Below are 72,089 nucleotides of genomic sequence, written 5' to 3'. Positions count from 1 at the left end.
GGTAAATACTTCATATCTATGTGTAAAATGAAAGTGACTATACACTCACTTGATTTGATGATAATCGGGCAGCAATTCGTTTCCTAAAACGATCGTTTCTAATAAAACCGGGAGTTTTATTGAGAAACCGGGTTTTGTAAAAGTCGGGCTTCGAAACCGAAAAGATAAATTTTTCGGGCTTCTCGAGCACTTCGTGGTGTATTCCGGGCTTTACAATCGATACCGGGGCTTTGCGGGATGTGAAAATAGCCAAAATAGTGAAAAAGGGGCCAAAATTGCCAATTTCTAAATTCTAGCCGGGAGGGTTCGCACCTTTCTATTTATAGAGGGAAGCTTATGATCGGACGGTCAGGAGGAATCCACGTCTCGCAGATTCGAGGGCTCGCACGTGGCTGCGTATGGCTCGCACATGGTCTGCGCATGCGAGGGGCTCTCTGGCGGCTTGTGATTGGACCGAGGTCTAGGGTCCGAAGTAGGGGGCTTCGTGGCATGTTGCGAGGGTTCGGACATGTGCTAAGAGGGTACGTGTCGCACCGCTATTGGACCGCTTCGGATAAGGCGATGTGCTCGGATGACTCAGCAGCTTCGGTGACTCAGCAGCCCGATGACTCAGCAGCCTGGTGACTCAGCAGGACACGTGTCACATGCGAGGCGAGGGTGACGTGGCAAAGTGTGACTATGCGAAACTTCTCGGTTTTCGCGCCAAAACTTCTAAAATCCATAAATTTTGCATACGAGCTCCGTTTTTGACGTTCTTTATATGCACGCGTATCTAAAATTACGATCTACAACTTCCGTTTAGACTTCGTCGGCTAATTTTGACTTTAAATTTTATATTATTACTTTTAACAGACCGGGACATGAAATCCTCTAAAAATTCATAACTTCTTCATCCGACGTCCGTTTTCGTCAAACTTTTTACCGTTGTGCTCCTAATGACGAGACCTTCAATTCTTGTTTAGGTTGTGTCGGCTAAAAATCGCTCGATCTAAAATTCGAGTTTTTAGCTGTCTACTGCTACGCTGAAACTTCGAAAAATCATAACTTCCTCATACGAAGTCAGATTTGGGCGTTCTTTTTATCGAACTTCTCGGTTTAACGAATACTACGACTTTCATTTAGATTACTAAGGCTAAAAAGTAGTTTATCAAAAACTCACTTTTTACGACATTCAGCACCGTGCCGGTTTTGTCGCGAAACTTCGACAGGTCATAACTTCTTCGTTATAACTCGGATTTTGGTATTCTTTATATCCCCGAAATCCTTGTTTCGACCACTACAACTTTATGTAAAGATATCGGGGTATCTCACACTTTAATTTTGACGCTTATTTTTATTCTTAATTAATTAAGCCCTAATAATTAAACATAAAACACATAATTCACATAATATTCACATAATTCCTTTTCATTTCTTCAAAATGAGTTACAAAGGTTAACCTAGACTATCAACTCAATATAAATGCCTAGGCTAGAAACACGAGTGTTACATATATATATATATATATATATATATATATATATATATATATATATATATATATATATATATATATATATATATAAGAGTCCATATTTAATTAGTTTCTTTTTTATCACTAAATTAATTCCAAAATAATTCTTGATCAATACTAATTAAATAATATGATTTCATATTAATATATTATAGCTTATAATATATTAATAAATCATAAATATACTATTCTCAAAAGACTATCTATACAAATTGTTCCGGTGAAGTGCAACCCAAATGGACCATGCCAGGTCGGGTCAAATACATACCAAATATGGTTATGGACTTAGACACCTTATTCAACAGTCTCCCACTTGATTAAGTCTGATAACTATAGTTGCTAGTATGAATTCAGGAATCGACCTGTAATCGTAGCTCTTAAAACTTTGTTGAACTATGACGTGCCAATTTAGATAAGTGATCATATAATCCTCTGTTCTCAAGATATCAGCCGGAAAAATACATGGAACAACGTCGTACTTATTGTCCAGCAGTTTGTTTCCCGATTTCCGATTTGTTTGACATAGAACTAAACTGAACACATCAATTTGGTTCTAACCGGACCCGTCACATAGGTCAAAACAAAATCATCAAGGGCCGCAGATATCACTTCTAATCCTCCAAGGACTAAAAGGAACATATAAACTTCGACTCATATGCTTGTACTAACTAGTTATTGAATCATACACAAAGGCACGTTTTATAACATCAAGTTATTGATGCGTTTTCGTGCAATCAATGTACAACCGACTCATATCTCTAGGTTTTAAGACTTATATGATATTACAGTCTCACGATCACTCGAGATAAATTCCATGAAGTGATACAAGTGAGCGTGGGTTTAATCCAATACGCAGGACTTATGAGCACTCATGAATGTTGTAGCAACTTTTTCTATGTCTAAAACCTTACACATCTACAAGCCCAATTCATGTCAGTCTTGATTCATACCTACTTCCAAAGTATGATTGACTGTGGACAGTTTGAATAAAGTAATTATTCTGGAAAGTAAAACATGCAAAGTTGAAACAATACTAAACGATTAACACAAGATAGTATCACCTTACTCATAAACAAACAACAACTTTTATTTAATCATCAAATGTCAATTACATTTTTCTTCTGTACTGTCACTTGAATGAAGACACTCGATCGGCCCGACTTTCCCAAATGCCCACCACTGGCCCTTCCCCTTTCCGGGTATGGATTTTTCGCGTCGTTTTTGTCGTCGTGGTCGACGGGGAAGAAAGAAATGAATGAATGTTCTTTTGGGAAAATGTATAATAATACACCTACCGAGACGAAAGCCAAAGGTGAGTCTAGTAGGTGGACGTATCGAACCGAAATAAGATCTAAGATTGACATCTTGATACAGCCGCTGTTGGTCGCCCATAAGCAGCTACTTAACCTCCAGATCCACTGGCGGAGAGCTTCGGGTTGCTACAAGATGGTCCCACAGGCCCTCTTGGAGGGGAACCTCTTCTGCCATGTGAGGCTAGTGAGAAGGCTCAGGAAGCACCCAATGCCCGAGGGAGGCGTTTGCCTCCGGAGTGACGAGTGCTCGGCAAGAACAGCCAATCACGAAGGCCATAGCTGCGGGGCAGTCCATTTTTAAAAACAGTACTGAAACAACCTTCACTCCGAAGAAGCCAATAAATATATAAAGACATCAATAAAATCTTAATCTTCCCTAAGTATGATATGTCACGACTATCAAAACTTTTATAAATATTTAAATTTGATTAAAATTTTATTTTATATGTTTCAATTGAAAAATAAATTTATTTATTTATGTAAAAAATAGTTATAATAGTGGGGAGAGAGAGAGAGAGAGAGGAAGGGGGGGGGGGAATTATGATATTAAAAGAAATGGGTAAATGGTAAAAAAAAATGTAAGATACAAATTTTATAAAATAAAGCGTATAGCAAATTAAAAGTCACTCCCAATCAAATTTTGTCTATAGTTTAGATTTCATAAAAGGGAAAATGACTTATTAAGGTAATTAACTTTTCGATATGTTCACATCTAGGTAACTATCTTTTTTGTACACATCTAGGTAACAAACTTGTTGGAAGTGTTCGCATATGACCATTATGACCTGCTATAGCAAGTTAAATCCTACATGTGAACACATTCAACAAGTTCGTTACTTAGATGTGTACAAAAAAAATAGTTATCCAAATATGAACAAAACGAAAAGTAAAAATAAATTACACCAATGGTCCCTATGGTTTGGGAGAGCTTGTGTTTTTGGTCCCTAACTCATTTTTTTAACTCGGATTATCTTTACTGATTATTTTTGTTGCGCATTTCATCCCTATCTTACGTAAAAGGACTATTGTGCCTTAATTAATTTATTTTTATTTAATTTTCATATTTAAGTATTTAGTTATATATATATATATATATATATATATATATATATATATATATATATATATATATATATTTAAAAACAGTTAATAGACCCCACATATATGTATCTCTTCACTAAAAACCTCAAACCACATTTGAGAAATTTAATTCGGATGACCCCTACTGTTTATTTTAGTTATTTGGTCCAGTCTTACCTAAAAAGACTATTGTGCCCTTATTAATTTATTTTTTGATTAATTTTTTTATTAATGTATTTATTTTTTATATATTTAAAAAAAATTAAAAGAACCTACATATCTTTATCTCCTCACCGTAAACCTGAAACCACATTTGAGAAATTTAATTTGGGTCTTACCGGTCACCGTCTCATCTCTCATCCTCCTCAACTTCTATTTCTTTTCCATCTTTAGTGTACGGCGTCTTCACCATCATTTTTTGTGGTACTTCAACTCTGGCGAACCAAGGACCAAAAAAAGAAATGATGATGAAGACGTCGATATCACTAAAGATGGACAATAAATAGAAGTTGATGAGGATGAGAGATGGGATGATGATGAGATACAGATATGTGGGGTCTACTAATTTTTCTTGTATATATAAAGAATAAATATATAATAAGAAAATTAATTAAAAAAGTAAATTAATAAGGGCACAATAATCTTTTTAGGTAAGACAGGGACCAAGCTCATAACAAAATTAAACAATAGGGATCATCTGAGTAGATACAAATATATGGGGTCTATTAATTTAATACATAAATAATAAAAATAATTAAAAAAATAAATTAATAAGGGCACAATAGTCTTTTTAGGTAAGACAGGGACCAAACACGCAACAAAAATAAACAATAAGGACCATCCAAGTTACAAAAATAAGTTAGGGACCAAAAACACAAATTCCCCCAAACCACAAGGACCATTCGTGTAATTTACTTTTACTTTTTGTTTTGTTTATATTTTGGTAACTATTTTGTGTACACATCTAGGTAACGAACTTATTGAAAGTGTTCACATCTAAGATTTAACCTGCTATTAGGGATGAGCAAAAGGACCGAAACGGCCGGAACCGGGAACCGGCATTGGCCAAAATCAAGAACCGAAGCGGGCCAGCGATTCTACCGGTTCTTGTCGTGTCTTCAAATGTTGAAACCGGTCCTCGAAAAATAGCATCATACGGTTCCGGTTTTTGCCGATTCTACTGGTTTCGGTTTCTATCGGTTTCCGGTTCCAAAAATTCACAAAAATAACGTCCTGGTCCCAGCCCGACCGATTCCATCGGGTTCCGGTTCTGGTATCGGTTCTCGCCGGTTCCCCAGTCCATATGCTCATCCCTACCTTTTATGGCAGGTCATAATGGTCATATGTGAACACTTCCAACAAGTTTATTACCTAGATGCGTACAAAAAAAATAGTTATCTAAATGTAAACATACCGAAAAGTTAATTACCTTAATAAGTCATTTTCCCTTTCATAAAACTTTATACCTAAAACTAGGTATTTGTCTATAGTTTAGATTTCATAAAACTTTGAGTAAATTACACGAATGGTCCCTATGGTTTGGGGTAATTTTTACGCTTGGTCCTTAACTTATTTTTTTAACTCGGAAAGTCCCTACTGTTTGTTTTTGTTACGTGTTTGGTCCCTACTGTTTGTTTTTGTTACGCACTTGATCCTTTTCTTACCTAAAAAGACTATTATTTAAATGATAAGATAGGTAAGGTAAGGTGATAGGGTGGGGTTGGGATGTGTTTATTTAAATAAATTAAAAAATCAAGGGAAAAATAGTTTTTTTAGGTAAGACAGGGATCAAGCGCGTAACAAAAACAGACAATATGGACCTTTCGAGTTAAAAAAATAAGTTAGGGACCAAACACGTAAATTACACTAAACCATAGGGACCATTCATGTAATTTACTCTAAAACTTTATACCTAAAACTAGGTTGGTGTGTGCCGTAAGGTGTGTAGAAAGCAGTAGCCTATAAAGAAAATACTTATATTTAGGAGGATATAAAGTGTAATATTTTACATGAATATAACAAACTACCACGCGCGAATGGATTAAGCGAAAATTCTTTCTTCAAATGGGTTAAACCACCTCGCATCTTTCTATAAAAGCTCCAGTCCGCTTCCATTTCCTTCAACCGTCTACGACTCTCTCACACAACCAAGCGCCTCCACAGAAGCCATAACCACCACCGCAATGACGTCGATGAGCATTTTCGATCACAAAGTTCCCGACGATGACCACGACTACTACGACGTCACATTCTTCGAAGATACCATTTTGACCTTAGTCACAGCCAAAACATCCTACGTCGACTTCTGGATCAACGACATCGAACGCATCCACCGCCGCCGTCTCCACTCCCTCGTCGTCGGCCTCTATATTGAGTGGCGTCCTAACCGTCGGAATAACGTAAACCCTGTCGCCACCCTCCAACTCTGCGTTGGACACCGCTGCCTGATTTTTCAAATCATCCACTCCCCTACAACCCCATTGCTCAGAGACTTCCTCCTCAATCCTTCCTACACCTTCGTCGGCGCTGGCATCGAGGATGACGTCAAGAAGCTGAAGGACGATTACAACCTCGACGTTGGGAGGACGATGGACTTAAGGGCGTTGGTTACGGAGAAGTACAATCGGCCGGATCTTGGGAATGTTGGATTGAAAGGATTAACAAGAATCGTCCTTGGGAAGGAGTTGATCAAGCAGAAGATTGTTTCGAAAAGCAGATGGGATAATCGACGGCTGTCTCCGGCGCAGGTAGAATATGCATGCATCGATGCTTTCTTGAGTTTTGAGATCGGTAGGATCTTGATTTCTGGGATTACGAACTGATTTAGATTTGATTTCGCAATCTTATGATCTATATATGGTACTCTTTTGCAAGAAAAGATTAGGGTTCTTGATACTTCTTGATTGATTTGCATGTAGATGTTGATTGTTAGATGATATAGGGTTTAACAAAACAATTTGTATATGACGTGGACATATGTTTTACTTCTTAGTGTTGGTTTAATGGAATGGATAAAGTTTTGAAAATTTGGTGCAGATTAATTACAATATACTTATTTGTTTTCTAATAGAAAATTCATTTGATAGCATGGCCTTATCCATTTAAATGTAGACCATATTCTTTATTTTTTGTATATTTAATTTTTGACCTATATTAAGTTGTTAACCGTTAATTGAACAAATGGACGAAGTTTTGGAGGGAAAGTTGATAGTCATGGTTTTAAAATGATCTAAATTCTAAAGTGTAAACAATTTGAAGCAACTTTGATTATAGATTTATATATTGAGTTCATATTATATACTATTACCAACTAAATCCATCATTAGAACTTGGTGTCGATTTGGAATGAAAGAATATGAAAGGGAATGCCATTCCTTCTAATTTCTTGTTTTTCATTCCCGCCATTTCGGGATGGTTTTCTTGGTTACATATAAATAAATGAATTAACTTTGAATGATAAACAAAAATGCGTTCGTTTAAAAAAAATGATTTGTGAATATCAAATGCATTAGAAATATGTAGTGTAACTGTTTATTTACTTTTGAAGAAATTTTAATATCGATAAAGTTTACGATTTGTTGTAAGAAATATTAGTTACAAAATAGTTTTTTTCTTTTATTATATTTTCCTCTATTAGTAAAAATGACAAATGATTTATTTTGGCAAACTTTTTAAATAATGTCCAAAATGCAGAGAGACTTGAGAGGACAGATATTGTTTTATTGGTATTTTTATCATTATTAATTAAATTCCTTCCATTCATATGTATTTTGTTCCATACATATTCCAATAAAATAACTAAATTTAACAAGGGAATGATAATCATCCATTTTAATATATTGTTTATTATATTATTAGGTGTGAGACCTATATAATTATATATTATATAAGTTGTTTAAAAAAAAGTTAAATGTCTTGTTGTAAACGTTAAGCATTTTTTAAATTAAAATTTTGAAATAAATACAAATTAAATTATAAATAAGTAAGATATTCAATCTATAGTAATAAAAAATATGATCACAAATTTCAATTTTTTTAATACAACATTAGATGTTATATTGTTAAGTTTATCATCGTTCTCTAAATTAATATTTTTAATTCATTTGATGCTTTTAACTGTAGACAATACAATATATAATAAGTGAACGTGGGATGTCTTAAAAACAACATCACCTTCAATAACGACGCTTGTTTATTTTCATCGTAAAACATACAAAAACGGAAATTGACTTCTACGAAATCCTTTTATCCGAAGTCGTCAAATACATTTTTGGAATTAAAATACGATTTTCTATATTTCTGGATATTATCTCAACTTCTATAACACGTGTAACACCCGGACCAGGTATGTATTATCTTTAATAGTGCGAAGTTATAAGTTTCAGTGGTTGCTCTGCTCATGACGTGAAGATTGCCTTTCTACGCCGTGAGGATTAATCCGGACACGTGCATCATTTCAAAGTCCACGACATGAGCAGTATAGTGCTCACGACGTAAAGGTGGCTGACGACCAAAAACCATAAGTTTTCGGTATTTAACGGAATGAGAGGGCTAGGGTTTCTCACCCTCAACATTTATCACTCTCTAAGCCTCCAAAAATCATAATCTTACCTCTCAATAAGATCATTTGTCATTTGGGTTCATTCCTAGCTTGTGGGAGGAAGAAAAGAAGAAGAAGGAAGTACTCTAGTGTTGGTGTGGGCAAAGAATCAACATCATCATCATCTTTTCTTGCTTTTGGACCCTTGTAAGTATCAAATGCTCCAACTTTATTGTTTAGCATGGGTAGATCTTGAGTTTTATCCATTTTATTGATGTTATTGCTTGCTTGAGTGGAGTAGATCCGTAAAGTTGGCAACTTTATTGATTCTAAGAGTCCCAAGAACCTCATAGTGTTCAGATCTAGAAGTTGGTATAGATATGAGGCATGCTTGCAAGTTTAAAGCCTATTTCTTCCCTTTTTGACCTAGAAAATGGATGATCATGTTTGGTGCATGCATGGCCATAAAGGAAACATTGTTATGGACCTTAGGGGTCCCCTTTAGCTTCTGGTAGAAGTGGACTCGAAGACTTAATGGAATAAGGACTTAAAATGGTGATTTTTAGCCATATACAACACACACAATGTGGAGTGTGAGATCCCACAACGTGAAAAGCGGAGCAATCCCGTTTCTATTAGGACCCTTGGAGGTCACGACGTGAAAATAGGAGCTCACGTCATGATGCCAGTTTAGGTGGTTTCTTTAACTGAGTTGACCAGTTTGGGTCAAGTCGAGTGGGAATCGGATCAGGTTTGTTGTCACGATGTGACCAACGCTTGGCCACGACGTGAGGATAGTTGACTTTGAATTTGACCAAGTTTGACTTTGAGGGTATTTTTGGATTTTGATGAAATTGGTAAATTGGTCGGAATAGGTGTCAGTTAGAGATATGAGATTCGGAGTCGATACCCCATCAACTTCTATTCAGTTTGCGAGGTGAGTCTTCCTCACTGTACTTTCGGGTTGAAGGCACCAAGGCCGACCCATTGGATTGTTATTCTGGTTTATTTCATGTTGTTATGATGTAAGGACCTGTTAAACCTGTATCATGGTATATAGGATGATGCTATGCTTAGGGATCTGTAAGATCTGTTTGATTGTCATTTGACTGGTTATATATATGTTTATTTTTTATGCATATGTCGACATGTTATGCGTGGTTGGATTGAGTCGGACCCATGGAGACTAAAGGCCAATAGACCCAAGCGTCCCGGATAGACTGAAGGCCCGTTAAGCGGATCAGTCAGGCCGAAGGCTCGGAGAATGGTCCAGATAGGCTGAAGGCTCGGTGAGGCGGCCCAGTCATGCTGAAGGTTCTGTGAGCAATCCAGATAGTTTGTAGGCCTGCGAGGTGGTCCAGTCAGACTGAAGGCTATGTATGCATGTTGTTTGTTGCTATTGTTATGTGTATGGTGTGTTTGTACGTTGGGGGGTCTCACTAAACGTTGGATTACAATTTTGGGTTATGTTTCAGGTACTTCGGATGATGGCGTGAAGGCAAAGGCATGATCATACATATCCTCATGTTTTGACTTAAGATTTTGGGAAACTCTGATGTTGAACATGTTTTGAAAAGTATGTTTGTAAACAATTTGTGAAATTGGTTGGATTAAAAAGTTTAAATTTTTCATTATTTTTATGAGTGTTACAAGTTGGTCTTAGAGCATTGGTTTGAGTAAATTGGAGGAACACCCGTGTAAATCCAGTATCAAACTAAGGAAAAAGATTTTAAAACGATTTTCAAAGTTTTTTCAAAATAATCAAAGAGGATGTGATGTGTACGATCAGCCGGAGCCAGTAAGTAGATCCCAAATTATCACACTGTTATTTGATAATTTATGTTATAATAGAACAACATGCTAATTATAGGATAGGGATCTTCAGAAATTGCATGATAGAACTACCTGATATATGATGCCTTATTTCCTATAGAGTTTTCTTGCTTATTGTTGTCGGGTGTGAATTAACTACTAATAGAATACGTTAAGTCGCATGTTGCATGGGTTAAATAGTTTTAGATTGAAAGATTTGATCCTATTGCGCAACTCTTGTCTGAGTCCAACCGTTGTAAGGTTGAATCTTTTAATCTAAGATTATTTAAGTCTTGTTGTATGTGATTGTATTCATGCAATAGTTAACTGGCACCAATGGGGGTCGTTCGGCAGTTAATGGCAGGGTAAGATGTGGACCATAGGATAGCCTAGGGAGTTTGTTTTGCTCATGTTGCGTTGTTTTGCAAGTGATGGGAGTACCATTACGAGTGGGCATGGATGTAACAGACCAACTTTGGAATGACTAGTCACTCGAGAGAGAGTAAGTATAGGATGTATGCGTATCTTAGTTGTTGAAATTGTTTTGGGTTGTTGTGATGATCCTTGAAACAAATACGGGTATGCGTGGAAGGTAGTATAGGCCCGTACTACTAAAAACACAGGACCCGTACGCGTAGCAAGGAAGTCACAAACCCCAAGGGGTAGTCTCGTCATGTGATTATAGCAATATGTGTAATAACATTTCTGATGCTTTTGTTTCATTTTCAATATGAAGTTTGTGGGGGGATCAGGTTTGGGATCTAGAGTTGATGGCCAGGATAGGCCAGGGTTGACTATTTATCAAATTTGGGAAAAGATTACCATTGAGGTTTCACAAATATTGCAGGAAGAATTGTCTGGTATCGTGGGTCGAATCGTTGGAAGGCTAATTGCCAAGATCGAGGAACGAACTGTAGCTTCGCAAACTATGAGAGGTGTTACTGAGATGACTACTATGGGAGATCTTGATAAGGGGACACGACTCAGAAAGAGGATGAGGTCTCCTTCAGCAAAGACGAGGGGTATGAGGCTTCTAACTTGGGTACTGGAAGCCAAGGGGGCTACAATATTTGCGGGAAGTGTTGGGGAACCCATGAGTTTGTTTGTCAAAATTTCAAATGTTATAAGTGTGGAGAGAGAGAGAGAGATAGGACATGTATTTCACGAATGCATGAAGGATCTGGTGTGTTTCCACTATCACCATCTGTATCATCTCAAACCTGACTATCCTACATGGATTGGGGAGGGAGTACAAGCCCAAATGACCATTGTGTTGGTGGATGTCAAGGTTTAAGTGCAAGAAATCATGGGTACGAATTCTGATCCTTGGTTTATTTCTGAATGGATGCCCATTTGTGTATTAGCTTGTTAGAATTAATATGTTAGAATCTATAGGCCATAATGGGTACGGGTTGTGTCTTGGGAATCTTTGGGCTGCCTTATCCGATCAATTTGATCCTTATTCATATGGGGAATGTATGCATGATAGTGGGTGTGGACTGGATAAGCGGGTTTGGTGTCGTGATTGATTGTGAGGGCCGGTAAGTGGTAGTTTGAACACCAAGTGGGGGAGATCTAGTTATCTATAGAGAGGGCACCAAGATTGGTTTAGGGTTTTGTTCAGCAGCCAGGGCTCGACAGTATGTGCAGGTTACTTGGCTTATGTGGTTGATACTCGAGTTGGGGATCAAACTTCAGTTTCATAAATTCCAGTTGTCGGGGAGTTGCTGATATATTTCTGAAGGAGTTACCCGACGTGCATCCTGAGAGGCAAGTCGAGTTCAGGATTGACCTTGTGCCAGGTGCGGCCCTGATTGCCAAGGTGACGTATCGCTTGGCACTGCTTGAGATGAAGGAGTTGTCATCTCAGCTGCAGGAGTTGCTAGGCAAGCAATTCATCAGACCGAGCAGTTCTTCGTGGGGAGCGTTGATACTGTTCGTCAAAAAGAAGGATGGTTCACACCGGATGTGCATTGATTATCGGGAGTTGAACAAGTTAACTATGAAGAACCGTTATCCCCTTCTATGGATTAATGACCTCTTCAATCAGTTTTAGGGTGCATCTTGGTTCCCCAAGATAGGTCTGAGGTCTGGGTATCATCAGGTGAGAGTGAGAGAGGAAGAAATGGAGGAGACCGCGTTTCAGACTTATTATGTGTAACATCCATAAAATTCAAGCCAATTTAAAACTTTTTCAAACATTCAAAAACCATTATTTATTACAAAATGTTTTCAAAATAGTCATATCAGAGTATCCTAGAAATCAAAATCATAAAATGTGAGGAGATGCACGATCACGCCTTCGCCTTCCCGCGATCATCTGAAGTATCTGAAACAAAATCCAAAATTGTAAGACCGAAGCTTAGTGAGTTCCCCCAAAATACTAACGCTATACAACATAGCCATATCATAGAAAATAAACAAACAACATGCATACTAAGACATCATCCTGATTGGACCACCTCACAGGGCCATCAACCTATCTGGACCGCTCTCCAAGTTGTCGACATGTCTGGATCGCCTCGCAAGCCTTCAGCCTATTTGAACCGCTTGTTGGGCCTCAGGTCTAACTAGTATGCCCTTACCGGGTCTATAGTCTTTCCGGTCCGCCCTATGTTTGTTGGCCTTCAGCACAAAGCAATTCTGCCTCAACCCATCCCCAATCACACAATCAACACATACATATCAAATGCTAGCATATACGTACAGTCAAACCAATCTAACAGATCACTAATCATAGCGACATCCTTTATACTAGGATACTGACCTAATAGGTCATTAACATAGCATCATCCTATATACCATGATACCGACCTAACAGGTCACTAAGCATATCAACATGCAATAAAGCCGGATACAAATCCGAAAAGGGCCAACATTGGTGCCTTCGACCCTGTTAGTATAGTTAGGACAACTTACCTCACAATGTCGATTGGAACTGAAATATCAAACTCCCAAATCACGACTCCAAACACCAACACCTACAACCACCAATGATCCACTTCCATAAATACCCAAATTACCAAAGTACCCTCAGAAGCCAAACTGGTCAACCCTTGGTCAAAATCAAAGTCAACGGTGAAGGTCAACAGTCCATGTTGACTCAAATCACCAAGTACATCCACTGACTCGTCGAGTTCCTTCCGAACTCAAAGAATCATGAAAACCCCAGTTGACTCACCGAGTTACCAGACAACTCATCGAGTCCATGCTGTGTCCAAAATGTTGGGAAAACCCTAACCAACTCGTCGAGTCATCTTACTGACTAGCTGAGTCGATATAGACCAAAACAGGCAATCTTCATCCGACTCGTCGAGTTGACCATGCAACTCATCGAGTCCCTCAGTCCTTTTCTTATTCAGACGCTTTTAAGCAAGACCGAGGCTCCAAATTGTAGATCTTTCCTCCTAGGGCATGGTTACCACATAAAGTTGCAAACTTTACGTGCATGCAAGGCCTTAAATGCCAAAACCAAGCTAATGAAGAGGTTTAAGCCAAAGAGAAGGGCCAAAACATGATAAATTCAATAACTTTATGACTATGAGGGATTAGAGGAGTCCAGATCTGTAGTTACAACTTCAGATCATGCTCAATACTAGAAATGACCTACAAATATGCTATAAATGGCTTTAAACCCTTGAATGAGGAGATCTAACACTAGAATGATCAAGGTAACAACTTGTTACCTTTAAATGGAAGCCAAAATGGAGTAGGTATTGGATCTACAAGCTTCTTCTTGATCCAAGCTCTTTAGTCTTCAAGTTCCTTGCACTAAAACCACCTTCCAAGCTTTTACACACACAAAATGGGGAGTAATACACGATTAGCATTTTCTAAGGTCAAGGGGGCGATAAGAGAGGCATAGGGTGGATAATGAGCCTTTAAATAGGGTTAAAAACCCTGGAAATTAGGGTTCACATTCTAGCTCCAACTCGTCGAGTTGGGTCCTCCAACTCGTCGAGTAGGTCCCTTAAGTCACGTGGCCATATCCGTTTCTACACGACAAGTTGGGGCATCCAAATCGTTGAGTAGGCCTATAAATATGAATATAAAGCTGTAAAATCTATACCTGGGAGTCGGGGTGTTACATTATAGGCATTACGAGTTTGTGGTGATGCCATTTGGGCTCACCAATGCGCCTGTTGGGTTTATGGATTTGATGAATTGGGTATGCATGCCGATGCTCGATCGATCCGTCATTGTGTTTATCGATGATGTCTTGGTGTATTCCTAGACTAGAGAGCAGCACGAGGAGCATCTTCGAGATCTTTTGTAGGTTTTGAGGCGAGAACGACTTTATTTCAAGTTCTCAAAGTGCGAGTTTTGGTTACGAGAGGTCGAGTTCCTGGGTCACCTTGTTAACTAGAATGAGATTTTGGTCAATCCGGCCAAGACCGAGGTAGTTATGCAGTAGGAGAATTCGAAATCTCCATCAGAGATTAGGAATTTTTTTGGGATTGGCAGGGTACTATTGGATATTAATTTAGGATTTCTCCAAGATTGTGGTACCCCTCACTCGTCTGACGGGGAAGGGAGTGGATTTCTGATGGGGCATTGAGCAGCAGTCGACATTTGAGACTCTTCGGTAGAGATTATGTGAGGCCCTGGTATTGACCCTCTTGGAGGGAGTTGAGGATTTTGTGGTATTTTATGGTGCATCCATCAACGGTTTAGGGCGATCCTCATGCATAGAGGACGGGTGATTGCTTATGCTTCGCGGTAGCTGAATCCACATGAGTCGCAATATCCCACACATGATCTGGAGTTAGGGGCAACGGTGTTCGCCCTCAAGATTTGGAGGCACTATCTATATGAGGTCTGTTGTACGGTCTACTCGGATCACAATATTTTGATATATTTGATGGACTAACCAAACCTGAACATGACGTAGTGCAGGTGGATGAATGTAGTCAAGGATTATGACTGCGAGATTCTTTATCATCCGGGTGCACAAACGTCGGAAAATTCACAAGTTCGTAAAACATACACATATGCACCTGTCTTATATGCACATTTTTTAAGGATTTTTTTAAGAAAAATGCTTTTATATGACCGATCTGGTGCTTTATGACACTTTTTTTTGAAAAAAAATATTATATAAAAAAGTTCGCATTTTGACAGTGGTTCGCAGGAAACTATGGATTCGCAAAAGATTCCGACCCTATATATATATATATATATATATATATATATATATATATATATATATATATATATATATATATATATATAGGAGTAGGATCAAATGAGAACACCTAAAAGGTTGAGAACGCGAGAATAAATTAAGCTCTAGAAATTTTAAAATCAAAGGTTAATATTAATAAGCCATTTATAGAAATTCTGAAAGTCATAGGATTAAACTGTAACTTCTTAATTAACTAAAAGGGTACTATAGTCATTAGGTTTTATCCTATATTTATTAGCTGCTAAAATCTCTCTCTCTCTCTCTCTCATGTTTCCTTTAAACCCTAATCGATGGAAGCCAACATTAGAAAAACATACGCCTCTTCCCTCTCATCTCTCCACTACCGACGTTTTGAGTTTTCTTCAACCTAGCCGCCGCACAAGACACAATACACCACCACTCCCATCTTGATAGTCAAACCCGCCTTTTCCTTTGGTACTGATTCTTGCTTTCTTGTTGGTCCTCACTCTCCTTTTCCAGTATTGATTCGCGATTTGTAGTTGGTCCTCTCCTTTTTTTCCAATACTGATTCACTATTTCCGTCTGGTCTTCTTAGACATTGTGAAAATTGGTTTAGGGTTTGTGAAATTTCTATTACTATGAAAATTGTTTAGATCATTGCTGTAAACATTGCTTCAATTATAATTTTTTTCCTCTCGCACCATTTGCTTTTTACTCTATGATTAATCTATCTTCTCCAACACCATTTGAAAATTACAAAGATTTATTGATTTCTGGAAATGGGTGTTTATTGCTTAATCCTCTTTTTAAATCGAAGTGGACAGATGCTCTACTGCAAATTGCTGATGATATGCAGAAATTAATAGGCAATAGATGTAATATGCCATCTCTCACATGAACTAATGATTTTTAAAACAAAAGATCTTGAAGAAGACTACGAATCGAAAGAGAGACAACTTTTTCAGCAGATTCATATTAACAATAACAACGATTATGATATCACTTTCATGTTAATGTGTGAATTCCTCACATGTTGCATCCTCGACTTCTTCTTCTTCTTCAGTGCAAACCAACAACTGGGCAGTCTTGATGCTGGTCTTGACAAGATCACCCGAAAGAAAAATTAATTAATTTAGTGTGATTCTTTCAACACAATCCATGTGCACGTGATTTTTTTATAGCTTTAATGCATATGTCATATACTATGAGATAAACTTATAAGCATGTATTCAAATGTTTTCACAATATTAGATGTATATTCATTACTGATTGAAGTGTATTAATTGGTGATTGAATGTGTATTCAAGTGTATTCAATGTTTTCTATTCAGAAGCAATCCATATATAGACATGTTCATTCATTTATGTTTTATTCATTTATGAATATAACTTAATTCATCTATTCATTCAAGATTATTATCAGATTCATATATGATTACAAATATGTTTTATTCTGGTATGATTACAAAAATAACAAACTCATAGATTATTTTTGTGTTCTTCAAGAATTTGAACATCCAGTTCTCTTTCAGACATTTCTACAAACACCTGGTGTGCAATAATCTCATAGAACTATTTTTGTGTTCTTTAAGATTTCTGAACCGCCATTACTTGTTAGAATCACATAATTATTGTTCATGAGAAATATTTCCATGAAAAAAAATCAAAAAAAGAAGATGAAAATACTTACAAAATCAAAACATAAAAATACCATAAATCTTACCGTGTATTTCTTCTTCCTCAACACCAGTATCCGTAAACGCCTGTATGGCGATTTCTATCCTCGGGAACACGATCCTAAATAGGACATCCATACCCCTGTTAATCAACGTGTTTTATTTTGTGTCGGAGTCATGGTTGTGCATTGGTTTGCAGCATTTGAAGCGTTTTTGTGCCCTTTTCTTTCATTTGAACGTTCGACGGGAAAAAAACGTGGACGAAGGCAGTCAATCGATGGAAAATATGGAGGCTAGAAAGAACTGGAGGCATAAACCAGTTGAGGGGTTTCGATCCTCGATTAATCGAGTGATAAGTAACGAATGTAGGTCAGAAACCAACACATGAATCAATGATCGCCTCAAATGCGGAGTTGATTTGAAGAAAGGAGGACGACGAAGCAGCCGTCGTCGATCTCGGTGGGGGAAGCAATGGGCTGTTTAGCAGCTCTCGGCTTACTCTCTTCTGGTTCTGGTGCCACAACTTCACTTAATTCATGGAGGTTGGAGCAATATTAGGATTTGAGGATTGATAATGTTGACTGTGTACGAGGAGTGTATACGAGCAGGATCTCCAATGGCCATCACGTCCCTCTGCGTCGGTGTGATTGAAATTAATGATGAAGAAGGTCGATGTTTTCTATCTAGGGTTTAAAGCGGCAAATGTAAACGATTTGTCAAAATTAAAGGGTTTATGATTTGAATAATTAATTACAAGTTAATATTACAATTTTACCCTCTATTTAGGTTTTTAAATTGATTGGTCCATATTTATACATACAATAACACAATAATTACTTTAAACACCTAAGCCTATCTCCCTCCCTCTCTCTCTCTCTCTCTCTATATATATATATATATATATATATATATATATATATATATATATATATATATATATTGATAATTTGTTGAATTTGTAAGTCCATTAAACATGAATTGATCTTTATTAGAGCTTCAGAGACAGTCCCTATACCAAATTACGTTTACAATTTCAATAGTTCATTAATCGTCATTTCATTCAATAGTCTCGTATACCAAATCGTCACATTTCTTTTTTATGTTTCTTATACTTTATGACTGATGTAACACAATCAAATTATGCATCTGGTTTCAATTGTTTATTAAACTTGACATTATTTTTTTTTTGCAAAAGTTGAGTTCCTTACATGATTGACTATTCTAGATTTCGGGTAGGAAAAAAATATTAAGATAATTGTAAAAAAAATCCAAAATCCGATCAATAATTATTGAATATTGACAAAATGCTTTTTTTATTAAAATCTAAAGAAATAAATAAAATTAGCAAATGGAAGTAAATACAACAACAAAAGAAATTAGAATGTGACTTTTGATTAAAAAAGGGTGGTATTGACATTTCAAAATAGCTGGTTCGAACATAAATACAAAGAATTTTTTGAAATCCTGTTATTACAAATTAGAAATATATTTATTACTAAATTAGTAAATTAGTCCACTTATGTCTACAGTGAGACTTGAACCCTTGATCTCAATGAGGGAGGGCAACACCGGATACCGTTGGGCTAAAAGTCCTTTGGTACATATTATATATTTTGATGAGTCAAAAATATCTTTTAACCACTCTATTATAACCATACGAGTCTCGCCCACGGGTCTCACCCAGTTTGCACAATCGAATGGGCCACACCCACGAGTCCTATCCAATTATATGCTATATAGGCCTAACCTCGCCTCGGGTCCAACGATCCTCATACCAAAACAAAGAAAAGTCCTCCGATAATACTGTCTGCCTCAACCCAAACATGTGTTGATCCTCTTTCATCCCAACGACCACACTTACCATGGCCCACCTCATTATAGTGAATGCTACGGCCACCCCGCAGTCTTACGACACTTCTACCATTACTTTCAATTCTAGTGAGTGCTACGGCCACCCCGCAGTCTTACAACACTTATATCATTACTTGCTAATCTAGTGAATGATACAGTTGCTTCGTAGTCTTATAACACTTCCATACTACCATGGACCTAACCCATGTTCTTCTTATCCATCTACCAAACCAACCATAATCATCATAAGCCGAACCCGCATCTGACCATACCCCAATCAAGTACTCGGGTTATGCTTCAAATGCCAAAACCTTAATCAGAAAAGAACATGTAGAGAGGCTCTAACACAACCCTTAACATGTCCCTGGTCACATACCCAATGTACATCAACACTGATGTGCAAGGTAACCTAATTATCCATTCTTGTGCAACACTTAGCCCACATGATTCTCCCCCACTTGCATTCGAACTTGCTCTTCCAATCCACAAAAATTGATGAATTGCCAATCCATCTCCCAACCTTACAATTCAAACTGTCAACAACCTGAGCTTACAAGAACTAGCATTTCATTACTGGCCAATATTAGCGACCACACACATTCTAAAACTAGATGACTACTTCCTAAAATATCAACGAGCTCAATAATCCCAAGTACTTGCCATGATACAACTTCAAATTCTTAAGCTGCGTCAGCTCGTGACAAAGAACTATAACCCTTGAATGGAACGAAAAGGATCAACAATCTAACTACCCACTTATCAAAAGAATCGATGCACTCAATACATCTCTAAGAAGTCCATTTAAATCCCCTCGACAATCCTAACATCTGAACAAACTCATGTGATTAATTCATCGCCAACAGTAGCAATCGATTCAAAGCATGTCAACAACAACTGACATCCATCCTGAGCGACACAAGTGCTCCTGAATTTTGACTTCGTTGTCCCAGATGAGGACAACCAGCTTCCAAAAATGGCTCACAACCACTACCTAGCAATCTAAATTTGGTTCAACAAGATGTTTCCTACTCATAGCTCTTAGCATGAAAAATGGCATATAACGACTATTGATAATATTAACCTGACAATTACATAAAGCTAAACCGAAGAAAAATGACTTACATATACATGATTCAAAGGTACATAAATACGAATAATAAGGCATGAGGAAAACAAAAGATAACATACCCGCGACAACATTTGATGAAACTCTGGCCTCCCTTGCCTGAAGCTACAAAGCTCGGATCCTCACTGTTGGGGCTTCCGCCCTGCCCTTATGACCATTAGTGAGCCTCAATGTAACTGAAGCAGATGCACTCACTGCTCCACCCCTCAACCTTAGACAATCGACCTTCTTGTGGCCCACTTGGTTGCATTGGAAACACATCGGAACCGATCCACGGGGCAATCCCTACTGAAATGACCCATCTGACTACAACTGAAACATCCCATAAAACATCCCTCATAAGTCCTCCCGCACTTGACACAACGGCACCAACCCTGATGGCCTCCCAAACACGAATCCTGACTCTTGGGCCTCTTTGCCTAGCCTACTATGATTTGAATCTGCTCTGGCTTCCTATTCCCGAGGTACTCTAAATCGATCTCCCGTTCTCGAGCTCTAGCAAGCATATCATTCAGGTTCTGGCACCCTGACAAACTCACAAACTCCCTGATGTCATCCCTTAATATATCATGATACCTCACCTTCCTCATCTCCTCGCCCGATGCATACTGCAGAACCAACAAAGCTCTCTCCTGAAATTTGGCAGTGATCTCTGCCACAGTCTCAGTAGTCTGACGGAGGTCCTGAAAATCCCTCGCCAACTGCTGCACCTCAATCGCCAGTGTAAACTCCTCTTGGCATCTTGTGAAAAACTCCTCCCAAGACATGGCCATTAAGGCCACAGATCCCAATGCCCCACCAACCTCCTCCCACCAATCCTGGGCTCTGTCCCTCAAAAGACAAGATGCAAAACCCACCTTCGCCCTCTCAAGGAAGAAGCTCGTTTGCTGAGCATTCTCCATGTCAACGATCCATCGACGGCTAGCAATGGGGTCCTTAGCCCCAAAGAACTCTGGAGCTCCACAAGCCTTGAACTCCCGAAATCAGAGAGTCCGTGCTCCCAACTGTCCTACCGTGATCTTGGCCCGAAAGGCCCCAAGTCGCTTATACAACAACTCCAAAATCCCAATGCGGTAAGCGTCCTGACGCTCCTGCATAATCTCCTTGATCCCCTCCTTTATCGTACCAAAGATCACCAAAGTCTGCTCTAAAATATCACGTGTGATCTCGGACAAGATGAACTCCCATATCCTCTCATCTAACAGCTTAGTGCTAGCACCTGAGCCCGAACCAGATCCTCCACCATGAGTGCTCAACTGAAAAGCAACCATACAACAATCATAACATACCCAAAAATCCTTAATCCATTAGTTTCTTAGATTCTCTGTGACTCTCCTTGATTCGGGTATGGATCCCATGCTTTCACTAGTACGGGCCCAATAATACCTTCCACACCTATCCATACTTTCCTCAAGAATTATCCCGAATCCTCTAGGTCACCTTCTCAAACTGGTACTCCAAGTACTCGCTAAACAACACAACCAAACCGACTAAAGCACTTCCTAGGCTCTCTGAGGTTCCCAACCTCACTCTACCATCAGCTGCTGAAAAACTCTAAATAATGTCATCTAACCACTTCATGAATACAATCACATGCAACAAAGCTTAGATAATCCTTTGAGTAACAGACTCAACCCTACAACGGTTGGAGTCATAAAAGAGTTGCGCAATAGAGTCAAATCCATCACTCTGAGATTATTTAACCTTTGCAACATGTGACTTAACATACTCACATAATAATTAACTCACATCACTAAGAGTTCCACAAAGCACAAAGCAAGCATCATTCGTGTAGTAACACTCCAAGCCATAAAACAAACAAAGGACATCCCAACTCACTTGCTACTACCATGCTAGGAACTTCTACTCTCACTTCTGATTGCCTTATACAAGCAAATTATACACAATACATGATCGAATAGACTGTTGAATAAAAGATTCTACCCTAGGATCACAACTAGACAAATAACAGGAAATAAGGCCAAATCAATCATTCTAGGGCTATATGATCCCAACCGTATACAACTTTTAAAACATACACTTAGCAATTATTGTTACCAATACATTTTCCCAATCATAGCATCCAATGCTTCCTAGGCTACATGTGATATGTGCATTGTCATAACAAAACACATTCCCTTGCTGCAATCCATTGTCTTAAATAATCCACTTGCCGTCACAACTAGCGACCCCAAAATTATCCGAAATTCAAGACATTAAATTCGGATACCTCGATACACCACCCTAGAACCTCACGATGTCTCGCCTCAGCCACTGATCTTCCTGATATACAACCCGACATTCAGAATATTTCAAATTCTCACCTTGGAATATGGAGGGATCGTCAATGACCCAGAACATGTTGTTGCTAATCCGAAACTCCTTCCCAAACTGCATAACAGCCCAAACATTTGAACCAAGATTCTTCCATCACCGAACCAACCCTACGAGCCAACCACCCCGAAGAATTCCTATTCATCACAAGGTCTCCGACTGATGGCCACTTGCCGTGGAGACATTCAGCCTTTACCAAACATATACCATATGCATTATTTCGCTGTGTACTTTGCTTCAATTACCAATAACCCTGATCACTTGAAACCACACCGCAGGTCCCTATATCCAGATCTCTAACCGATCTCGAACAACTCTCTGATCCTCTCAACCAAGTACCCGGTTGTCCCCCACTTAGGGTTCGAACCATCACCAATTGGTCCACCAACACTCTATCCCACAGACTGTCTCCACTAGTAACATCGCACCTAATTCTGTAAGGTGCTACGCAACGCTCGGTGATCTCTCTAACAAGGATCAAACAACTCCAAATACTAGAATCTTGTATGCAACCTTCAGGACTTACCATCGTGACTGCCTCTAGTCATTCAGGATCTCACACTATACCCTTACCGGATCTCCCAACTGTCCATTGTTAACACTAACTCTGGATCTGGAAATAATGACCCATCATACTCCTCATCTTTGACTCCTTCCCCAATGCTCCAACATGTCCCTTATCATAAGAGCAGAAACCACATTTCCACTCCCTATACCTCCCAAGAACAATAAGAGTCACTGCCCTGATATACTCCTCTTGATCGCCCAACACTGCAGCTAACACATGCCCTATTATACTCAAATAGGGTGTATCCTTGTCCTTGACCATTTCAGTCCCCACTGTCAACCTGATCAAGCTATATCATTCCCTCGCGACAGACCTACTGCCAGATACTCTGATTGAAAAATCACCATCAGTGCGATCCCACATTGCTCACCCCAACTCAAAAACCGAAATCTCAACACCCTTACGTCTCCCACAAGAAACAGAAATAGCACCACTCGGGTCACGGAAAGTGACATATCTACCATCGGCCGGTCCCCCAGCTCAGACCGTACCCCTCCATAACGCACCGTCCCTACTCATCTCTGAGTCTTGAAACTCCACATGCATATCACCAACAATCCCTCGGAGCTAACTCGGTTTCCCTATCAAGGGATGCTCCACTAAAACTCGTTCACTCTGGCCTTCTGGGCCCATACTCCTTCACATCCGACCTTGGTCTAGATAATCACTGCGGAATAACCGGTAAAACCAGAAGTACTCACCGCCACATTTCATGGTACTCGAACCATGTCCTCTCTTCTCAACCCGCCTCAAATCATGGTACTCAAACCATGACCTCACCTCTCGATCTTTCACCAATCATGGTACTCGAACCATGACATCACCCCTCGATCTACTACCAATCATGGTACTCGAACCATGACATCACCTCTCGATCTGCTACCAATCGTGGTACTCGAACCACGACATCACCCCTCGATCTGCTACCAATCGTGGTACTCGAACCATGACATCACCCCTCGATCTGTTACCAATCATGGTACTCGAACCATGACATCACCTCTCGATCTGCTACTTAGAACCCCTGGAATACTCCCTACATCGAGTGTGGGTCCTCTGCTTTCAGTAGTACGGGCCCATACTACCTGCCACATCTACCCATACTCTCTGCACGGATCATCCCAGATTCCCTAAGTAGCTGCTCGACCTTCTCATCACCAATGCTCTACTCTATCAGCGTACTTATCTGACTAAGGTCACTTCCTAGACTCTTTCCAGTTTCTCACACCACTACTAGAAAAACAGCCTTTTACGACGCTCATTGCGCGTCGTAAAAGGCTCAGACGACGCGCAAATGCGCGTCAAGGAAGGCCCTGTCATAAAGAGAGACAACGCGCTTTTGCGCGTCGTCTACAGACGACGTGCATTCACGACGCTCATTTACGACGCGCATTTACGACGCGCGTTTACGACACGCAATGCGTATCAAGGAAGGCCCTGTCATAAACGAAGACGACACGCATTTGCGTGTCGTAACCTTACGACGCGCGTGTTAATGACACACAATGCGTATCAAGAAAGTCCCTGTCAAGAAAGGCCATGTCATAAATGAAGATGACACACATTTTTGCGTATCATAATTTTAAATGTTTAAAAAAATATATTTTTTTATAGATTTACTAATTTTCAAATTAATTTTGCATTTAATGTCTCATAATAGAAAATAAAATATCATATACAAAAAATATAATCCATTTCATAAAATTTAATGTCATACAAAATATCATATACAAAAAATATCCATTGAATAATAGTTTATTACAAATTTGACATTTTTGTGTTTCCGTACTTTGACAATTTTCCGGAGCCAATCCGCGACTGCATTCCAGAGCTGATTCAATTTGTGTTGCTGTTGATTCCGGAGCCAATAATGTTCAATAAGAAGCCTAAATAATACTTATAGGAAAATTTTATAACAACCAAGACTTACAAAGAACACCATGAGTTGTTATTCGTCTTTTGGGGTCTTTAATAAGCATTTTCCTAACCAAATCTTTAGCACTTTCAGAGATACTAGGTCGTGGATCTTAGAAAAAGTCGAGTTTACCCCTCAAAACCTCTTCAAATATCTCATTTTCAGATTCTATCATGAAGAAAAAAAGAACATAAATTCAGTCATGGTTATCCAACTTCATAATGATATCATGCCAAAATATAGAAGGGAGAATACCCACGAAAGAAAACATATTGACCAGTCAAATTGTCAACATTTCCCCTTCGCTGCAGCAGAACCAACTGTGGGAGAATAGCAACAGCTTCCAAATAGATAGAAAATGCCCAACATATCTGCACATTCCTAATAATATTAAAACTATAATCACAAAATAAAAAGATTTAACTTGAGTGGAAAATCCTAATGCTTACTCATTAAATAGACCATGAACATCAAGATCATTTCCCCCTAGCTTTGGGCCAGTGTTGTACCTTCCAACCACATGCTCCTTAGCTGCAACAACAAACTTCAAATTTTCAAAAACAACTTTACTGCATAAACTAGGAAAAAAAATGAATTATAACCATATCAATAATATATCTTTTCTTGGTTATCTTTATCATTTATAATATTGATAATTCTTGACAACTTAGTAATTGAAAAGATCATTATTTATCATTTTCCTCTTAGTTGCTGTAACTTTTGGAGCTTCACTTAATGTGTTGTGAATACATGGTACTCTCTAATCATATAACCTAAAATACCCTTTCCATAATTTCTAATATTGTTCTTTATTTAGTTTTCAAGGTGCGATTAACAGGGGAGCAATCTCAGCAAACCCAATTTACTTTAATCTGAATACAAATTAATCAAACAATGTAACTTTGTCAAGCCATGGAAGTAACTTCATATTCAAGTGGGAGAGGTAAACCAACAATCAGATCGGAAAATGATCGGATTTCTAGACTAAAATCCTTAGGAAATTGTATCAAATATTTTAACAATTTGTATCAAATATTTTAATAATTAAGTTAGAGAAAAGGTTTTAATTATGAAAACTATGGTGAAGAGCGAAACACAGAAGATAACTTGACAAGAGGAAACACTCAAATATAGAAGCCAAGGAGAAAAATATACCTGCAATGGTAAAGACACAGCATTGAAGGTCGATTTCTAGGGGTTGTACTTGAGACAATTGTGATGCCAGGAGACAGCATAAATACTAGAAATGAGAAGGGAATTGAGGACTTACATTAGGGTCTGATTTCGAGGAGAAATTACAATCATACCCCTTAACAAGGTGTGGTGAATGCACGTGACTTCACATGTGATCATCGTGCCTCCACCGGTGAATCAAAGCTGTATCCGAGCATATAATTCCTGGTGTGCATTTGTATAATCAGAAACTTCATATATAGTATTGATGACTTACTCTATATGTCTAGATTATATTCAACTCAGGAGAATAATGGCAAAATGATTATGGAACTCAAGTATATGATTTGCAATAAATTGTAAGACTTCCATATGAACTATATCCATGCCATGATTTCAACTGGAAAATCAGGATTGAAATAATCAGCCGACTATACATGATGACACGATAAAGAAAGTACCTGGTAAATGATGGGATTCACTGCAAGAAACAAATAGCATAAGCTCTGCATTAAAGTAAACAGATTATAGAATGCTCACCTCCTACAAGTAAACCAAAGGAAATGTTCATAACAAGATACCTAAACACACACACACACTCAATCACTAAAAGACCAGACAAATAAGAAATGGCAAAAATGGAACACAAAAATTGTATCATAGTTTTTTAGGGGAGGCAAACTAAAAAGAGCGCCCCAGATTTGGAAATTATGTTAACTTTAGAAATAGAAAGTACAATAAAATCCCAATCTTAATAATATAAGTAACAGAAAAATCAAAGGAATCATGGAGATCTAATAAGTAGCTTAACTTTTGATGATGGTTCACCAGGGTGATGAGTCAACTGGTGGCTCGATTCAGGTAGGTTTGAGTTTGCCCAAAAGATTGCCAGGTCAAACCATCTAACAAACATCAGGATGTTCATGCAAAACCTATAAGACTGATTAACAAGAGACATTTTCCCTAGTGACAAATATAGACTCCAAAGTCTTACTTATTATATGTGTATTATGATTGGAGACATATTGAAAATCTTGTTTAGATGGAAATTTGAAGAAAGAGGTATTTATATCCATCACATAATATAACAAGATACAAACCAATAAAATAATTGTAAGGCTGAAAGAACTATGTTTGAATTCTTACAGAAGATGGTCAAACTTACCGGCTACAATCAAAGTCAAACAAATCCCGCCATGTTTCTTTGAGGCATTACAACGAGTTCTTGAATAAGATATTTCTTTGAGGCATTTCTACAAACAGGTTATTGGCAGCTGACAAAATGTCATTTGTATGAACATATGTCACCTCTCGCCCTCCCCAGTTCAACAGTTTGAACCTCCATATGTCACCCGACGCGTTGTCTAGACAGAAAAGTAGCAACAAAATCGAAGAGAAAGAAAAGAATTAGACGAACTCGGTATAGAAATAAAAATCAAACCTTGAAAAGCATAAGACATGGCGACTGGAGCTCTTAATAGAGGGTGACTCGACAAAAGGAAGTAGAGGCAGCGAGGCACTTTGCATCGACGCTTCGAAGCAAGCAGTAGGTGGCAAGAAGTTTTGGGGGAAACTTCGACGCCAAGAAAGAAAACCCACCGAGAAGTCTCCTGCCTCTTCTTGAGGCGACGGCTTCTTTTTCTTCTGATTTTCTGGCCAGGCGAAGTAATAGGGCGAAACCAAACTCGTATTAAGAGGTGAGTCGGCTATTTGAGGGAAAAGAGAGATGAGTTGGCTATTTGAGGCGGGAAAGGGGAATCAGGTGGAGAATGGAGCTCTATAGGTGACTCGACAAAGGGAAGCAAAGGCACGTTGCATCGGCGCTTCAAATATGTAGGCGGATGACCAGGAATTGCAAGTCTACTGTTGCCTTTATCGACGGATGATCGGGAATTGCAAGTAACGATGGTCGAAGTGAGAGGGAAGAAGTAGGCGGCGTCCATAATTTGGGCAAGAGGGAAAGGAGAAAAAAAAGGAAGGCAGGGTTTTTAATTTTTTTCATAATTTCATTTCCCCCTACTGTTAAAGGATGGAACGCGCGTTCCATTAAAAATTATAAAGCGACATCCTTAGACGACGCGCATTTTATTATAGGTGCCCTCCGTGTTTTTTTTTGTTTAGACACTAATTTAAGGGCACGCAATAATGCGTGTCCTCTATTGTTAAATTTTTTGAAGAGATGACACTTTTTTAATGTCACTCTCTTTTGCGTAACATAAATCAACGAGTGTCGTGGTTTGCGCGTCGTAAAAGGGTCTTTTTCTTGTAGTGCACCTCTCCGGCATCAGCTGCTAAGAAACTCCTTATGATGCCAGTCATCTACCTCCTAAATATCGTCACATTCACTTGGTAGCCGACTCCCATCGTCGGGAGTCCCACAAAGCACAAAGCAAGAAACATCCGGGCGTCAAATAAACACATTTAATTCTCTCTAGGTGATAACTCCACTAGCTCTACTCATACTCAAAAGATATCACCGAACTCTGCAACTCTACCCAAATCCCTCTCTACATAGGATTCCTGCTGGATACTCTTACTCAGCACATACTCGAAAGTGCATCACTGCTAACAACAACTCCTAGGCTAAGGCATCACAAATCAGGCCACTGTAGTCCTAAAATATGAAATACCTAGCCTATCTCTAGCATGCATAATATCTCATAACATATTTCATAACACAAAGGTAATGGTATTTTGGGAAATCACCGTTCGGGCTCTGGCTAATTGTACACACTGCTCCTTTCACTTTCTCTTAGGAACTCTTACCCGTTTTAGAAAAATCATTTATTTTGAAAACTTTCCTCATTTCCTCAGTTTGAGTCCAGATATACCCGAAGGTACATCCGAATCCCTCAAACCAAGGCTTTGATTAATACTTGTAACACCGTGAAAATTTAAAACAAATTTTCATTTTTAAAATGCATACTCTTCATAACATATCTTATAAAAATATCTTTTATTTAGTTACAAAGCACAACTCCATTATTAATCCAGGATCCTCTTAACTCTTTCTCTGGTGTGTACAATCAAACCGGTGCCGTCCCGCGATCCAGATAAGAAAAAACCTGAAACACATAACACATAACACGGTAAGCACGAAGCTTAGTGAGTTCCCCAAAATACCACATACAGCACATATTAGCAACTCGAGGCTATAACTCTGTTTAACCCTCTGGTCAATGTGTCCCAGTGGGACCCTCCAGTCCTATAACTCTATGGACCCTCTGATCCTAACTCTGTGGACCTTCTAGTCCTAGCTCTGTAAAATCTGAAACATACATAGCATAAATCACATAGAAATAATGCAGTATATCACATCATATAAATAGCATACAAAATACTCTGTCACATAACTCTAATTACCACTCTAGGTAAAGTATAGTGAGAAGACTCACCTCGGATGAAGAACAGCTCCTATAATCACTGCTGCTACGCACCGGACTCTAACTCTGTGCCAAACCCACAATAATCTCAATTAGGAGCTAAGTCCAACCTCTCGCTTTTTGGGTCTAAAGATAGACCACCTTATAGTCCATTAATGCCCTAAGCCCATTGGGCCCACCAAAGCCCAATAATAAATGGGCCCTCATGCGGCCCAATTCCCAACCAAAAAGGCAAGTCCAAACCAAAGGCCCAAAGCACATACATACACTTCTCTAGTCCAAGACTCTATTACATGAGGTCCAAAGTCCCGACCCAACACTCAAGGCCCAACAAAATGCTTAGCCCAAAAACCCCCAGAAGGAGTTACGTGGGGCGTACCCCCTGGTACGCTCAGCATACCCAAACACTCAAGAAATTGATCGGGGACCTCAACCCAATACGCGGGGCATACTAGGATTATGCGACGCGTACCCTCAGACTTGCTTAATCCATTTTCTAGGTCTTAACCCGTTAAGACCTTAGCTCAACTCTTGGATCTGGACTTCCTAACATCTCTTACTCCATAAAGTTAACAACTTTAAGCCTTTACATGGCTGATAAGGTCACAACACATAAAAACTCTTACTTTCTTAACCCAAAATGCTCATAACTCATGCATGGGTAGATTCACACGATCAAGGCCTTATTTTTGTGGTTCTCCACCACTAGGAACACTTAAAAGGATAGGTTATTCAGCTCTGGAGTGCATCAACTCATAAAGCCTCAAACTTTGGGACCAAAAACCCTAAAATGGACCCTAATATGCACAAAACAAAAAGAGAGGGAAAACTTGGAGCTTTATACCTTCAAATGGTGCTCTAGCCCCAAGAAAGCTCAGATCCATAGCCAGTTCTTCAACTTCACTCCCTTACATGCTCCTTCTTAACTCCCAAAAGCCCATAAGAACACAAACAATCTCATCATGGCCACTCACAAGCTCAAGAACGGATATTAGGGTTTGGGAGGGTTTATTAACTGAGGAAGGTGGCCAGAAATGAGACCATCTCTTTCTTTATATAGGGGCACTTCATTTAATTAGGGTTTCCTTCTGTGCCTAGTACGCCCAGCGTACCTCCCCCGGTACGCCCAACGTACTAGGTGGATCTTGCTTAAGAAACACGCGTATCTGTACGCTAAGCGTACGTATACGTACGCCCAACGTACTTCGCTGCCAAAAACCTCAATTAGGGACTTATCTTGCCAACTCTCCTAAACTTCCATAGCATCTTCAATATGACTTGGATATCAAAAATCCTCATACTTACGGAAAGGTAATGAGATGCCCTACGCTTCTAGCAACTCGCCTCCACCCGAGACCTCCTAGCCCCCGACTCGCGGCCCATATATATCGTTGAAACCTAGCCCTCACATTGGGTCCAACCCACCATTATAGGCCTAGCCCGTCATATAATGGACCTAGCCCAACATACCATGCAAGAGTCACAAAGAAATCTAGCATCCTACATAACATACATTGGGCCTAGCCTTTCCTGATCCATGGGCCCAACCCAACATACTAATGGGCCTAGCCTAGCATACAATTCAAGAGTCATAAAGACAACTAGCATAACAGATCCTAGTAGGTGGGAATTGGTTCCTTCGACCCATGGGTATAGTGAGGAGACTCACCTCAATCTGAGATAACCAAAACACACGCCCTACTGCAACCAAAATCCTCACACTAAACACAACCAAATTACCCCCAGTCAATAATTAAGATAATTCCCAAAATCTAAGGTCCAATTACATGTCCTATCCTTCCAATGGGTAAAAGACCATTTTACCCTTCCCATATCTGACTCAAAATCTCATGGCCCAACTCCCAAAAGAACCAAGGCCCAAAAGGCCCAAAAAGAGGGCTTCACGAGTACGCCCAGCGTACAAGGCTCGTACACCCCGCGTACTACACGTTGATGCCTAACGTACAATCTACAACAACATGATATCAAGGAAAACATTCATTACGCAAAGCGTACACATATGTACACCCAACATACTCCCTAGGCAACCGAATCCCACTTTAGGAACTTAATGGTTAAGACCAAAATGTCCAAACTCAGGTCTAACCTCTAAGGGATGTCTTAAGTCATAAAGTTCATGACTTTATGACTTTTCATTGCTTAATGGGGTCCAAACCAAAATCCAAGCTTCATAACTGCATTAAAAGACCATCAACTAATGCATGGAAGAAAAAGAAGGACCAAGATCACATTTTTATGGTTCCAAATAACTCCATAATGGATAAAGTTTCCAACTTTATCGACTAGAATGGTCCAAACGAACAAGATCTAGTTTTTATGTAAAATCCCAAAATTTACAGACAAAATTTCATTTTAATTTATTCCAAAATGTCTAGTAACATGTCAAAACAACCAAAAGTGTATCATAGTGTAATAATATCATAGTACAAATCCCAAAATCAAATAATGCAGAAAATATGGGCGGATGTGGTGCGATCATGCCATGGCATTCCCTTTCGAGCTGGAAGTACCTAAAACATAAACCCAAAACTATAAGCATCAAGCTTAATAAGCTCCCCCAAAATACCTCATACCATACATACATAACAGTCAAAACATAACTAGGTCTATTTCACCCCCATTCGATATCCTTCAACCGGTACTGGGTCTATTTCACCCCCTTCAATATCTTTCAACCGGTACTGGGTCTAAATCACCTCCTACAGCTAAGCATGCAAATATAACAATGAGAGTCACAAAGGCAACAAGCATGAACATGCATAACATGAAATTGTCATGAAGACATTCTTCATCCTACTAACATGATCTAGTGGGTCGGCATTGGTGCCCTCGACTTACGAGTACAGTAAAGGAAATTCACCTCTGACTAAAGATCACACTCGAGCTTCCAGATCATGAAGTCCTCTCACTAAATCCCAAATAATAAAACCCTAATAAGAAATTAGGTCAATAACCCAATCCAAGAGTCTAAACCCTAAACCCTGGCTTTAAGGGAAAAAGGATGCTTAATCCTTGCCTTATTGGGCCTAACCCACCAAGACCCAAATACAATTAGCCCTAAAGCCCAAAGATAATCCATGCCCGAAATAGGCCCAATTCTATAGAGGCCCAACTCAGAAAAACTTGTTGTCCAACAAGGCCCAAAATACTAAAGCTCAAGATGGCTCATAACTTAAATCCTAAAACTCCCCTCTAGTGAGTACGCTGAGTGTACCATCAGTTTGCCCGACGGACTCACACGCTTTGCAACAATCGGGACTTCAAGCGCGTACGCGCAGCGTACAAGTAGGTATGACCGACATATGCCCCAGTTGGCCATAGGTCACTTTTGAGATCTTAATTCGTTAAGACCTAATGTCCAACTTCATATCTAAGTTCATTAAAGTACAATTAAGCCATAAAGTTGCAAACTTTATGCTTTTGCATGACTTAATGGAACTCAAACCATGGATTTAGCATCCTTCTGCGCTTAAGTGGTCATCAACTCATGCATGGTTGAGTCCTAACCTCTAAGATCCGATTTTTATGACTCCATGCACTCCTTAATGTTCAAAAGGACAGCTCAAATGGTCTGGAGTAGTCCATACTCCATGAGACCAAAGTTATGGGACAAAAACTTCTAAATCTACCTACCAAAAGAGATCTAAGCTAGGAACTATCAAGGTAAGAACTTTTTACCTCCAAAAGCTTGCAATGAAGAAGATATCCATAGATCTTGAAGCTCCAACTCAAATAATGCTCCACCACCAAGTTCCTCTTCCTTCAAGATCACTAAAGAACACCCACGAACTCTCAATAAGCTCAAGAACACTCTCAAGATGGCTAGGGTTTCAATATTAGCTCAAAAAGGCAATGGAGGCTGATAAGGTGAGGGCTTTGAAGGACTTAATGAGCTTAAATAAGGTGAAAACCCTAAAAGATAGGGTTTGCCCCTGGCTTACGTACGCCCTCCGTATGTATGGGTACACCCAGCGTACGTAGGGGACACCCCGTCACAAGCCACCTTTTGGAGTACGCCTAACATACCATGTGTATACCCACTGTACTCGAGCCCCAAAAGTCCAAAAAAGGAAATAAATTGCTAAAAGTGTTTACATGATGAGTCGGGCGTTACATTTTAAGTATTACAAAAGACCAAAAGTGCATCTTTTCCAACTTAGTCCATTAATTCCAAGTCTCAAACCTTTAGATCTGAATCAATATGATGTTTAGATGGATAAAGTTTCCAACTTTATCCATAACAAGGTCACATACTTTCAAGATTTAAACTTTATGCACTAAAGTGACCAAAAGCTCATAACTCCCAAGACTAACTAGATTTATCAAATGCATCATCAAGATTCAAAATTTATACCTCTAGAAGACAAATCAAGGTGCACAAAATCTGGATCTACAAGCTCCAATGCAACCAACACTTCTCCAAAGAGTTCCTTCTTCTCCAAGATGCACCAAGAACACTTCAAAGCACTCAAGCACACCTTATTTTGATCAAAAGGCTCAAACTAGGGTTAGGTTTTTCAAGGGAGGGTGTTGGGGAGGTGGAGGATGAGAATGGAATAGGTTTGGGGAGTTAAGGAGCTTAAATAGGGCTCAAACTACGAAAATAGGGTTTAGGCATTGATCACGTATGCCCATCATACTCCAGGTACACCCAATGTACTCTAGGTATACCTAGTACGCCCAACGTACTCCAGGTATGCCTAGTACACCCAACGTACTAGACTAAGCCCAAAACATTCCTAACTTCAAACGGTTATAACTTTTTCGTGCCAACTCCGTTTTCGACGATCTTTATATCCACAGAAAGGTATTGAAGAGCCCCACAATATTATCTAGATATCTTGGACTAAAATCTTCCCGAACAAAAATCCATATTTCATGCAAGAAGTCTGAAACATCACTTTTCCTATTCTACCCTTTAACTCCAACACAAACCAAACTCTTGGATCCCGTAATCTACATTACCCACATCCAAATGGGTCTAAACCTCTCTTTCCCAAAATCTCAAAGCCTTATGATACTTGATCTCTATGTCGCGGTCCCGAATTATGAAACGACTCGAAATAGGGTGTTACATGAAAGAAGAAAGCAAACACATTTGAGACTTCTTCATTATCATGCACTCTAGATAACAAAAATGAAAAGAGAAGATAAAGCAAAATGAAAAGAGAAGAAAAAAAAGTATTTATTATATATGCAAAATATTTCAATTAACTAATCATTTAAGAAGCATAAGGTGAAGATTTTAGGACTTTCAAATGAATATGTTTCGAGAAAATGATATCTCTTGAACCATATTCATTTGAATGACCTCCTTTATAAGGTATATATAGATTTTATGTATTTTTATCGATTCTTTTGTGGAACTTGACATTAGGATGATTTTATGCTTTTGAATATTTTTTTAGGACAACAAAAATATATTAAAACCCGCTTAGCAAAAGAATTCTAAAAGAAAGTAAACGAAATGATCATAAAATAGCCAATATAAGGTTTTGAAATCAATCCACATAATTAACATAAGAACTTATATGTCTATTATTACACTAACAATAAGCTTGCATGACAATATTATCAAACAAACTAGCCTTCTTTGGTTGAGGTTTTTTAAACAATTTCTGAACATCCATATATGCAGGGGAGAGCCAGAAGTTTAGGATAAAAGAGGCTTATTTATTAGTGTTACTAGTGAGAGATGACCGTGAGGCAGAGATGTCATTGACTGTTTTTTTTTTTATTTTGGGATTTTTTTTAGCATTTTGTGGTTTTTAGCGTCTTAAAAAGCAGTTGTGTGCTTTTCTCGGACCAAAGTTTTTAAAATTTTTGAGAGAATCGGATCTTAGTGGGATTTTTTTCAATCAGTAACACTTAAAAATCACTATTATACATTCTTTATTTGTTATGTTATAATCTATTTCAACAAATGGATTTTTTTCATTTTGAAAAAAGAGAATCTACCAACATGCAAGTATTATATGAAGATATTGTATATTATTTGATATTTAAAGAAAAAACTCATGAGATAGGGTTGGCGGTGGGTTAAATGGATATGAATTGAAATTTTTGGGGTGGCGAAGTACCGGCTAGCCCCTCCACCATTACATATATGCCCCCACATCACAAAGAATAGTCCCTCTAAGTGATCTTTCATTCTTTTATGTAACCAAAGGCTTTGAATTTAAGCAAACCAATCTCCATAAGAAGGCAAAACTGGAACACGAAAGTCCTATCAACAAACAACATGCGCAAAAATCACCCTAACCGAATAAGAGAATAAAAGATGGTCCACCGACTCCACAGTAGACTCGAAAATCGGACACCTCAACAAAGATAGATGTGTTTCTGGAAACACCCACTTTGTATCAAAGCTCACGTTGGCTCTAGATATGTTTTTCATCTCTATCTTTTGGTTAATTGTTAGATTTATTCATATTCCAAATTGTTCTTCCAATGAGATTGCTCTTGGTGGAACATTTGGTTACCTTGATCCACGTTAAGATTTTTTCCTTATGTTTTTAAACATTTACTTGAAAATTTTCCATCATTCATTTATGTTATTTTTCAATTTGTTTTTTTTTTTTCATAACTTGGTTATACAATGAAAATTTCTAAAAAAATGTAAAGTTTATAACTTTCTGAGGGTAAAAAAAGATGGGAACTCTTAATATTGAGGGTTTTGCATCAGAAGTGATCAAAGGAGAGCATCTAACTCATATTATTCTCTCTCTTTCTCTCCCCCCTCTCTTAAATATGACATTGAAGCAAGAAGATTTGGTGGATCATAATCTTCCATTTAAGTAGCTATTTTATATTCCTAGTAGACTTTAATTTTCTTTTGGTGGAGGGACAAGGGTTTCTCATTAGATTACAAAGTACATAAACACTGGATTCAAGCTGTAAGTATGGCCTTTAGTAATATGTACTAATATTTTAAAGAGTGTAGAAGTGAAGTTGCCTAACCTTTCTTTTACTGGTATGCAAAGCTTCTACCAATATTTGATTTTATTATACATATAAGGATACTCTTATTGTTATTGTTACTTTTATGATATTTATCATATATAAAATTATGCAAGAAATCTTTAATAATAAATGGCTGTTTACTTGTAATTTCTAGTGAATCCAAATACACAGGTAACAAAATAGGCATAGTAGTTATGGGTGAAAATGATTGTCATTGATCCATTTGTTTTTGTATTGTCTTTTGAACTTTATATATATTCAACATCTTAATATGTCACTACAAAGACTATTATTAAAATAAAACCTATTTTTTAATAGAACTAATATTTGGTAGAATTGCTAATTTTATTTCCTTCATTTTCGAGCAAGTGTTTGAAGTGTAATATCTTATATAATCTCATAACGGTAGAATGAATTTCTTAAAAAAAAATAATTTTTATGTGCTTAGTACCACATTAAATGTATAAATAGAATAAAACATTCTTGCTTAAGTTGCACCATGGGCATTTTTGCATTTTTGACATTTCTTAAGTTTGTAGGGGTATTTTTATTTGATTCATTTTTTGCTCAGTGATATAATGTTTGATCCACATTAATTTATGAATTCATTAATTACTCTCATTTGGTCATATAGTTTATCTCTCAACCTTCAACATCTTTTTCGCTAAGGAATATGTACAAGCTTATAGATTTTGTTTCTTCTCTAAGGATAGAACCAAAACTTGGACAAACTATTTTTCCCATTGGGTTACACAAACAATTGTGTTATTTGGTTGATGCTACATTTGGCTCAAATTTGGATGCATATGCAAGCTTTTATTGGTTGTGTTGCTACAATGGTCACCATTTTAAATGTACATTATAACGTTTTTCTTTCATTTTTTTTTCAGTTATTGTATTTAGCTTTCATTTCAATGTCGATTATAGCGATTACTTTTTTTTTTTAAATTATAGCATTCAACTTTCATTTTGATATCGATTATAACATTTTACTTTCATTGTTTTTTCAATTATAGCATTCAACTTTCATTGTTTTTTCAGTTATAGCATTCAACTTTCATTGTTTTTTCAATTATAGCATTCAACTTTTATTTTAAAGTCAATTGTAGCATTGTACTTTCAGTTTTTGTTTTATTCTGCCAACCGTGTAGTACACGGGTTATAATCTAGTATGATATAAAAAAATTACTCTTTTATTAAGAAGGGTAGATTTCGAAAATTTAAATAGGAAATGATTACATTTTATATGATTAGTTGTTATATTATATATCATTAGTTGTGAAAAATGAAAATAGGGAGGAAAGAATCGTTTTCATTTATATGAAATTATTTTCCAATTAATAGAATGATAGTTTACATTACTAAAATGAGATTACATATATAACTGTTTACATCCTGGAATTTTGGAAATCTTCATCTTTATATTTTAATAAAAGAATAGTTTTATTCTTATTTTGACACGTGTCATCCTGTTAGGTTTCCTAATTAATGCTAGTTGTCAACCTATTGATTCTCCATTTCAAATTTTAAATTTCTCACTCTAATTACATTAAATTAATAACATTAGAATAAAAGTTAAATTAAAATTAATATATATTATAAGGTGATATAATTTCACGTATTTATTTAAATCAACGATTATAATTTTATATAACTCAAAACGTATCACTTAAATAATAATTTATATAAAATAATTGATTAATAATTTTGAGTTTTTAGTAAAAGATTAATTAATTTTGTAACTAGTGGTTCCCACAGGTTATAAACTAATTAATTAATCTAAGAAAATGAAAAACCTAAAAAAATGACAAGTGCAAAATGATAAAGTGAAAACAACCACAAAATGCCATGTGACAAAATGTATTAGAAAAAAAACATGTGACAAAATCATTTTCATTTATTAGGTTATATTGTTATGTTTAACTATGTTTTGTTTTATTATTTAAAGAACCTTGTATCCCTTTTTTTTTATATGAATGAAAATATATTCTCCTCTAATTCTAACAATTTTATTAAGATTAGATGCTAAACTAAAAAAACTAATTACATGGAAGGTTTCTATATAAATATCTACAAGTGTTAATGATAAAATATGACAAGTAAACAAATGAACCAATATTTCATTGGCTTTTTTTTATAAACTTATACAACTTGGTAATAAAAATTATGGTTTTTGATATGAAAGTCCTTGGTTTTGTTTATTGATGTCTAAAATTTGCTATTTTTTTTTATTTTGCCATTGTTACTTGTAATAGCAAACTTTTTAGAGACAAAACCAAAAAAATTGATAAATGTAATGACTTTCATGTCAAATTTGAAAAATATACTTATGATAATTTTTTATTTATAAAATTTACTTCTTTCTTTTTTGGCAAATGTTATTTCATATTTGAGGGTTTTTTTTTATTTTGTAAATTTGTAAACTTAAGGGAAAAAATAATAATTCTAACAAACATTAGACACTAACACTTTTAAAATCGTCAGAGTGACAAACAATCATATTTTATCAGATATAAATTTTTTTTGTCAAAAGCCCCTAAAAAGTAAAAACTATAGAGTGTGTTGTACACCAGCAGAAAAATGTACAAGACCTCACGACCCTCGTTCCATACAAAACAAAAAATTGGATTTTGTTTGATGAAACTTTGAGTTTAATGGACCATTAAGTAAAAAGAAATGTATCTATGAGGGCTAAAAGTAAAATTATAAAAAAAACCACCATCAACGCAAAGCATTGTTGTGCTTTCTTTCACAGGTTTTACTGCCATTTTCTATAAAATTTCAAATCCGATTCCGATTCCTTTAAACCCATCGATTATTCTCTCCCAAAATCAAGCTCCTTCACTTCACAGAGGCGATAACAATGGCGATGTCGATCAGACGTTTTGAGCATGAGACCCCCAACAATACCCACGACACTTTTGAGGTCACCTTCTTTGAAGACACTGTTCTACCTATAGTCACAAAAACACCATCCATCGTCGATGTGTGGGTAACCCGCATCGAACACAAATACCGCCGTCGTCCCCACTCCCTCGTCGTCGGCGTCGATGTTGAGTGGCGTCCTAATCTCATTCGGAGCTACGAAAACCCTGTGGCTACCCTCCAACTGTGCGTGGGACGCCGCTGTCTGATTTTTCAACTCCTCTTCTCGCCTACAATGCCTCAGTCGCTCAAAAACTTCCTCCGCAATCCCTCCTACACATTCGTCGGCGTCGGGATCAATAACGACGTAGAGAAACTTATGCAGAATTGGAACCTGGAGGTTGCGAATACGGCTGACATTGGGGATTTGGCAGCAGAGGAGTATGGCATGAGGAATCTTCGGAATGCAGGGTTGAAAGGGTTGACGAGAAGGGTCCTCGGAAAGGAGTTGATCAAACCCCAGAATGTTACGATGAGCGATTGGGATGATGAACGGCTGACTCTGGCGCAAGTGCAGTATGCGTGCATCGATGCTTTCTTGAGTTATAAGATTGGGAGCATTTTGATTTCTGGAAATTATAACTGATTGAATTCGCAATCTATGATTCTACGATCTAAGGTATTGTTTGACAAGAACATGTTAGGGTTCTTAATGATTTTAGTAGTGAATGTTTTTTTGATGATTTAGGGATATGATGCTTTAATTGAATGAATGGATTTCGGATGATTTGGTGCAGATTAATTACAATACCTATTTGTTTTTTTTAACTAAAACTCATTTTTATCAATTGATCTTATGATCCTATCTTTTATCGTAACAAAAGGCAATTCAAATACGATCGTCGATCGGAAGTGATTTATATTGTACAAATTCGTCATTTTAACAAAGTTGCTTCAGTTATTTTATCCACTATTAAAATGGAACTTGACATAAGGGTGACTTTATGTATACTTTCTGATTTTTATCCATTTGCATGTGTACGTATATAATTAGATATTTTTTTAATCGAATAAGTTTTAACCATTTAAACAAATCTTGTTGAAAGTTCCATGACAAAGACAGATGCTCTAAAACTCACTTTTAAGTTTTTAATCAAATTGGTGATTTTGAAAAAAGTTATTTATATAATAGGTATATTAGTTGTGTGATGTATGTATTATGTAGGTTAATTTTAAAAATATATATATATAAAAATCCATTAATAAAATCAATAAAATCGATATCTATTTAAAATTACCACAAATTGACATAAGAAAAAAGCAAGTTATATAACAAAAAAAATCTTTATTTTATTTATTAGGAAAAAATTTTAAACTTATTTATCAAAATCGGTTATTTATCAATTTTTTTTAGAAAAGGTGTCATGTTCCTTTTCTTTCTTTAACCCGATTGACATGAATAAAAAAATAAAAAATAAGAAACAATTTCCATAACTCAAAAATCTTCACTGTAGTTAACGTTTATTTTTTAAAAGAATACCTAGATTTTAGATGTTACAACTCTCCCCAACTAGAATTAGATTTCGTCCTCGAAGTCCTATGATGCGAATAAATCCAGGTAGTGCTATCTAATCTCGTCCTCCGGCTCCCAGATCCACTCAGAGCCTCTTCGGTGCTTCCATTGTACCTTCACCAGATTCACCACCTTATTACACATAGTCTTAGTATTGGGCTTTTCCACGTAATTCAGGCGTCATCCACCTGAATATCATCTAACGAAATCACCGCAGAATCATCGACTACACATTTCCGCACCTGAATATCATCTAACGGAATCCACCTTATTAGACTTCTTTACCTTATTATTGGAGTAATAAGTTATAGCTTCGTCATCAGAGTTGAGTAGAATACATTCTTCATTTTCCTCGGCGTCATCATCAGAACCATTCTCATTCCTAGTTGTCATAGAAATAAGTGCCATTGAACCACCAAAATTCATCTTTTTGTTCTCTTCAGCTATCTCCTTCACTTCAGACTCATGTGCTTTCAAGATATTGTAGAGATTCGACAGAGAGTATGTGTCGAAATTCCCGTACGTCTTGATCATAAGGAAAATGTTCTTCCATTCTTTCTTCAAGCCTAGGATGAAGGTGATTTCGAACTCAAGTGTGGTACGAACAATGCCATATTTGGTACACTTTTAGATAAGATCATTGAATCTATCATAACAAGCTTTGATAGATTCACTCTCCTTTTGTTTAAATCGGTTAAATCTGATAAGCATCGAGTGATTGAGCTCTTTTTGGGTCTTTCACTACCTTGATATTTCTCTTTCAAAGTGTCCTAAATTTCTTTCGCTGTCTTGCAACCTAGAATGTAATTGTAAACCACCTGTGGCAAAGCTCCACACAATTCACGAAGACAACGTTTTTCATTCGCCTTCTCCTTGGTGCCTGGAGTAATCATGTCCTTTGCAACACCAACATTTCCAACTACTTGAATAAGATCAGCACGATAAGGTCCTTTCTCGATTGAACGCCATAGATCTTCATCAATTATGTTGAGATAGTCTTCCATACGATTCACCCAATGATCTTAATATTTAGGAAGCAGCATCGAAATTTTCATTGCAGATCCAACCAAGTTAGTGTAGTTCATCACAGCGTTGACATTCAGATGTTTCATTTTATCGATTGAAAAGAGGATAAACTTTGAAAAGAAAGAAATCGGATGCAAAATGATTGATAAAACGATTGCAGAAATGTAAAATCACAATGATCGATTGAAGAATTACATTTTCACTTGCGCAATGATTTAATCAGAAGAATGGCTCAATAAGATGAAAATATGAATGAGATTCTTCAAACGATGTGAAGATTCCTACTCTGATACCAATTGAAAGGATGTTTGAGTAAAGTTTTTATCAATCATAAGTAAAATCAGAGTAAGTATGAACACCGAGATCTATATAAGATCCTGATTCAGCTCAATTAATCTGGAATGAGTACAACAGGAGTTGCAATGAGAAAGAAAGCTCGATGCATACAAGTGCAAAAGGTTACAACCCTCTAATGTACCTACCCTATTTATAGGATACTCACAAATATAAAAATTACTAGGAATTCATCATTACATAGCAAACAACCAAAGTGCCTAGTAAATACATATACAACGAAGTCTTGTGGACCTTTGTCGTTTACAAGTTATTCGCAATTAAGACAACTACCTAAGGTTCGACTTATCACAACACATATAGACTCTACAGAATCTACACTTATTCATGAAGATTAGAACATAGAAATACCTCTAGGAATCAACAAAAAAACAAAGGAAGAATAAAACCTAAGCCTAGGTTTCCTCCTGGAGTAAAATAAGAATAAATAAACACCAAAAAGCTGAAGTTAAAGAATTAGAAGAAGAAACAATGTAAACCCAAGGATGGGTGATAAAAGGAGGGTAAGTTATCCCAACGAAAAGGAATGATCAAGCAAATATTAAGAAACTGGTCTCCCCTAATAAGGAAAAACGCTACGGTCTGAATTTCGGGACGAAATTCTTTAAACAGTGGGAGAATGTGACAATTGCAATAGTTGTGACCAGCCATTGATTGTAAAAGAACTCGGAAAATGATAAGTATCTAAGAACAAGACTTAGAGTCTCAATATATAAGATAAAATCATCCAAATTATGTGTAAATCGCACAATTAAGTGTGCAAAAAAGTGTTAATTAGTGTAAAAAGTAACATATTAGGAAAGTATGTTACAAGGTGAATTCAAAGATGTAAATTTTGTAAAAATCTAACTTTAATTGGAGGAGTTACGATTTTTGTAGGAAATAAAATCAACCGCGTATATCAATTTTACAATGTTAAAATAGTACTAACAAATTGGTTAAGTTTTGGCTAACGTCATCAAAAGGAAAGTCGTAGTATTTCTCGAGGTGAGAACAATAGGACAAAGCACGCTGAAAACGGAGGTCGTATGAAGAAGATATGATTTTTAAAAAAATCATTAAATTTTACCTCGTTAGACAAAAACGTGAAAGTCAATATTTGTCGAAACAACCTAAAGGAAAGTTGTAGTACTAGTTGAAACCATTTCATAGATATAAAGAGGGTAAATATTAGAACTCGTATACAAAAGATATGATTTTTACAAAATCATTTTTGTGTACACGAGGTGCACGCCTTGCCCATCGTGTACGTCTGACCACAAATTCGTCAAGATACGAGAGACGTGGACCACCGGGAAGGTAACACGTGGCATGTCTTGGATAGGCCACGAGGCTCGTGCACGACGCACATGTATTGCGCCACGTGCACCAATCCTACAAATAGAATCCCTCATTTCGTCCAAATCCACACCTCAAACTATCTTCCTTTCTCTCTAAATCTATTTGGAGTCCTCTCCTCCTCCAAGATGGCTGGAAGTTTTCGAAGGAGGAGAGTTTCTTGTTGGAACTTAGCTCACTTCTTCTTCTTTCTTCCTTCAATGGCTTCAAAGAACACCAAAACAAGGCTTAAAAAAAGGAGGAGGGGATTAGGCTTTTCTCAGGTCTCAAAGAGGCTGGTGGAGGCTGAGGGTAAGCAAACCCTAGCTTGCTCATTCCTTTAAATAGGGAGAAAAACTCGGAAATAGGGTTTTGTCATTTTCCAGCTGTCACGTCGTGGCTATATACTACCATGTCGTGGCGGCTTAAAAATGACCCGCGATGCTTCTTTATTTTCCATGTCGTGGTGCCTCCCCCATGCCATGGCAAACCTTAAATGCCATAAATTGGAATTTGAATTACCTCGAGATCCGGGTGTTATAGTATTTCTCGAGGTGAGCACAATAGGACAAAGAACGCCGAAAATAGAGATTGTATGAAGAAGATATGATTTTTATAAAATCATTAAACTTTACCCCGTTATGCAAAAAGGTGAAAGTCAATATTTGTCGAAACAACCTAATGGTAATTTGTAGTGCTAGTCGAGACCATTTCGTAGATATAAAGAGGGTAAATATTAGAACTCATACGCAAAAGATATGATTTTACAAAATCATTTTTGTGCGTAAGAGGTGCACGTCTTTCCCGACATGTACGTCTGACCCCAGATTCATCGAGATACGAGAGACATGGACCACCAGGAAGGTGACACGTGGAAAGTTTTGGATGGGCCACAAGGCTCGAGCACACCGTGCATGTATTGTACCACACGCACCCACCCTATAAATAGAAGCCCTCATTTCATCCAAATCCAGACCTTGAACTTTCTTCCTTTCTCTCTAAATCAATCCGGAATCCTCTCCTCCTCCTAAGATGGTTGGAAGTTTCCAATCTGATAACCCGAGTCTTTCAAATCACGTTGTTAATGTGAGTTTCACAACCCCACTTTTACCATTTTCAAATATCTTATGAGGGGGAATACATGCTATAAAACTATTTCAATGATTTTACAAAAGATTATTACTTGTAATATATCAATAGTTTTGAAACTGAATGCGAACGTTAGGATAATATTACGTCTGGTAGTTACCTTACATAAGCTTTAAGAATGATATTATGCCTAGTCGTTATAATGTCTAAGACTATACTCAAGGATTATACCTATTTCTATGCTGACCTATTCCCTAGAATAACCTAGTTTCTAGTCATTATGCTGTCAAAATCATAGGATAAACATTGTACCTAGTTGTTACAATGCTTTAATATCTTAAGAATATCAAATAATTATTTTATAGATATGGTATAACATTTATATACATATTTGAATAATTATGGAATAAACTATATCAAAAGCAAACATAAGGATAGTCAATGTACTTAAGTGTACCATAACCTATCAAAGATATTAAAATAAAGATAAATATTATATATTAAGGGTTAACTATATATATATATATATATATATATATATATATATATATATATATATATATATATATATATATATATATATATATATATATTGATAATTATGTAAAGAAAAGTATATTAAAGGAAAAACTAAATAAAAAAGGACATAAAGAATCATACTTAAAAGGTTAAACAAAGTATGTGTTAAATGCAAGGTTCTAAAAGGCGTGAGGCGTGGCGTGGCGTGGCGGCAAGGCCAAGCCTCAAGCTTAACGAGTTATGGCGAGCCATGACGTTTTTCAAGGCGTGATGTAAAGCGGCGATTTTGTATTAATTTATAATTATATTACCGCATAAATATAAATTTATATCAAATATACCTAGTTTTTAGAAGTGTTATATCAACAACTAATAACAGAAAGTTAATAAAAAACACAATACTTGTATGTCCGATTAGAAAAGGTATAAAAAAGAGCAAAAAAACGTGTCTCAAACGAAAAACACGCGCCATAACACGCCATGGCACGCCATATCACGCCTTGCCATGCGCCACGCCTAACAGCAACGTTATGAAGCTTTTCGTAACGGCGACGCCGCGCCTCACGCCATGGCGCGCCTTGGCGCCCGCCATGGCGCGCCTTTTAGAACACTGGTTAAATGAGACGTATTATTCATCCATAGTTGATTGATATTCGGCTACACCGGACCTATAATCGTTAATCTTAAGTGAACGTGAAAGGTAAGTATAGATCTATACATGATTGACACTCGCACCTGTGCTTTCTAGCTACATCCTCGTCAGGCATAACTTTATAGTCTTTGTTACGACGTCCGATGAAGTGTCGTGACGAGGAAATTTCAAGTCATATAGCTCGGTTATAGGGACTCATTGTAACACTACCCATCAATCTTTGTAAATTAAATTGCCTAGGAGTAATCAAAGTATGATTAAATAAATAAAATTACCTGGAGGTTAATGCCTAGGGAATAATTAAAGTATGAAATAAATAAATTATTCTACCTAGAAGAAAATGCCTAATAGATAATTAAAAATATGAAAGGTCAAAAGAAACTTATTCAAATAAAAGGAAAAGGTTATAGGATAAGTTCGAAAGAAAATACCTATCCTAGGAAAAATAAGATATAAAGATATTAATAATATATAATATAAAGGTAAACACTTTCCTAAGTATTTTATCTAAAAAGTAAAAAACTACTCAAAACTGATCGAGTTATAATCCAAATTCTTTTCTGATAAATGAAAGAAGCAAATCAAATACTAAAGGAGAATATGAGAAGTTATACTCCATGTTAATAGAAGAATCTTGGAAGCCTATGTATTCATAAACAAAGATTTTATATCCCTAAATAGGTCTGACAATTCTTGACACGACACGAAATAAATGAGTTTGGGTTGAGTTTTTCAACCCGCCAACCCGTTTATTAAACGGGTCATATATGAGTTTCTCAAAAAATAAACGGCTTGACCCGCCAACCCGTTTATATTCTTAATATTAAAAAATTATTTTATTTTTAAATGCATTTATGCATCAAGTATTAATATTTAATAAGTATTATATAATATCTACCATTGATTCATAGACTATTTGACTGCTTTGACATTTTGACTTGTGGTGGATGTCAAAGGTCGTAAGTCGTAACTTGTAAGGCTAAGTCTGTAACCATTTTGCCCATTTGCCCTAAATAATAATCTCAAAATCAAATCACGTATGAGCGTAGCTCCCTCTTCCAGACTTCCAGTCTCCCACAGTCCCACCCTCCCCTCTGTTACTCTGTGATCAAAAAATCAGGTATCGAAATGGTGTTGGAGAATTGACTTTGTTTTTTTTGGAGAAATAAATGGGAATTGTAGCTATTACTTTAGCACTTGAATTATCTATGTTTGTATTAATGTTTAGTTTGAACAAGTTTCTATGAATGTTTTTAATTTTCATTTGGATGTTTAAGACCTAAGTGTCTAAAATTTGGATATGTTTGCATCAACCATCAAGAATTTATTCATGTTTATTTTTCAATTTTATTTATAGAATCTGACCTACGAACCCGCCAACCCGTGAACCCATATAAATAAATGGGTTGGCGGGTCATATATGGGTTTATGTTCCAAACCTGTCAACCCATGACCTGTATATTTAAATGGGTCGTGTTTGGGTTGACATATTTTGACCCGCCAACCCGCCAACTCGAACACGACACGATTGCCAGGCCTACCCCTAAAGCTTAAGACATGTGAACTCTACAACATTATGTTGATCGTTTTCAAAATCCATGTATTCCTAGGGAATCGGAAGAAGAAAAAATCAATGCAAGGAAGAACAAGAGCGTGGAAATAGATATGTTTCATTAAGTAAGAATCAATGTAGTAATGTCGTTTGGATAATCAAGCGTGCCAATGTCACGGCTCGGCGTTTCCACCACCGGCCGAGAGTGTGACAACTTTGGATTGTTTTTTAGGTTGATACCATGTCAGAACTCATCAGTGTTTTAATTAAAAAAACGATTCGAACCGGTCGGACTCGACGGTTCAACAACGATCGGTTTTATGCTAAATTATAGACCGGATATATATATATATATATATATATATATATATATATATATATATATATATATATATATATATATATATATATATCATTATCTTATATTTTTTGTGTCAAATTTTATAAACATTATTTAATGTAGTATCATTCATTTCTTGAGAAAAATATTTATGAACAGTTTTTAATTAATTAAATTGATAAAAGTAAAATAAATTTTTTGAAAAATTTCATATAAAATCAAAGTATAATTTCATCCATTTTATATGTTAAATTCTTTTATCCCTAATTACAATGTTTAGACATAACCTTGTGACCAAAGTTTATTGGTTTTTATCAAATATATACGTTAATTCGTACCATTTTATTTTCACTTTTTATACAATAATACATAAAAGTTGACTTACATTTTAATTATCTATAATAAAGTCACAAATTATTGAAAAACTTTTTTATGTTATTTAAAAAACCAGTTTAATTAGATTTTAGTTTATTCTAGCAGTCTGTAGTATTTAAAAAAACAAACAGTCTTCTTCTTTCATACTGTAGACGTTTGGTCCACCTTTTCTATTGTATAGATGTGCAAATGTGATCCACCTATTGCAAACAATTTGACTTATATAAAACAAACATCATATGTGACATCCCCAATTTCACGGCCATAAAAGACTGATTTGTTTAAGCGTTAGGTGTCATGCATTAGTTAATTAATCATTTTCTCTTCCTTTTTTTTTTTGCATAGTTGGGCCGAGAGAGGCTAAGAAGAGAGGAAAGGATGGATAGCTTGGGCCTTACATGCTTGGTCATGATCCTATGTGGCCCAGATAATTAGTTCTCAGTCCATTGGGCTCTTAAGGAGGTTCACAGCCCAATATTGTATAAAGGAATGGGTTTATTGCCCATTAGGGCTAATTAAATTATTTATGGCCCAACAAGGCCCATTAGGGTAAATGGAATCATTTTTAGTCCCACATGGCCCAAAATGTTATGTTTTATGAATATGGGTCCAATTATAACCCAATTAAGGTTTCTAGGCCCATCATAGTCAAGTTGAAAGTTTATTGGCCCAATAAGAGAGTCCTAGTCCATAATAAACTTAAATCGGGATTTATAGGGTTTTCAACACATAGTTGACTATAATAGATGTAGTGAGTGAGTATAGGGCATGATATTCACTTAGAGTACAAGTCACTACACTAGATGAATGCTTACATGAGAATAGAATTTCCTAGCTAAAATGCTAGTTATGACGTTATCCCCCCGTTAGAGGGACTTTCGTACCGAAATTCTTTTGAAAGAAGGACTTAAGAACGAGAGAATAGGTGATGGTACTTCTGCTTCATCTGGTCTTCGCGTTCCCATGTGATTTCTGGTCCACGCTTAGCGTTCCATCAAACCTTCACAATCGGAATGCGGCTCTGCTTCGTACGCTTCACTTCCCTATCCAAAATCTCAACCGGTTCTTCGACGAATAGGAGATTCTCGTTTATTTTGATCTCTTCCAAAGGAATGACAAGAGTTTCGTCTGATAAGCACTTTTTCAAATCCGAGACGTGGAACACAGGGTGTACATTGCTGAACTCCGAAGGTAGCTGCAGCTTATAGGCTATCGGAATAATTCGGGAGAGGATCTCGAATGGTCCGATGTATCGCGGGTTCAGTTTTCCCCGTTTCCCAAAACGAATCATTCCTTTCCAGGGAGAGAATTTCAATAGTACCCGATCTCCGACCTGGAATTCCAGAGGTTTTCGCCGTTTGTCAGCATAACTCTTATGTCGATCTCGCGATGCTTGAAGTCGAGCTTTGATTTGGACTATCTTCTTGGTCATTTCCCGAATGATCTCTGGCCCTGTGAGAGTGTTGTCTGGTGATTGTTCTTTCGCTAGTTGAGTGTCACCCACCTCAGCCCAACATAGAGGCGATCTACATTTGCGACCATAAAGAACCTCGAAAGGAGCAATCTTGATGCTCGTGTGATAACTGTTGTTGTATGAGAATTCGACGAAGGGCAAGTGGGCTTCCTATGACTTGCCTAAATCAATCACACAAGCTTGCAACATGTCCTCAAGTGTTTGTATGGTTCGTTCACTTTGGCCATCGGTTTGAGGGTGATAACTGATAAGCAGTACTCATATCCAATTGCGTTCCAATTGCCTTCTGAAGTGACTGCCAAAACCTCGAGGTAAACCTACTATCTCGATCCGAGATAACAAACACCGGTACTCCGTGAAGTCTTACGATCTCCTTGATGTAGATTCGCGTCAGCTTTTCCATCTTGTAGGATTCTTTTATTGGTGAGAAATGAGCGCATTTTGTTAACCTATCGACGATTACCCAGATAGCATCCAATCCACCTGCTGTCTTTGGTAATTTGGTCACGAAGTCCATAGTAATCATTTCCCATTTCCACTCGGTATTGTTGGATGTTGCAAAAGTCCCGAAGGCTTTTGGTATTCCATTTTTACTTTGGCACAAGTGAGACACTTGCCCACGTAAGTGGCGATCTCCGCCTTCATATTTGGCCACCGATAATGCTGTTTTATGTCCGTGTACATCTTATCTGAACCTGGATGGATGAAATATCGCGTCTTGTGAGATTCCTCCATGATCATTCCTCTAAAACCCCCAAATTTAGGGACCCAGATTCTCTTCATGAAATAATAAGCTCCGTCCTCCTTGACTTCGAAGTTCTTGTCCATCCCATGCAACATTTCATTTGCGACGTTCTCGTGCTTTAATGCATTTGTTTGGGCTTCCTTGAGTTGATAGGTTAGGTGGGATTGGATTGTTATTGTTAAGGTTTTCTCCCGGCGACCTGAATATTCCTTTTTGCTCAAGTCATCGGCTACCACGTTAGCCTTACCCGGGTGGTAGTTGATCCCGCAATCGTAATCATTTAGCAGCTCAACCCATCTTCGCTGCCTCATGTTTAACTCTTTGTGATTCAGAATGTGCTGGAGACTTTTGTGGTCGGTGAAAATGGTGTGCTTTGTACCGTAGAGATAGTGCCTCCAAATCTTTAGGGCGAAGACCACCGCTCCCAGCTCGAGATCATGAGTGGTGTTATTTACTTCGTGCGTTTTTAGTTGCCTGGGTGCAAAAGCTATCACCTTTCCGCGCTGCATGAGGACACAGCCTAACCCTTGGTTCGAAGCATCGCAGTAGACCACGAAATCTTCGGTTCCCTCTGGTAAGGATGGTACTGATGCGCTACAAAGGGCTCGTTTTAGGGTTTGGAAGGCTGCTTCTTGCTTTTCCGTCCAGTTGAAAGACTCACCCTTTTGTGTCAGCGTGGTAAGGGGTTTGGCTAGCTTAGAGAAATTCTGGATAAACCTCCGGTAGTAGCCTGCGAGACCCAAGAATTGACTGATTTCTGTTCGGGTTCTTGGGATAGCCCAACCTTCAATGGCCTTTATCTTGGAAGGATCTACATGAATCCCTTCCATGATGACTACATGACCCAAAAAGTTTACACTGCGGATCCATAATTCGCACTTTGAAAGCTTCGCGTAAAGTCTTTCAGTTCTTAGGGTTTCCAAGATTTGACGGAGATGTTGACCATGCTCTTCTTCGCTTCGAGAATAAATGAGAATATCGTCGATGAAGACAATCACTAATTTATCCAGGAATGGGCGACAGACTCGATTCATGAGGTCCATAAATGAAGCGCGGGCATTTGTCAGACCAAAGGGCATCACGACAAATTCATAATGACTGTATTGTGTTCCAAAAGCAGTTTTTGGAATATCCTCTTCCCGAAATCAGAGTTGATGATAACCGGATCTGAGATATATTATTTAGAAATAACTAGCTCTTTGAAGCTGGTCAAATAGATTGTCGATTCGTGGAAGTGGGTATCGATTTTTGATGGTAAGCTAATTTAGTTCCCTATAATCGATGCACATTCTAAAGGATCCGTCCTTTTTCTTGACAAACAAGACCGGAGCTCCCCAGGGGGAGAAGCTTGGTCGGATGAATCCCTTGCTCAGCAACTCGCTTAGTTGACTGGATAACTCCTGCATTTTGGCGGGAGCTAACCTGTAGGGTGATTTGGCAATTGGTATAACTCCTGGTATCAGGTCGATGCGGAATTCGACCTGTCTTTCTGGGGGTATTCCCAGAAGATCTTCTTGAAATACATCCGGGAAGTCAAATGTCATTGGAATGTCTTGAATGTTCACTTCTTCTTTGGTCTTATCCACCACATGAGCAAGGAATGCGTATTTCTTCTCGTGTAAAAACTTATGTGCCTTGATACACAAGATAAGGCAAAGGTTGGTGCTAGGTTTATCGCCATAGATTGTTAGGGTTTCGTGATTGGGGAGATGAAGGCGAGCGCCCTTGTTGCAACACATAATATCAGCACGGTGGGGGCTCAACCAATCCATGCCAATTATCACATCAAAACTCCTAATATTTACTAGCATCAAGTCTATTTGAAAGGAGTGTTTTTTAGTGTTAACGTGCACCCTACATAGATATCTTTGGTTGTTTCAGTCTTCCCATTAGCCATTTCCACCGTGAAGGCTTCGTTGAGCTTCTGGGGATGTTGATTTATTAAGTGTTTGAATTTATTACTAACGAAACTTTGCTCCGCCCCACTATCAAAGAAGATGCATGCATATGAGTCGTTAAGTAGGAACGTACCAGTAACAACTGTTGGGTCCTGCACTGCTTGGCCTTGACCCATTGTCAACACTCTTCCTGTTGCTCTTGCCCCTTGATTGTTTGTTTTAGGGCAGTTGCGCTGAAAATGGACGGTTTCTCCACACCCATAGCAGGTGTAATTGGCCCCAAAATTGTTGTTGTTGTTGTTGTTGTTGCGATTGTTGTTGTTTGACTGTTGGTTTTGTTGCGGATATGCTCTGCAGTACCTTGCAGTGTAACCCCTTCAGTTGCAGCTTGTGCAGTGCATCTCTCTACATTCTCCCTAATGGTAAAATTTGCATTTGCTACACTTAGGAAGGGTCCCTGAGTATTGCTTGGGATTATTTGGTGTGGATGAGGCTGGAGCATGTGGTGTGGTGGTAGCTTGAGTTGCAGCATGGACAGTCACAATTTGTTGTTTCTTTGATGATTCAAAGTTTTGTTTTCCCTTTCGCTTGTTGTTTTTCCCCTTCTTGTTCTCACCTTCTTTCTTAACCTCCGCTTCTCCAGTTTTGGCACCCTTTTTGTTGCCATGATCATACAATTTCTTGGCCAACCTCTTTGCACTATCATACGTATTAGGGTTTGCTGCAATGACATTCCCTTGGATTGGCGCGATCAATCCCCAGATAAACCTCTCAATCTTTTTCCCTTCAGAGGTGATCATTCTGGGACACAAGAGAGACAACTCACTAAACCTGGATATGTATGCGTCGATATCAGATTTTTGAATCGTGAGATTCCACAACTCTTGTTCCATCTTCTGGATTTCACCTCTCAAACAGTATTCAGCCAACATCATTTCCTTAAGATCTTGCCATGGCATCGCGTTCGCCACCGGGAGGGTCATGGCCTCTACGTGACCATTCCACCAGGAGAGAGCTTGATCAATGAATGTACAGGCCACAAACTTGACCTTACACCCTTCCGGACACCCGCAAATTTCAAAAACTGATTCCACCTTCTCAATCCATCGCTTTAGGGCTATTACGCCTCCTGTTCCATTGAAGGTTCGAGGTTTGGCATTGGTGAAGTCCTTGTAGGTGCAGGTCCGTGTGGTGTCATGGTTTGTTCCTTTATTTGTGCTTCCCGTTCCCTGTCTATTGCCTTCTCTGTTGTTTCCGTTGCGAATCTGCGCAAGTGCTGCAGTGACTGCAGCAGACACTGCTTCTTGGAATGCAACTGAGTTTGATTCTAGTGGGTTCGGTGTTGTGTTGTTTCCACGGTTGGGTCTTTGAGGCATCTTTCTGTCAAAGAACGGAAAGGCGTTGAGTACATATCATATTCTGAGTTTAGAATTCCACAGACTCGGCAAATCGAGTTTGCATCTAAGTGATTCCATGTATTAACATTAAACGAGGAAATATAACACATAGCAGATAAAAACATCACGATAAAGCATAGAACATTTCTATTAATAATAATTGTTTTTAATACATGAAAATTTGCCAAAAAGTCATACAGTACATGGGGAAACATATAATCCGTCAGCATGACGACCCTATGAGTAGTGTAATCACTTAAACATATGGTCGATAGTACATAGAGTAAAACATCAAAAGAAAATCATAACGGGAGTACATGAACAGGTGCTAACTATCTCTTCCAAAAAAAACAGGTGCTAACTATGATGAGATGGGTCTGCCAACAATATCATATGCCGAAATGTCGTGCGACAAGAGTATCCATCTCGGTCATCTCTCTGACCACTTCATCTCTCTCGTGCTCGGCCTGAACAGCTCGGGCCTCTATCGCTAAAAGTTGTTGCCGAAGAGTGGCAACCTCCTCCTCTAGGGAGTGAGTCCTATCTACGGGATCCCGTGGTGCTATGGAGTGATCCTGAACTGTCTCGGAAGTAGGAGGTTCACTAGGTACTTCATTCATATCTCCATTCTCCTCTGTGACCTCATCGTATTCCCCAAACTCATAATCCGTCTCCATGTATTCTTCTGGCTCGACATCGGGGGCCGCCTCCACCACGGGGTCTTCCTCAACTACTCCGTGGGCCACTAGGTTCTGGTAGAAAAGAATGCCCTATTGTGCTTCGTCCATGGTGACTGTGTGAGAAACTAGGAGTGAGAAGTGTGTAAAGGGAGTGTGTATATAACATTTCAAAATACTCCTATAGTATTTTAATTATTTGTGTTTAAATTCCTGAGAAGTTTTGGATATGAGGTAAGTTTCTAGGGCAATTTACCGCTATGATTACCCTCAAACACATGTTGGTCATATTTTGAATAAATATAGTTGATCAGGCTATATTTACCCCCAATATGACTACATACTTCCCGAGTTTAATCACAGTGTTCCATTTCCTCCAGAGACGTTTAATGTTATTGTTTTAATGTATGCACTTTATTCAGAGTGTTTTAGTCCCATCGCATTTATAGTTGCATATCAAGTATGATTAGATATGTCAGTTCACTATAAACAATGCTCTGATACCAATCTGTCACACCCCCGAACCAGACGACGGAAACGTCCGGGGGCTTGTGCGTGACTTCATCTTGAAATATCATTACAATGAATATAAATAAAACATAACATCATCATCACCATGCATAATATAATACAACTGTCATTGTTCACATCAAGTACAATATTTTAAATTACATGACCATAACATTCATAGTACGATGTTTAACAGTACACAAAACAAAATCCATATTCTTGTTGATTCTTCCGCTTAACGAGTTCCTGAGAATACAAGTTATTTTGAAAAACGGTCAACATAACAATGTTGGTGAGTTCATTAGTGTAATTTAATGAAAAAATTTGTATCGATTGTAAAACACCAGAAAATCCGATATTTTCTGCAAAAGAGTTTGAAAATGATGTATCAAATCAAGTATTAATGCATGTGTGGTTTCCATTGTAGAAAATATGTAAGAATAAGTTCCCAAAAATCCTATTTGTTTCTGTTGTAAATTGAAGGTGGTGTGTAAATATATATTTTCCCCAGAAAATCTGATATTTTCTAATTATAAAAGTAATGTACTCTTAGAACCCTAAGACCAGGTATTAGTGTGTGTACGCTTTGTGTCGCCCCGATTTGTATTTGTATTCCATAGTATTATGATGGTATTGATCTTTATGTGAGTCATTACAACCATGCTTAATAAAGACTAATTCGCCTGTCATGGCTTATCAAACGCCGGTTTGTCGAAGGTAAGGTTTGTCACCCTAGACTGGCCTAGTTTAGCTGTAGCGAACAGCTCAGGTGTGGGGTGTCACCTCGTATAGATCTATACACAAACTCCCGCTCTCCCTCCAGGCGACTCTGATTATAATTACAGGCTACATCATACACTCAAAGGTGTCAACCGACAAGTCTCACTAGATCCTCAACTTGTTCACGAGCAATGTATTACAAGTATATTGTCTTACGATGTATAATGTTTTACGTATATGTTTTAAGTTTTCAAATCAAAAGTATGTATCCGAATCTACGAGACCCAGTAACAGGTATATGGGCCACCAAGGCCCAATAACATATATCGAATAACTCAGGCCTAATTAGCATGCATACGGGCCACTAAGGCCCAATTAACATGAAAGGCTTAATTTGAGCCCAAAAGCATGTATATGGGTCACTAAGGCCCCATAAACATGAAATAAACATATTAGGCCCAACAAACATGTATGTGAGCCACTAAGGCCCAAATGAACATGTAATAGATATATTAGGCCCATTGTTTCGAAATTTACATTTATGGACCAAATGTATATAAAATGTTATTTTTGGCCCATCTTTATAGAGATTGACACTTTTGACCCAAAATATATAATAAATGTTATTTTCGGCCCATTGTTGTAAGGATTTGCATTTTAGCCCATTTTTAGATAACATGACAAATTTGACTAAAGTTTTATAAATATGACATTTTTGGCCCATGATTATAAAAATTTACATTATTATCTCACTTTTCATAGGAATTACGTTTTTGGCCCAAACTTTGAAAAAAAATCATTTTTAACCCATGAACCCGTAGGTTTACATTTTTGGACTCAAACTTGAGTCAAATAATGATTTACTCCTTGAAATCGAGAATTTTTTTTTTTACATTTTTGGCCCACTAAAACCGAAAAGCCCATTTTTATGGCCCAATGTTCAAAAATTTACATTTTTGGTCCCTTTTTACCCCTAAAAATATCATAGTAACTCATTTTTGTATAAAAGTGACTCTTTTAGTCCTTGTAAAACCGAAAGTGACATAAAATCTCATATTTTTGTTTATTTGTCCAAAAATGGCCCTTTTTCAAGATTTTTGTTTAACTTCTTATGGATCTTCACATGTTAAACCCATCTAACTTCATATTATGTTGTTTGAAGTGTTTTAGTTACACATATCGCAACTTTTGGTTAGAATTTTCAAGATATATAGTGTTTCATCAAATAAGCACAACTTAAACCAAGAAATACACACATAACATGCACAAATACATAGATATAACACATAAGGACTTGTATCCTCCCACAAAACAAGATAAAATCGAAAACAAGGGGGTATGAACTCACTTTGCTTTGTGGTTCTCGGTTTGAAGAAGAAATGGAAGAAGATGATGTGATTCTCGGCCCTAGCAAGCTCCTTGAGAAGTTTTTGGACCTAGATGGGTTCTAAGAAGCAAGATCATGAAATGGTATGAGTTAAGAAGAGATTTTTGAAGTAATCAAGAAACTAAACCATAGATCCAAGTATGAACTTACCAAAGATGATAACCTTAGTACAAAACTTCTTGGAGATTACCACAAGTCTCGAGAATTTAGAGGAAGAAGGAGGAGTTCTTTTGAGAGAGTTTTGAAAGTGCTTGAAATGAGAAATGGATGTGGGGTGGTGGGAGTCTCGGCCGGAGATAAGAAGAGGGGGGAAAGAGAGAGATTTGAGGTGATGTTGCATGGAGATATGAGAATGCCTTGTTACTGGTGTGTAATAAGCTTGGTTATCTCCTAAACAAAAATGAGGTGTCATGCATTAGGTTAATTAATCATTTTCTCTTCCTTTTTTTTGCATAGTTGGGCCGAGATAGGCTAAAAAGAGAGGAAATGATGAGTAGCTTGGGCCTTACATGCTTGGTCATGATCCTATGTGGCCCAAATAATTAGTTCTTGGCCCATTAGGCTCTTAAGGAGGTCCACGACCCAATATTGTATAAAGGAATGAGTTTATGGCCCATTAGATCTAATTAAATCATTTATAACCCAACAAGGCCCATTAGGGTAAACGGAATATTTTTAGGGCCACATAGCCCAAAATGTTAAGTTTTATGAATGTGGGTCCAATTAAAACCCAATTAGAGTTTCTAGGCCCATCATAGTCAAGTTGAAAGTTTATTGGCCCAATAAGAGATTCCTAGTCCATATTGAACTTGAACCGGGATTTCTAGGGTTTTCAACACATAGTTGACTATAAGAGATGTAGTGAGTGAGCATAGGGCATGATATTCACTTAGAGTACAAGTCATTACACTAGATGAATGTTTACATGACAATAGAATTTCGTAGTTAAAATGCTAGTTGTGACATCATCCCCCCGTTAGAGGGAATTTTGTCCCAAAATTCTTTTTGAAAGAACTTAAGAACGAGAGAATAAGTGATGGTACTTCTGCTTCATCTGGTCTTTGCGTTCCCATGTGAATTCCGATCCATGCTTTGCGTTCCATCGAACCTTCACAATCGGAATGCTAGTTGAGTGTCACCCACCTCATCCGAACATAGAGGCGATCTGCATTTGCGACCATAAAGAGCCTCGAAAGGAGCAACCTTGATGCTCGTGTGATAACTGTTGTTGTATGAGAATTCGACGAAGGGTAAGTGGTCATCCCATGACTTGCCTAAATCAATCACACAAGCTCGCAACATGTCCTCAAGTGTTTGTATGGTTCCTTCACTTTGGCCATCGGTTAGAGGGTGATAACTGATAAGCAGTACTCATGTCCAATTGCGTTCCCATTGTCTTCTGAAGTGACTGCCAAAACCTCGAGGTAAACCTACTATCTCGATCCGAGATAACAGACACCGGTACTCCATGAAGTCTTACGATCTCCTTGATGTAGATTCGCGTCAGCTTTTCCATCTTGTAGGATTCTTTTATTGGTGAGAAATGAGCGAATTTGTTAACCTATCGACGATTACCCAGATAGCATCCAATCTGTCTGCTGTCTTTGGTAATTTGGTCATGAAGTCCATAGTAATCATTTCTCATTTCCACTCGGGTATCGCTAGCTGTTGCAATAGTCCCGAGGGCTTTTGGTATTCCGCTTTCACTTTGGCGCAAGTGAGACACTTGCCCATGTAAGTGGCGATATCCGCCTTCATATTTGGCCACCAATAATGTTGTTTTATGTCCATGTATATCTTATCTGAACCTGGATGGATGAAATATCACGTCTTGTGAGATTCATCCATGATCATTCCTCTAAATCCCCCAAATTTAGGGACCCAGATTATGTTCATGAAATAGTAAGCTCCGTCCTCCTTGACTTCGAAGTTCTTGTCCATCCCACACAACATTTCATTTGCGGCGTTCTCCTGCTCTAATGCATCTGTTTGGGCTTTCTTGAGTTGAGAGGTTAGGTGGAATTGGATTGTTATTGTTAAGGTTTTCTCCCGACGACCTAGATATTCTTTTTTCTGCAAGGCATCGGCTACCACGTTAGCCTTACTCGGGTGGTACTTGATCTCGCAATCGTAATCATTTAGCAGCTCAACCCATCTTCGCTGCCTCATGTTTAACTCTTTGTGATTCAGAATGTGCTGGAGACTTTTGTGGTTGGTGAAAATGGTGCACTTTGTACCGTAGAGATAGTGCCTCCAAATCTTTAGGGAGAAGACCACAGCTCCCAGCTCGAGATCATGAGTGGTGTTATTTACTTCGTGCGTTTTTAGTTGTCTGGGTGCAAAAGCTATCACCTTTCCACGCTGCATGAGGACACAGCCTAACCCTTGGTTCGAAGCATCGCAGTAGACCACGAAATCTTTGGTTCCCTCTGGTAAGGATGGTACTGATGCGCTACAAAGGGCTTGTTTTAGGGTTTGGAAGGCGACTTCTTGCTTTTCCGTCCAGTTGAAAGACTCACCCTTTTGTGTCAGCGTGGTAAGGGGTTTGGCTATCTTAGAGAAATTCTGGATAAACCTCCGGTAGTAGCCTGCGAGACCCAAGAATTGACTGATTTCTGTTCGCGTTATTGGGATAGCCCAACCTTCAATGGCCTTTATCTTGGAAGGATCTACATGAATCCCTTCCATGATGACTACATGACCCAAAAAGTTTACACTGCGGATCCATAATTCGCACTTTGAAAGCTTTGCGTAAAGTCTTTCAGTTCTTAGGGTTTCCAAGATTTGACGGAGATGTTGACCATGCTCTTCTTCGCTTCGAGAATAAATGAGAATATCGTCGATGAAGACAATCACTAATTTATCCAGGAATGGGCGACAGACTCGATTCATGAGGTCCATAAATGAAGCGCGGGCATTTGTCAGACCAAAGGGCATCACGACAAATTCATAATGACCGTATTGTGTTCCAAAAGCAGTTTTTGGAATATCCTCTTCCCGAAATCGGAGTTGATGATAACCTGATCTGAGATATATTATTTAGAAATAACTAGCTCTTTGAAGCTAGTCAAATAGATTGTCGATTCGTGGAAGTGGGTATCGATTTTTGATGGTAAGCTTATTTAGTTCCCTATAATTGATGCACATTCTAAACGATCCGTCCTTTTTCTTGACAAACAAGACCGGAGCTCCCCAAGGTGAGAAGCTTGGTCGGATGAATCCCTTGCTCAACAACTTACTTAGTTGACTGGATAGCTCTTGCATTTCGGCGGGAGCTAACCTGTAGGTGATTTGGCAATTGGTATGGCTCCTGGTATTAGGTCGATGCGGAATTCGACCTGTCTTTCTAGGGGATTACGTGTGCTACAACTTTTATTTAGATTCCATCGACTAATTCTCATTATATCTCAAATTTTCAAATTTGTATCGAATTCGCCACACTTAAAGAGTAGGGACTAAGTTTTCTTCTATATCTTTCGCATACAAGCTCAATTTTCGACTGTCTTTATATCGTTGAGCTCCTATTAACGAGATCTTCAATTCTCGCTTAGGTTGCGCCGACTAATAATCGATCGATCTAGAATTCGATTTCCGAGTTGTATACTGCTATGCACAATCTTAGAAAAATCACAATTCCTCAAACGAAGTCAGATTTGGATGTTCTCTATAAGCACACTCTCGGCTTAACATATACTACGACTTTCTTTTAGATCACTAAGGCTAAAAAGTAGCTTATCAAAAATTCACTTTTACGATGCGCAACGCCGTGCCAGTTTAGTCGCACAATTTTGACGGGTCATAGTTTCTTTGTTATAAGTTAGATTTCCGCGTTCCTTATATCTCCGGAATCCTTGTTACGATTACTTCAACTTTCTTCATAGATATTTGGTTTATCTATTATTTTTTTTACGATTATTATTATTATTATTATTATTATTATTATTATTATTTTATTATATCGTTATAATCACATATGTTGCATATAAATCAAATAATACTCAAATAATTCTTCTTCGTTACTTCAACATAGGTTACAATTGTTGACCCTACCTATTACATCATTATAATAATGCTTAGCCAGAAACGCAGACGTTACCGCACCTAGGTGCTTTAATTAAATAAAATTAAATTAATTTAATATAAATTATAAATAAAACTTATAAAACTACGTAATTTTTTTAAATGACAAACAAACCAACGAATTCCTAAATGATCATCAATATATACACCAAGACTTGAACTCATGACCTCTCATATGAAAGAGTCACTATTTACCGTTAAACCATTGGCCATTTGGTATGCAACTACATAAATAAAAACTAAGTCCCCGTTTGATAGACATCTTTCTAGGTCTAAAGAGATCTTTCTGGCCGAGTGAACCGGAAAGACTGTTTGATTTGCACAAAAATATGAGTATTTCCTAGTAAGATATTTCTTTTCTAGAAAGCCAAAAAACTATATATGTCTGGTTGAATGGGTCGGAAAGACAATTGTCTCCCTAACCTCGTCTCTTTCTTTCTTGGATTATTATTATTTTTTAAATATTATTTTTTAAATATTTTTTATTGTATTATTACTTTTTCACTAGATTAATATATATTAATAAATATTATTTATAATATATAATATTTTTATATTGATAAATATTAGTTTATTGAATTATTAATTTCTTGTAATCAATTTTTAATTCATTTATATTGGGTTAATTTTTTTACAACACCATCACCACCCTAATTTATTTTAAAAAAATCTAATCAATCTCACAATTATCGGACATAAACTGGTTCAAGAATCACACGTTGAGTTATAAAAAATGGTTAGAAAGAATAACAACGTAACATCAACTTGAAAAACAATAAACTAAAAAGAATCTAATCGACATTCTATTTGGATTTATTTGATTTGTGTTTAATAAATTTTTGTTTGATGATTTATATTTGAATTTTTAAATGATTATTGTATAATTTTGATTTTGTATGACAATTTGTATGTTTTTTTATAATTATTTAGCAACTTCATTCATCTATAAAACAATAGGATAATATGGTTATTTTTTATTATTCAGTATAGTCAGTCAGATACATAAACAAAAAACATGATTTCTTTTTCACTCCGAAAACTTTTTCATATAACATTTTTCCTTTTACAAACATAACTTTTCAACAACAACTATCATATCATAGGAGACTTTTAAAACCGTACACATGCGATTGCAACAAAACATGACCTCACTTCCCTCATTTCACACAAAACGAACAACATAACGTTAACAAAGGATAGTTAAATTCAAATGAACATAACGTTAACAAAGGATAGTTAGATTCTGTTTATGAAACTTCGACGTTAATGGACTTTTAATGCAAAACAACTATATCTATAAGGGTATAAAGTGAATATATTGACAAGAAAACAACAAACCGCCATAAACGCACGGAAGATTGTGCGTTGATTAAGTAAAGTTTCCTTTTAAAAAAAAGGAAAAAAATGTCAAATCCGGTTCCAATTCAACTCTATATATCTCCCCCAAAATCACGCTCCTCAACATATAAGCCATAGCCATGGCGACATCGATTAGATATTTCCAGCATGATATCCCCACTGATACCCACGAACACTACGAGGTGACATTCTTCACAGACACCGTTTTAACTCTTGTCACAAAAACACCATCCTTCGTCGACACATGGATATCCCAAATCGAACACAAACACCGCCGTCGTCTCCACTGCCTCATCGTCGGCCTCGATGTTGAGTGGCGACCTAACCTCATTCGGAATCACGAAAACCCGGTGGCGACCCTCCAACTGTGCGTAGGAGGCCAGTGCCTGATTTTTCAGATCCTCTTCTCTCCTACAATGCCTCAGTCGCTCAGAAACTTCCTCCGTAATCCCTCCTACACATTTACCGGCGTTGGAATCGATAAAGACGTCGAGAAGCTTAAGGAGCACTGGAACCTGGAGGTTGCGAATACTGTTGACATCGGGGCTTTGGCGGCGGAGGAGTATGGTATGAGGAATCTTCGGAATGCAGGGTTGAAACGGTTGACGAGAAAGGTCCTCGGGAAGGAGTTGATGAAGCCCGAGGATGTGACGATGAGCAGATGGGATGATGAAAGGCTGGCTGCGGAGCAGATACAATATGCATGCATCGATGCTTTCTTGAGTTACAAGATCGGAAGGATCTTGATTTCTGGGAATGCGAGCTGAATGGAATTTGATTCACAATCTATGATCTAAGCTAGGTACTCTTTCATAGGAAAAGATTAGGGTTTTTTAATATATATTTTTTGTTTTATTTTTTGGTGGATGTTGAGTGTTTGGTTGAATACATGTCAAAAACTTTGGTCCAGATGAATTACATTACCTGTTTGCTTTTGAATTTAAGATCAATTTGATGGATTCTTGGACACTTGTTCGTAGTCATTCAATTGCATGGTATTTTATTTTATTGTCACGTCTTACGTGGGCACTCGCGATGATGTTATCTATGTTAGTAACCCAAAGGAGAAGAACATAACAACAAAAAAACACCAAACATACATCAAAAACAAAACACATCAAAACCATAGTTTCCAACGTTCGGTTGTGTAGTCATATACATATAAGACCATCTTCAGATCTTCTTCTCGCAGGCCATCCAAATTTTTTACGCATGTCATGTAAATACAAACAATACTAATGGTAAAAGGGTGGCGTTGCCTATATTGGATTCTTTGTAGAATACAAGTTATTTTTTGTCATCTTTAAACATGAGCTTTGATATATATATCATAATCTTTTATTTGAGATGGATATTTTACAAAAAGAATAGAACATAAAGGAAATCCTTAGCCGTTCCTTTATTTTTAGTATATATCCTCTTTAGGTGTTATCCATCTAGTTCTTTCTTTGGTGCCTAAGGAAACTCTCTTGTATATGTATATTTTATACCCTTCCATAGTTCAATGAAAAAACAATCAAATTCTTTAGATAAGATCATTAGATGCTAAACTAAGAAAAGCTAATTACATGGAAGATTCTATATACATGTTAACAAATGGTAATGATACAAATAAATCAATAGTTCATTGTCTTTTGTTTTTTTTATAAATTATAACTTGTACAACTTGGAGTTTTAATGGACCATTAAGGCAAAAAAGAAATGTATCAAATTGTTAGAAGAAAACCACAAACTTACATTTTCAACATAAAATAAAATCCACTTTCAATTCCAATTCTTAGAGAAATTTAATATCCTATTATCATTTGTTCCTACCAATCCTCCTAACTATTTAAATGGTGACATGTGTCATATAGTATCCTAAAATATCATTAAATTTCATTAAATGTTACACATGTCAACATTTTATTGGGTAGGAAGACATGTAAAAACAAAAAGTAAGAGGATATTTAATTTCTCCAATCTTATAAACCGTCTCTCAATCTCTCCCAAAATCATGCTCCCCCACAGAAGCCATAGCCATGGAGATGTCGATTATCCATTACGAGCATATCATCCCCAACGATACCCACGAGTATGACCACTATGAGATCACATTCTTCGAAGACAACATTTTAACTTTACTAACCGAAACACCACACTCCGTCGACATGTGGATATCCGAAAACAAACGCAAACACCGTCGTCGTTGCCACTCCCTAATCGTCGGCCTCGATGTTGAGTGGCGTCCTAACCGCAATTAGAACCACCAAAACCTTATGGCCACCCTCCAATTGTGTATGGGGCGTCGTTGTATGATTTTTCAACTCCTCTTCTCGCCTAGAATGCCTCAATCGCTCAGAAACTTCCTCCGCAACCCCGCCTACACATTCGTCGATGTCGTGATCAAGAACGATGTAGAGAAGCTTATGGAGAACTGGAACCTAGAGGTTGCGAATACGACTGACATTGGAGCATTGGCAACGGAGGAGTATGGTATGAGGAATCTTCGGAATACAGGGTTAAAAGGGTTGATGAGTAGGGTTCTTGGGAAGGAGTTGATCAAGCTGAAGAGTGTTACGATGAGTGATTGGGATAATGAATGGCTGACTCTGGATCAGGTACAATATGCATGCATCGATGCTTTCTTGAGTTATAAGATTGTGAGCATCTTGATTTCTGGTAATCATAACTGATTTGAATTCAAATTCGCAATCTATGAGTTAAGTGATGTTTTCGCATGAACAGATTAGGGTTCTTAATATTTCTATGTTTGATGTGCAGATGGATGTTGACTGTTTGATGATCTAGTCTTTGTTTAATTGGATGAATGAATTTCGTAGAATTTTGTGCAATTTGTTTTTGAACTAAAAATCAGTTTGATCAAATTATTTGTCGTTTAGTTTTGTATAAAATCCAGTTGAAAGTTCCTTAACAAAAATGGTGTGTTATCAAGATGCTCAAAAGTGTAAGTAACTTATAGCATTATATGTTTAACACAATAACAAGTATTCTATTCTATTATGGACTAAATCATAACAAAAAAAATGTGTTCCAAAATATAAATATTCACCCTACCCTTAATTAGTTTGTTTTTCAAAGTACTCTTTTTCCCACTTCTCAACTTGTTTAACTAAATTATCTTTTCTTTCTAGTATAGAATTAAGCGTTTGAGGATCATACGGAGTCTGCATGGTGCATGGGCCCATCTCTGTTGGGCCTTTCATAATAGACTCCTCCATGAATTGCTTAGCAAGCCCTTCCGAAGTGCACGCCATTGTCTCCGAACAAAGTTCAACTGCATTATCGGGGACAGTTGGTTTATACTTCAAAAGCTTTGAATACCCAGTCAAAAGATGGAACATGTAATCGTATACATGATCCATCTTCAAATCTTCTTGAATAAAACTACTCGCCGCCCTTCCAATTTTTTGCACCTATCATGTATATACAAACAATATTCAACAAATCGTAAATTACAATGTCTCATATCAAAAAAAAAGATAATGTCCAATCTTAAACTCAACACTTCATTTATGTATTCTCACATTCGTACTGCTCAAACAAGTATAATACCTTTTTCGTGTGATTGTTCCCCCAATCTACTGCAAACTTGATCGATTTACACTTATCATCCATGCTAACAGGCCAATAATGTTGAACGGGCGTTAACCCTCTTGTGAAGAAATCATAGTAATGAGGTTTCATCATTAAAGTCATCGAGTCACATGCAAGAATGTATTTCTCACTAACTGACCATGCAGATCCCTCGATATATATCTTAAATCTACACAAAACAAATTTAAAAACAAGTTCATGAAAATTAAACGACACCAAGAACAAAAACATTGATTCTTGCCTATGGATACATTGGTTGGCCAAATTCGATTGCTTAAAACCATGTTGTTCTTCATGTATCCAATCTTGGATATAAATACGTGCATTCCAATCCTCCGTATCTGAAACATTACATTTAAGAAGATCTTTTCGGTGTTCTGCAACCCACGGATTCCCCTTCCAATAAGCATACGGGTCTCTATCGACCCACTTTGTCCTTTTGTTTCCCTCGTCAAGATCTTTCAACAATGACTCCCATGGTTTTATATTGATTTCGGCCCTACAAGAAAAGATTTTATCATCAAATTTAGCAATACCCTTTTCAACTAATCCTTAATAAATGGTCCTAATGATTCAAATGTAATGTCACAGCTTAAAAACTTACCAACCCCAAAAGGACCAATCGGGAAAAACAATGTCCAAAGTGTCATCATCACCACAATAACGAAACAATGGTGGTGGAGCAACTTCATGATAGTCTTTCTTGTGAATGAGAGGCCAGTCAAAGCAGTCAAACATAAGATCCAAATCGGGCAGCTGCCCGGGGTACCTTCTTAGCAACTGTAAGAAGCCCCAAATAGTGAAAACGTCTCTTGTTTGATATGGCTGCTTATATTTCTCAACGTAAGCTCTTCTGTTAACTATCACTAAACGGAAAGTTGCTGTTTCTCTACCCTTTTCCACCATCTCTTTCGTTATCCCTGTTTCTGCCCATGGCCTTAGATCTTCATGAATCCAACGGAAGAATTCAGGGCATATGTGTGTGGATTCTGATACATTTTTCAAATTCTGAAATCCTTTTGGGTAATAATCATTAGGGCAAGTTTGAGTGAGATTTCCGAGAGAGCAATTGAGTGGGAATTCGATTTTGTCGCTGAGTTTTTCTGGAAATGGAGAAAGGGAAGAAGGTGAACTGTGCATTGTTGTATCAAAGACGTGAGTGGAAATGAACAAACCGATGAACAAGCAAACAGAAAAGAAAAGGATTCGAACAGAGGATGTAGAAGTAGCCATTAATGGCTGCCAAATTGTCTCGGAGAAATGTCTGTGAATTCCTCTAGACCCGGATGCAAAAATTGAACTCACTTGCTGCATCTTTTCCATAATTTGCTTCAAAATCTGAGTTGAAATCTCGATGAAGCAAACAATAACTGTCTTAAATGGTTATCTGATTCTGCAAAACTGAATGTTGCTTGACTGAACTGCAATCAGTGAATCAGAGGGTTATATGCGGAAAGTTTGAATTGGAATCACGTATTGAAGAGTATGGAGGAATCAAAAAGGTGTTAGAGAAGGGAAAAAAACAGAGGTGTCGAAAATTGAACCTTCTTAAAGAGGAAAAAGGAGTCCCTTCATCGTTTACGAAATACGAGTTCTAAATACAACGTAAATTACATTTAAAGTGTGTGTAATTTTTATTTAATGTTGTTAAAACGTTGAGTTTTGAAGTATTTTCGTCAACATGTAACTTAATAGAATTACAAACCATTTGCATATAACTATTAATAATTTTATTTTGTTGGGTTGTTTTAACGTAAATAAAGTAACTTTTAGTTTTAGGTCATTATAAAATTTTCAAAATATGAAGACAAATAAAAGTCTAATATTTGCAATACAGAAAATTGAATTTTCATGATATTATTGAAATATATATTTCTTATTTATAATTTTTTTTCAACGTCTACCTTGGATGTCAACTATATTTAATAAAATAATTGTGATTTAGCTGTTTCTTATGTGTATTGTGTAGATTACATATTTGAAGAATGTCTGAATGGAAGCGGATCAAATGGTGCATTAAGAAGTTGAAGTGTTTGGGTGGGCTGGATCCGATCGTGGGCTAAAGTAACTGGATTTGATTTTGGGCTTGGAAGGACTAAAAGTGAATAAGGCCTGAACTAGAAAGTATAGCGGACTAGCGGATTGGTTGATATCAATATGTTCCCACAAGTTACCACACATATAAGAGTAATTAAGGGATCAATGGTGTTGATTCAATTGTAAGTAACATGTTATTTAACTAGTTTATAATCTATAAGAACTATGGTTATAAAATTAATTAAATTTTTATAATAAAAATTTATAATTAGTAATCAATTGTTTTAAATAAATAATTTTAAATAAATTATTAATTAAAAGATATATCAAAATTTTGAAGTTATTATAACTTCAAATTGAACTTATAATTAGAAAATATAAATTTAAATTTTGAAATGAGTTTCTCAATATATCTACATAACACATGAAATGATATTAATGAGGAGTTGTATTAAAGTGGCACTTGACAAAAGAATATTAAAACTACTTATTTATTAGAATAGAGAGTTAAGATAAGTGGTAACACTCTTAGCATGTTGCCACATAGGATTTTTTTAGTTTTTTTTATGACACATAGGCTTAGCATGTCTAACACAAAAAAGGTAGGGAGTGGAAGTGTGACAATTTAATAGGTTTAATTGTGGAGAAAAAAAATTAAAATATATAAAGAAATACAAATCAACCAATCACAACACACATTCATGCTTTCTCTCTCCTCTCTCTCCTATCGCTACACCCATGGTATCTCTTTCTTAGTACCCTCCTTGGCATAAGGTAGGGAGTGATGTAACACCTTTAGCATTTTTCTTAACACCTCTCTTGACACCTCCAATCCCTTTAGCCTAATGATAAGTTCATGGTTAATTTTTCATGTGTAGTTTGACACTTTGACCATCAATTTAGGTATGGAAACATTTTTTGGAATAATAATCAATCTGTACAAGCCATATAATTACTTTGAGCACATGTCATATTATGACGTCATATTTTCTATCTATATGTGTTTGCATGTTACATATTATATGTTACTTGATTATATATGCGTTTAATTATACATGTTTCAAGTAAAAAGAGTTTTATAAAGTGGGAGTCATTCTTACAACTTATTTATAACATTTCTAATTGTATAAATCATGACCATATTAAATTCACTTCATTTACAACTTATTTATAACATTTCTAATTGTATAAATCATGACCATATTGAATTCACTTCATGTGTATTTGAGAGACTATTATTGTCTGAAATCTTGACTTGGATATTTATTTATAGAGTGTAGGTCGACCCATCGTGTCTTAGCCAAATCCTTTAGGCAGAAAGGTATCGTTAGTGGGCTCAAGGTAGGTACCAGCAGTATCAAAATGGTGGGTATTGTTGCCGGCGGGTTGGGAGGTTTTGTGATAAATATAGGTTGTCATGTGTTGTGGGATAGAAGGTTGAGGTTGGAAGAGAAAGAATAAAGAAAAATTGATGTGGCAGTAGGTTGAGTGAGATGAGAGGGAAGAACTCTCATTTCTTCCCAACCCACTCAACCCACTACCACATCATTTTTTTCTCTTTGTTTTCATTTTTTTTCCAACCCACAACATACGAAAACTCTATCTTTTTCAACTCATTCAATTTAAAAAATACAAAAAAACTAAGATACAAGTCTTAATTAGCAATAGAGCTATTGCTGGTACCTCCAACATACAACTTCTTCTTTAATGGGTTGGGAGAGTTGGGAGTGATGGGTTGTTTAATTGGTTTCACTAACCCGTTTCATCCGCTTTCTCTATTTTTCTCTCTCCTTTTTTTCTTATACCATATGTTTTAAGATTTGTACCTTAGTTGTTTTGTATTTTTTTAATTGAGTAGGTTGAAAAAGATACGATTTTCATATGTTGTGGGTTGAGAACGATGAAAAAAAACTGATATGGAAATGAGTTAAATGGGTTGTGAGGGAATGACTCTCTCCTCCCTTAAAAATTATAGGAAACTCCTAAGGGAGGAGGGAGTTGTTTCATTCCAATCAACCAGCTCACGGACACATCAATTTTTGCTTCTTTTTTTCTTCATCTTTTCCAACCCACAACACATAGAAATTCTATCTTTTTGAACCCACTCAATTTAAAAAAAAATCAAAACAACTAAGGTATAAGTTTTAAAACACTTGGTACAAAAGAAAATAAGAAAGAGAAAGTAGAGAGAGATAATGAAGCGGGTTAGTGAAACCAATCAACTCACTCGTTGAAGCGGGAGTGGTACCGCCAATAACTCTATTGCTAATTAAGATTTTACATTTGATTGTTTTGTATTTTTTTAATTGAGTGGGTTGAGTGGTTTTAAAAAGACAGGGTTTCTGTGTGTTGTGGGTTGGAAAAGATGAAGAAAAATAAAAAAATAATAATAATGTAACAGTAGGTTCAGTGGGTTGGGAGGAAACGAGTCCCTTCTCCCTAAAATAACTTACATCCCTTATATCAAAAGGAAACCCCCATGAGTTAAAAGGGAAATTATTATTCCTTAGGATGAGTCTTTTTCACTTGCCTCATTGATTTCTTTTTTCTTCTTTTTTATCTATTTAATAGTACAACACATTAAACCTATCTTTTCTATTCCTTTTAACCCACTTAATTTTATTTTTATTTTTTTAAATTAAACTTTTACAAATTTAAAACAAAAAAATAAATAAATTAAAATTTAAAATATCATTTAATTAAAAAACCACGATACAATAAAACATAAATTAAATCCTAAAACGATAATTAAAATGAAAAACTACTTAAATTACTACAAAATAACAAACGACAAACTTGAAAAATACTTAAATTCTAAAAAAGAATGGTGATTTTTTAAAATATTTTGTTGCCTCATAACGAAAATATTTTATATTACGGTGTTCCTGATACTCATAGCATTTAAACATTTTCATTAGAAACTCCGACCACCCGGATATTCGTCTTGTGGTGAAAATAACATTAAACTATTTCACGTTTCGTTGCATATCTTTTCATTTGGTAGCAATTTGATGCATTGAACGATCTGAACCCCTCAAGTTGATGCTTAAAATGATCCGGAACTAATCGTTGAAAATATAAGGATCTATGTCAAGTAACCTAACTATTTTCAAGAGTGTCAGTGTATGTTTGCCAACGTCACTTCTTTGATTTCAAACCATTACAATTGACTTAGAAATAACATCTATTTTATAAAAATAAATTGAAATAAGAATGAAATTTAAAAAGTAAAATGGCATGAAAATGAAAGAAAGATGATGTGTGATTTTGAAATAGAATTGAGGGTTATATATAATAAGAAATGTTATTAAGAAAAATTAAAATAATCTCCTTTGAAGAGAGTTGGAAAAAAATTGGTGAAATGAAATGATCACCAAAGTGGGTTGAATCATGTATAATCAAAAATTGATGTTTAATTTTTAGTTACAAATCGTTATTAAAAACGATATTAAATATAATGTCGGTTACGAACTGCGTTTTAATGTCGATTTAAGTGTCTTGTCGGTTATGATTTGTTGTGTAAATACAACCTCTTGACAACCATTTTATACACAAAAGAATGCAACCAAACTCTCATTCTTTGGTTCATCTTTTTTTTTCTATCGAATGTATAATATAGGCTTATTGAGGATTCAGGTAGTCTAAAAGAACCACTTTAAGCTAGTGTATCCTGGAAAACAAACACCCAATAGCAGGTGAATTTGTTTTAAGGACACTGTGTTAAACAAATGTCTCATCGTTTTCCGTTTTCTTGTTTGATTTCAGACATTTACGTAATATTATTTCTACAAAGAGAGCGTAGAGAAAGATGGAGACTCACAACCCGTCAAACACACTAAGGTGTTGTTTGTTTTGGAAGTGGTTAAATGTCTTTTGTTTTTTTCAAGTTTGCAGAAGAAGACATGCACTTGCGAAATGTTTACTTGCCAGAAGGGAAAAGTGCTCAAAAAGTATTTTTGTAAAAAAACAAACGAGGCCTAAATATGGTACCTAGGACTCACTAGAATCATGACGGTGACGGTACCAATGGTACCGCCGCTTAGCTATCCTAAACCGCAGAAGATGCCATCCACCTTAAATTTCTAAGGAAAAATCCAGAACATATGAAAAAAAACTATTATTTGGAGATATTT

At 37.1% G+C, this 72,089-nt stretch overlaps 5 protein-coding genes across 5 annotated transcripts; 4 read left to right on the top strand and 1 right to left on the bottom strand.

The window, feature by feature from the left end:
- Positions 1–6,089: 6,089 nt before the first annotated feature.
- Positions 6,090–6,728, top strand: LOC145075841 (3'-5' exonuclease-like). The gene has a single exon (XM_079021935.1). It carries the CDS (start codon positions 6,090–6,092, stop codon positions 6,726–6,728), a length of 639 nt encoding a protein of 212 aa, XP_078878061.1.
- Positions 6,729–39,276: 32,548 nt separating this feature from the next.
- LOC145075840 (3'-5' exonuclease-like) lies at positions 39,277–39,924 on the top strand. The gene has a single exon (XM_079021934.1). It carries the CDS (start codon positions 39,277–39,279, stop codon positions 39,922–39,924), a length of 648 nt encoding a protein of 215 aa, XP_078878060.1.
- Positions 39,925–62,194: 22,270 nt separating this feature from the next.
- On the top strand, positions 62,195–63,484 carry LOC145074132 (3'-5' exonuclease-like). Its single transcript, XM_079020547.1, has one exon. It carries the CDS (start codon positions 62,442–62,444, stop codon positions 63,087–63,089), a length of 648 nt encoding a protein of 215 aa, XP_078876673.1. The 5' UTR covers positions 62,195–62,441; the 3' UTR covers positions 63,090–63,484.
- A 1,162-nt stretch (positions 63,485–64,646) lies between these two features.
- On the top strand, positions 64,647–65,112 carry LOC145075839 (uncharacterized). Its single transcript, XM_079021933.1, has 2 exons — positions 64,647–64,922; positions 65,050–65,112. Exons 1-2 carry the CDS (start codon positions 64,647–64,649, stop codon positions 65,110–65,112), a joined length of 339 nt encoding a protein of 112 aa, XP_078878059.1.
- A 269-nt stretch (positions 65,113–65,381) lies between these two features.
- Positions 65,382–67,487, bottom strand: LOC145073769 (uncharacterized). The gene is made up of 4 exons (XM_079020262.1): positions 66,524–67,487; positions 66,161–66,418; positions 65,878–66,088; positions 65,382–65,738 (listed from the first exon to the last, which is right to left on the bottom strand). The coding sequence occupies exons 1-4, from the start codon at positions 67,240–67,242 to the stop codon at positions 65,382–65,384; spliced, it is 1,545 nt and encodes a 514-aa protein (XP_078876388.1). The 5' UTR covers positions 67,243–67,487.
- Between the last annotated feature and the right edge of the window lie 4,602 nt (positions 67,488–72,089).

This window comes from Lactuca serriola, chromosome 9, assembly GCF_051521515.1.
Source record: "Lactuca serriola cultivar US96UC23 chromosome 9, Lser_US96UC23_V15, whole genome shotgun sequence".
Taxonomy (NCBI): domain Eukaryota; kingdom Viridiplantae; phylum Streptophyta; class Magnoliopsida; order Asterales; family Asteraceae; genus Lactuca; species Lactuca serriola.
The sequence above is the reverse complement of the archived record's forward strand: the minus strand, read 5'-3'. Positions and strand labels throughout refer to the sequence as shown.

Bases quoted from the DNA above. Each gene is read 5' to 3' on its own strand.
- LOC145075841 (XM_079021935.1), top strand. From the start codon at position 6,090: ATGACGTCGATGAGCATTTTCGATCACAAAGTTCCCGACGATGACCAC.
- LOC145075840 (XM_079021934.1), top strand. From the start codon at position 39,277: ATGGCGATGTCGATCAGACGTTTTGAGCATGAGACCCCCAACAATACC.
- LOC145074132 (XM_079020547.1), top strand. From the start codon at position 62,442: ATGGCGACATCGATTAGATATTTCCAGCATGATATCCCCACTGATACC.
- LOC145075839 (XM_079021933.1), top strand. From the start codon at position 64,647: ATGCCTCAATCGCTCAGAAACTTCCTCCGCAACCCCGCCTACACATTC. The intron at 64,923-65,049 runs GTACAATATGCA...TCGCATGAACAG, and splicing joins AATGGCTGACTCTGGATCAG to ATTAGGGTTCTTAATATTTC.
- LOC145073769 (XM_079020262.1), bottom strand. From the start codon at position 67,242: ATGGAAAAGATGCAGCAAGTGAGTTCAATTTTTGCATCCGGGTCTAGA. The intron at 66,089-66,160 runs GCAAGAATCAAT...TGTTTTGTGTAG, and splicing joins GCCAACCAATGTATCCATAG to ATTTAAGATATATATCGAGG. The intron at 65,739-65,877 runs GTATTATACTTG...TATACATGATAG, and splicing joins GGAACAATCACACGAAAAAG to GTGCAAAAAATTGGAAGGGC.